The 72,089-nt window shown below is 39.7% G+C and overlaps 2 protein-coding genes across 3 annotated transcripts; both read right to left on the minus strand.

Annotated features, from left to right (window-relative positions):
- Positions 1-3,698: 3,698 nt before the first annotated feature.
- Positions 3,699-38,841, minus strand: LOC120413125 (protein drumstick). 2 transcript variants are annotated; one of them, XM_039573831.2, is made up of 4 exons: positions 37,482-38,841; positions 10,241-10,341; positions 9,882-10,154; positions 3,699-4,621 (listed from the first exon to the last, which is right to left on the minus strand). In XM_039573831.2, the coding sequence occupies exons 3-4, from the start codon at positions 10,100-10,102 to the stop codon at positions 4,597-4,599; spliced, it is 246 nt and encodes an 81-aa protein (XP_039429765.1). In that variant the 5' UTR covers positions 10,103-10,154; positions 10,241-10,341; positions 37,482-38,841; the 3' UTR covers positions 3,699-4,596. The 2 variants fall into 2 exon arrangements, with proteins under 2 accessions (XP_039429765.1, XP_039429764.1); XM_039573830.2 differs by having other exon boundaries at positions 9,882-10,341; positions 37,482-38,837.
- Positions 38,842-44,101: 5,260 nt separating this feature from the next.
- On the minus strand, positions 44,102-58,298 carry LOC120413094 (uncharacterized). Its single transcript, XM_039573801.2, has 6 exons — positions 57,089-58,298; positions 56,317-57,028; positions 55,850-56,260; positions 55,056-55,618; positions 47,488-47,600; positions 44,102-44,177 (listed from the first exon to the last, which is right to left on the minus strand). Exons 1-6 carry the CDS (start codon positions 58,262-58,264, stop codon positions 44,102-44,104), a joined length of 3,051 nt encoding a protein of 1,016 aa, XP_039429735.1. The 5' UTR covers positions 58,265-58,298.
- Positions 58,299-72,089: the final 13,791 nt, after the last annotated feature.

Raw genomic sequence — 72,089 nt, forward strand, 5'->3', positions numbered from 1 at the left:
ACACTGAGAACAATTCTCACGAAATTTCCTGCAATTTTTGTTGTAGCTAAGATATAGCCTCTTCAGTTGCTATTCATGAACCATGTGAGCATTTTTTTGAAAATTTCGGACCCCCTCCTTTTTCGTGACCTCACGAACATGGTAAAATCTATAAAATCTATCTAGAAGGTTAAATAATATTACAGTACCGACTGTCTTTAGTAACAATAAACCAGGGATTTTTTCTTTCTCTTTCAGCAACAAAACCAACCATCAGTTTATAGCGTTCTCATTTGCATTTATTTCACTTTTTAATGCACTTTCACTCTCGACATAAAAAAAATATTAACATCGTTGTATACGCAGTACAGGATAAAATGGTTACTTATTCGATAGAACATTCTTCTGTTTCTGAGTGCTTACGTGGTTGGAAATTGCATTTTGATTATATTCAATCTTTTATCTTGCACATCAAACATTGTGTTGCTCCTATCAAAAGTCATGTTTAGGCTGGTACAAATATTTTTAAAAGTTTTTGTCACCCCCCCCCCCCCCTTCAAAATTAGCCCGAAAAATCAGGGGGCAAAAAAAATATTTTTACAATAAACTTCAAAATTTCAATGAAAATTCAAGCGCAACCAACTGAAATCAAATTAAAAAACATTCTCCTGCGTTTAAAATGATTTTAAGCATGTTTGGGTTTATTAGAAAATCTTAAGATTTTTTGAAAATTTTCGATGCAAAATCTTTTTTTTCGATACAATTTTTGTTTTTGTCAGATCTTAGATTTTTTGAAAACTAATGATTGCAAAACAACTGAACTAGTGTTAAATGCATTTTAAAACACTTTTTTCATTTAATTGTGAAGACTATGGCTTGTTATTTAAATTTTTATATTTTTTTATTTTTTTGCCCCCCCCCCCCCCCCTTGACCTCGGCCAGGGCCGAGGGACAAAAACTTTTTTAAATATTTGCATCGGCCTTAGCAGCTATAATAGAAATAAATACGTGATTCTTTTTTTGTGTTCGCTTTTTTCTTTCAATAAACGAGTGATTTTCTGTTGTTTTTTTTTTTCTCTCTTTTCAATATAAAATCATATTCATCATGACAAGTGTGAGCGCGTGTGTGAGTGTGTGCGAAAGGAAGAGGAAAGTAGTTCACAACGAAAAGGATGACAGTTCATGGAAAGAAAACGAAAGGACAAGAAGAGATGTGTGTATGTGTGTGAACTAGAGATATTCCACAATCAATGAAAGCAAAGTGACTCAGTGATTTTTGTTTCTCTAACAGCTTTGCACAATGCTGCAAAGTTTGATTTTCTCTCCATTCTTGAGTGAGTTGTTATTGTTCTTACTCTCTCTTTCTCGTTCGATGATTTCTTCACAGGCAGACTAGAATCTATTCTAAGCATGGCTTAAGATTGTGTGGACGCAGGTTTTGAGAGGCAAAGAAGGAGAGATATTGGGTAGAAAGTGGAGTAATGTTCTAGGTTATGAATAGGTTCGAGTGGTTCTCCGGGGACCAATTCAGGTGAGATATTGTAAAAAGGACTAAGACTCATTTACAACGTTTTACCGGAACAAGTCACTCGCATTGTAACGCATCATGATTTGCAAAGTTAAGGGCTCACACAAAGGGGAATTTTGTCATCCAGAAGCTTTCGGACCCGAACCTTCTGGGACCACTTGAAACGACCGTTGACGCGTGTTGTCACGTGGGAATAGTGTGTTTACCTCGGAGAGTTCACACGGAAACGTTCAAACGACGCGCGGTACGGGATGGATTTGATTGTTTGCTTATTTTTTGTTCTTTCTGTCAACAAATTTATCGGTTCTAATAAGTTAGTGACCAGGCGCAGGTGAACCGCGAGGGATTTTGAGGCGGGGGAAACCATTTGGTTGCGCAACGAGCCGGAAATGACACCAAACTGTGAACCATCCACTTCTTCGAACATTGTTATAGAGGGAAAATAAAACAAGCCGCTCTCGAAGGCGGAAGAGTTGAGGATAATAAATTCGTAATAGTTGTTATTATTCGATATACATAACTAATAATTACAATGTAACTGGGATACTTTGCGAATTCTTTTAAATATGTTTATATGTATAGCTACAAAATTACTGTAAAAAGGGAGATTTAATGTTAATAGTTCAAGTATAAATTAGACGTATAACCTAGGGTTCGAATAAAAAGTGACAGCTTAACTTAAAATAAAAATGTTTGTTTACTTTTTTTGTCTTCCTTTTGTCGCACGAAGCGAACTTTTTTTCTCGTATAAAATGTTTGTTTAGAAGTAGGACAATAAAAACAAGTTTAAAGCATTTTTGTTGTTGTTGTTGTTTCGTTCCTCTCAAAGCTATGTACAATTGGAATAATTATTATTAATAGTAGTAGTTCCACTTTTGATTGATCGCCTTCAAAGTTTAACTTTAAAGTGCCTCGCCCTACGCTTAACGCAATTTGTAAATGTACAACTTTTGTTTGTTTCGTTTGTTAACTAGCTTACAAATATACTCTAAAACACAGTACTAGGCTATACTTGCTTGTGCGCGATTCGTCATCTATGGACGTCTCCTTCTACAGCTGTATTGATGTGATTCTTTGCATGCAATTCTTGTGCAACCCTTTTCCATATATACATCAAAGTATATTAAATTACTTAATAATAAAAAATAAATATATTCAAAATAAACTTAAAAATCTTAAATATAATAACTAAATCTAACATATTCATTCAAATAATAAAAAAACTTTTAATTAAATACCACAATCCATATACCAACCAAACAATTTTCATTCTTTCACATAATCACTTATAATTATAAACTAACCAACATAATAAATTAACTAATCATTTTTAATTTATATATAAATATAACAGAATCCATATAAAAAATATATTTACAAAATCAAAATAAATGTAATTATTAATAACGTCTCCCAACAAAATATCAACATCAACACCACTCCAACCATTCAAATTACAATAAATATAATAATTTAATTATACTTATTTACAAAAAATCAATCAAAAACCAAAACAAAAACCTATAATCTATACATTCTATTCTTTTACACAAAACATCAAACCAAAATACTAACTCAGATTTCAACCACCTAACATAATACAATTTTCATATCAAACATAAATACTCTTTTCCTTATAAATCCACATTATTAATACTCTACTTCCCAATTACAAAACTTTTAAAACCCAAACCAAATCAATCTAAAAAATTATCATCCAAAATTCCACAATCAACACTATAATTTTCTCACAAACACATTCACAAACACACCCCAAAAATTAACTTAATATTTTTATATTTATAACCTATCTATATAAAATCTATATCACCTCTATACCCAACCCAATTCACTTATATCCATCCTCTAATATAAACCACTCCATCCACCACTAAAATCCCTCCTATACCAATATAAATCATACACACCTCCATTAAAAAAACACATACAACTTATAACTTTATCTAACATACTATCATAAAAAAACCAAATCATACCCAAATAAGTCAACACAATAATCTCAATAAACTTCCAATACTTATCATTTCAAATTAAACCACTTTTTACTCAAACTATAAATACTTAACAAACACTCACTCAATAAAAACAACTCACTCATCCCCTTCTAACAATCCATCAAAATTTTTTACAATAAACAATCTACAATCCTTATCTTAAACGTAGTTTTTTTTGGACGTCGTGAGAGGTGTTCCATACTTGCAGAATTCTTTTTTTTTTCGAAAATACTTGTTAACAAAAATCAAAACAAAGAGGAATGTCTACTTTTTTCAAATTAGAACTTCAAAATATTATTTTCCAGTGTGTAAAAAAATATGTAATTTTGGAAGATATTTAAAAATTTTGCAGGTATGAAAAGAACCTAAAATTGTCAGTCAAGCAAATGTCATTTTCTAGCATGTCTGTCGAAATTTGTCCATTTTCAGTTCGAAATAGCCGTGACACCGCCAAAACTAAGTCAAACCAAAATCCTTCCTTTTTGAAGGAAGACCAAAAACAAGAAGTCTGTTGTTGTGTGGTCGCGTTTGTTTGCCGAAACGAAATATCCTAATAAAAATTCAATGTTGTCGTGCATAAATTTACAGCTTCTTTTTCTTCTTTTTCTCCTCGTTCGTGGATTCGTGTTACGTGCGTTGATGTGGGTTGATTTACGACTGCTTAAAAACATGGATACCTCAAAATTAGGCAACATTGGTCAATTCTACTTACATAAGTGTACCTCGAATGTTTACACAAAAGCCGCTATTTTTAGGCATTATTTCTGAACTGAATTCTTGATAGCTAAATCTGCATGGCAATTGGCATTCTCCCTTACATTTTCCTATTGGGATGCCATTAATTCTGATTTTCTGTTTAACTTAAGTTAACATAGTTCGATTTAGTACACAAAATGGCAAACTTTATCGTGTTTCATACAATCATTTAACTTTTTTTCGCTTGATGTCCACCTTAACATTTTTCTCTCTCTTCATCCTAATTGATACTCTGAAGTGGTTGTCTTTTTTCTTTCTTTCGTGTTGTATACGTCTGTTTTGTGTGTATATTTTTTTGTTTGTTAAAGATGTTGATGCTTACCGCCAAACACACTGGGTACATCTGCAAAGGAAAGGAAGAGAAAAAAGGAAGAAAACACTGTTAACATTTGACACTTGGAAATCATACTATATAGATAAGCGCTCTAATTAATTCGAATGTATCAGATAACCTGACGGGCACTCACATCAAAGCGCAGCCCAAGTCAAACACAATAAAAATTACCCCTCGCAATCTACTCCAAACATAAGGAAAAAGCTGCTAATCACACCACATAACCTCAAAGAACCCAACAGAACCTCGTAAAGTATCCCAAGCGAGAGCGGGCCCGTTTATGATTGATTTCGGCCCCTTTCAAGTCCGGGCCAGCGAAAGCCCCGGCCGCCGAGAACTTGAGTGTGTTTAAAAATAAATTAACAAGAAAATAAATATTTATCAACCAAATAATCATGGGAGAGTCGACGAGCGGTCTAAGCGGAGTCGCGCGCGAGCTCTCTTTCTTCAAGATTAGAGGAACTCGCTTGAAGTAGGGAAGGTTGATGGTGTGGTGGTGAGGTTAGTTCAAACACTCGCTCTATTTTTCGTTACCATCGTTCTGGAAAAGTGATCTGGCGTTTTGGTTCCCACCGCGTTGTTTGGAGTTTATGAATTTTGTTGATTTTGTTCTCATGCATTGTGGTACTGAGTGATGAGAACATTATCTCGGGTTCTAATTTATAGTTTAAATCAGGTTAAATATAGACTTGATGTACTTTTTCTTTTGATTTGGTCAAAACTAATGGCGACACCATTAGTTAATTTATAAGAGATTTTGATAACGCTATGTTTGGCACATTAGTAATGTTGTTTTTACCACTTTTTTCCGAATTCACTAAACTGCTTTTAAGTTAAAACTTAAATAGTACCATATTAGACACTGTTTTAATAACATTTTCAAAAGTTTTAAATTTTCAATTAATTTCGAGATTCAATATTAATTAACTTGTTAAATTTTGAATCCTGGATCGTAAAAGACATGATAATTGACAAAAACATATTTTTTTCTCAAATAATTCAAACCTGTTCTTGGTCAAATTTGAAGCATTTAAAACCGTTATTTAAGTTTCCAAAATATAGTTCTTTTGATAGCTCTTTTGAACTCCATACAAACATTGGTTTTGACCAAAAAATGAAGTTTTTCATAACTTCAATTGGTGACTAATGACCTTTTGGTTATCTGGAATTGTCTTTTGTAAAATACAGAAAAAATACAGCCTATTCGTGCAATTTTAAACAAATTAGGAAAATTGAAGATTATATTTTTCTAAAATGTGAAAATCTTTAATTTTAAACTTAAGCAGAGTCATCTTGAAGTCAAAACGTTTAAGTTGACACGTAACCTTACAATATTTGCTTATTTCGTACCTCACTTCCTATACATCACTTTAAACAACAGCACCTCTAAGGTAGCCTTCCGTTATCAGGCCACTCGTCGTAAGTTAAGTTGTAACCATCGTCCAGCGTCACTTTTCGTCAACAACCAAGTGTCGGCACCGGGCCTAATTGGAGGAGGCCTCCTCATCAACATATCGTTTGCACGACGTCCAACACGAGTTTGCTATCTTGGCCGCGGCAATTCCCGGTATTTGCGAAACTCTCCGGCCCGTCACATCCATCAGGGCTCTGAGCCAAAAAACAAGCTGGATTCCACACAGACTTGTGGGCCTCACACGACTTTCATTCATTGAAATAAAAACCAGCTCTTTTTGTTTTGACTTTTTGTCGCCCGTTTTCTCTCTCTGGAGTCGTTGGCTTTTTTGGGAAAGATTTTCGAGGTACAATTTCATGGTTCCGGACACCGGACCACCACACACACAGCTCTCGTGGTGGAAATAGAGTAATAAAACGTGTCTCGACTAGAGAGAGATAAGTTACGACCGGCCCGCGTGGCCAGCGCGGGATCGAATGTCGTTTTCTCATCCCATTTTGACGCTACCTGACGGCGCGGACTTCTAGCTCGGGTGAAACCCAGCGATCCATCTAATTGAGTCCAACTTGGCACAGTTCGGTTTCGGTTTATTGATGTGGGATTCGACTTTTTGGACGACGACGATCTGATGCAAGCAGCCACCATCGACGCCGATATTTGACGACGAGTTATGTCCGGGGTAGTCAAGCGTTAGGATCTTGATGTTTATAATGAATTAATTTTTATCGAGCGATAAATTTCTCACGCTAGAGGCAGGCCTTCGGGCGAGCTCCCTCGGGCCGAGTCGCCGGGTAATTTAATCCTTTGGACCGCCGCGCGAGCAATGATTAACGCTCAAGGTTCGATTCCTAATCGGCCAAATTGGACGCTTTGTTGAGACACTCTCTTCGGAATCTCTACGGGAATGTCTCATTTTATCTAGACCCGTTCGGCAGGTGTGAAGCAAACCACTCAATTATAATGAGGCCACGCTAGACACCTGAACCGGAGAGGTATCCGATTCTCTTGAAACGTTTTTCAGTAACGCTTACATTGAGTGCAAGAATGAGCTTGGCATTTCTTGTCAAACCGATCTTCTTTGGGTGTAGCCGTGTGATGGGTTCAATTTGCGTACACTTGAATATGATGTGTGAGTGTGATAAGTTTCACAGATTTTACGGAACATCAAACACATGTCAGAGCGAGGGCAATCAGCGCCGCAAGTGTGCTTATCACGCTCAAAGAGTGCCGCCCCTTAGCTGGGCGGGTATCAGCAAGGCATTCGTGGCAGGAAAGCGGTGGCGGTAATAGGATGGATTGCTGACTTCAATTGCCTTTCGTGAGAAGTGTTGCCATATTATTTTTGAAAATATTTGAAAATGTTCCAAACAATTCGCATTCGCATGGAGATGGTGATCTTAGCGGGTTGCAGACTGGATTTCGTCATGTATATGTGATGATTGTCTATTCCAGGTTGCTTAGAAATTGATTAAAGGGAGTTTAAAAAGATCCAAACAATTTCAACACAGAAACACTATCATAAATTGACAACTGAGTAATTCTCTAGATTTTGTATTGTCAATTATATATTTTCTGATCCACATACAACTTTGTCCTTGAATCCCTATAAAAAAATGTGGGCATATCACAAAAAAGTAATATAATTTCTGTATCTTCTTATGGAATGAAAAAAGAGCATAAACCGAAAAAAAAACTTCTCCGATCGGGTTTAAAATACTTCTAGGGGTTCCGTGGCCAAAATAATAAAACCCGTTTTAGGGTGACCTACGTCGTGCTACGGCAGTCCCAAATATGGCCATTTTCATCAATTTTGTCAAAAAACACATTTTCAAAAGAAATCATAACTCCAAGCCGTTTCAACTGATTTTCGCTCATTTGGACGCATATGAAGGGTCATTGGTTGGGCTTTTTAGAAATAATATATTGGGGTCCAAAAAATTAAGCCTAACATTTGAAAAAGTCTTATGACAACTTAAAATGGTGATTTTACCGTGTCTGAACCAAAAAACCTAAGTATGAAAATATTGTTAAAGGACTCCTCAGAAAATTTCTAGAAACATTAAAAAATTAAGTTGTCGACCCGAATGTTCCCGAAAAATGATTTTTTTAATATAAACTGGGTTTTTCGGCGTGTCGGGCGATAAAAAATTAAAAGTTCGGTTTAATAGTTCCCAATAAATTGCCAGAAATGAAGGCTTATTGGGTGACACATAAACAAAACTTTCTTAAATGAATTTGAAGGTCTTTTTCAGTTGTCCAATCAACAAAGTCAATAAAGAAATTGTCTAGGCTCTGTGATGTTTATTCGATTTAGCCTTAATAATTTAACAACGAGAAGAATTTTTTTAAAGGTATTTTCACAGATTTTCTTAAATATAGTTATCAAATCCCAAAACATATCTTAATCAAAATCATAAAAAAGTAGAAATAATTAGATATAAAAACCACAGGTCTTCTCTCAAATTTTGGAAATCTTATTTGCAAACTAATATGCTTGAAAAAAAGATAAATATGATAACAAATACTCATTCATAAACCAGCGTTGCAAGAAATATGTTTACAATTGTATTTGTATTGGAAGGTAATTGTGTATCTTTTTTCCTTCAGTAGATTAACTTAATTCTTTAAGCACCCGCAAACTCTGTCCCAACTTAGAATAGCTGTTGAAAGGTAGTCCTCATCTCAGCTTAGGATAGTAACTTCACACAAGTAATGCTAAAGCAATTAAATCTATTTGTTACCATTTTATATGGATTTTGGTAAGACCTGCATGGTTCTATATTTTTCATCTAATTTTCAAATAATTTACATGTATTTGAGACTTACAAAAAAAACTACGAGTTCTCAATTTTTGAGCATCTTGAAGATCGAAATTTGGTTGAAAATTAAATTTAAAGTAAATTTTGAAACATAAGGGTAAATTTGAAATATGATATGATGTTATTATCCAAAGTTATCCAAAGTTTTTAGTAATTCAAAAAAATATTGGAGAAAACCTTTTAAATCTAGTACAGCCCAGTCTAGCTTATCCAAAGCCTCGATTATCCGATGTTTCGATTATCCGAAGGTTTCTTTGGAACTCCAGATAATCAAATCATGGACAAAACAATTCTTTTTTCGTATTTTTTTAATTTATCGCTTTTAACAAAACATTAAAGCAAAGCGACCCCTTTTATTCAAATTTGAGTGCCGTCATTAGGGGGTTACATTGGGTCTGGGGTGAGATTGGGTCATTCAAATTTCAGCTTTTAAGTATGACCCAATCTCTCCTCCCAGACCCAATGCCACCCCTGATGACGTGTGCTGATTGCCTGTTACATTACGAAATGAAATTTCTCAATATTTCATCACCGCCATTTAGGCTGCCATCTTGGATTAAAAATTTCTTAATCACTGTAGTTAGTATTTTTGGGGTTATATTATAGCTCGACTGCTCCAAACAAGACGACGAAAAAAATATATTTTTGTGATTCGATAATGATTTTTTTGTGGACTTCGGATAATCGAGTCCGAAAGTTTTTCCTATCATTAGATGGAAACAAAACATGAAAACAATATGCTACAAAATTGATATTCTGACTTTCCTCAGGATCGAAAATTTCGATTGAAAAAGGACATAAGCATTCAAAATAAGGGCCAAGAATGTATTTCTACCTGTCGTGTAATGTTGGTACATCTGCAGTTATTTTGTAAAAGAATAAGTCACAAATAGGTTACTTGGGGGTAAATTTAGTTAATTTTTAGTTGCTGTCTAGTGGAAATTTGTAAATGTAATGGAAATAAACCAAACCCACAATCTTCAAACAATGTCGCCTGTTTTAACAAATCTAGAAACCAAAACGTTCCGTTACTCACCGGTGGGAGCGGAGGTTGTCCTGTCGCTTGAAGTACTTGCCGCACACCTCGCAGGAGAACGTCACCTCCGGGCTCTTGTGGGTGCGCTCGTGGATCATCAGGTTGTACGGCTTGGTGAACCGGCGCTGGCAGTACTTGCACACAAACTCGCACTTTGGCCGCATCTTGCGGCGGAAGTCGGACCTACGGTCGTCATTGTCAATTCGCATCACCGCGAACATTTTGGTTGGTTGGTTTGTGTGTGGTGGTTTTTTTTTTGTTTGAGGGTTTTGACTGGATGGGTTGCGGTGATTGTTGGTGTGAAAATGAGTGGTTTTTTTCTGATTGGTTTTTTTTTGTTTATGATGATATCTGCTTACTCTTCGGATTAGTCACCACCGTTTTTGGGGGTCCTACCAAGGGAGGGGCTGTAGTCGCTTCTACGATCAAACTCTTGAACGACGTCTACAGCAAGCAATCACTGCAAAAGAAGGGAAAAGAACAGAAGAAAGGATCGTCATGTTTTTGTTTTATCTAAATTGCTGAAATTACTCAGCGACGACGGCTGGTCGTTGATTATGATGGTGTCCGCGATCGTTGAGTTGAAATATAAAGGATAAATATTTATATGAAATCAGTGTGTGTGTTTGGCGGATTGCGACGAACGACTTGGAAGTGTTGTTCCCACACGCTGCGTCATCTGGTTCCATCAAAACCAGCGAGTGATCGTCTGGTGCTACCATTTCGGACGATCGAGCAAGAAAAAAACGCCACCAGAGGGCAATAATAGTCATCGTTGGCTTTTATGGCCCGTGTTGATTGGCTGAGAATCAGTCCGGGTTCAGGCGAGCTGTCAACTTTGTAGTGGACCATGGGAACTTGCTAAATGTCACATCGGAATGAGTCATGAAATTTTGGCAAAAATGCTTGAACAAATGTTCTACGACTACGAATCGTTCAGCAGTTTAAGAGCGAGTCCACGAACAGGGCATACCCCTTTATATGGGACGTCGTTTGGACCTCACCAATCTGCCTGAAATTTTCAGGGGTTGTTTGTACATATAAAACTAGCATCTGGCCAAAATATGAGCACTCTAGGTCAACGGGAAGTGGGGCAAATCGGGACACAAAGTTTGATAGTTCAAAAACGTCAAAAATCTTAAAAAGGCTATAACTTAGGCAAAATTCAATTTAATTTCAAAATTCAAAATGCATCTGAAAGGGCTTGAAAAATGCAACAAAATGCAGGGAGAAGCATCCCAATTGGTTAAATCTAAAGGGAGTTATTGGCATTTTAGTGAAAAAATAGCATAATTTTCAAACTCAAATAAAAAAGTGTTCCATCCAGATATCAACTCGGTTCGACCTGCAGCTTGTAGGGGACATCTGGGACTACCATCTGAGACTGAGAACGCTTTGGGTAAGGCAGTTTAACATATTAAATAGACACTTTTACTTTTTGTGATTTTTTTGGTTGTAAATTTTCGCTCCTGGGACCCCTTAGATCCCATTTTCTGGTGATAATTTTATCATATTCGTGTTCCTGAGACAATTTCACAATAGAAACATGTATAAAAATGTTTATTTTCATCCATTTTAACCCTTTTAAAAATGAAAGTTAAAAAAACCTTCGATTCACATTTATTAAAAATCAAGTTCGTTTCCAAGGATACTAGATGACACCAGAAAAAAGCTGCTTCTAAATTTTTTTAACTTTAATTTTTTAAAGGGTTAAAATGGATGAAAATAAACATTTTTATACTTGTTTCTATTGTGAAATTGTCTCAGAAACACGAATATGATAAAATTATCACCAGAAAATGGGATCTAAGGGGTCCCACGAGCAAAAATTTACAACCAAAAAATTCACTAAAAGAAAAGTGTCTATTTTTTTTCAGATGCATTTTGAGTTTTGAAATTAAATTGAATTTTGCCTAAGTTATAGCCTTTTTAAGATTTTTGACGTTTTTGAACTATCAAACTTTGTGTCCCGATTTGCCCCACTTCCCGTTGACCTAGAGTGCTCATATTTTGGCCAGATGCTAGTTTTATATGTACAAACAACCCCTGAAAATTTCAGGCAGATTGGTGAGGTCGATGCGAGATGGGTATGCTTTGCTCGTGGACTCGCTCTTAAGTCACCTTCTTACAAGTAGTGGTTGTCGAAGTCAAGTCAAGTCATCAAATAGTCCAAGTCCTTAAAAAGCTCATGTCTTGATGAAGCGCAAGTCTTAGTAGTTCAAGCAATCAAATAGTTCAAGTCCCCATATATCTGGAGCCATCAAGTAGTTTAAGTCAACAAGTAGTTCTAGTCTTCAAGAATTGAATGCTACCAAAGTCATGTCACCAGGTAGTCTTGTATTTTAGACTTGATCATCGTGATAATTTGAGGTAATTGACTTGAGCTACTTTATTACTTTAATAACTTGCCAAATTCAACTTATTGGCGATTTCAGCATTTTGACAACTTCAATGAAGCTCAAGTCGCAAAGTAGTCCAAGTCACCAAGTAGTATAAGTCATCTGAAGTCCCCAGTATCCTTGTATCAAACGAACCATCAACACCAACTGCAATTCCTGATTTCATTCACAAACCACCAGAGTCAGCCGAGAAACGCCAGCTCGGCCCCAAACCGCACCGTATCCGGTCATAAATTTCGCCAAATGTCCCCCGCGCTGGTGGACACACCAGATCGTGACGCACCGATCTGTGACCGACATCCATCCATCCCAATTTCAATAGCTGTCACCGCGACCACGAGCTCCACGTCGTTCTACGTTAAACTTTGCGGTTTTTACGAATAAAGATCGACCATACAGGGCCGGTCCCCATGTGGTTTCTGCTCCAAATTGATCGATTAATGTGACATTCGCTTCGGCCGGCCAGGGATGATGACCGGGAGATGTGACGGCCGCTGCTGCCGGCGCTGGAGTTGCATTCGTGACTGACAGTTGGGGTAATGCTCGATACCATTCGGTGGAATTTCTGCGAATTCGCCAAAGCTGGTCGCGGAGTCTGACCTTCTCGGCGATTGCTCGGCCGATCCGATTTCACCTGGTCCTAACCTTAAAAAAAAACGTACAGCGAGTTGGCACAGTGTTGTTGGTCGTCAAGTGGCGAAAAATGTTCCACAACATGGCGTCAGATTACCGCGGCACCGGAGACTTTATGTGCACCAGTTTTTCGGTGACGAGGGTAGGCGCAAAGTATTGTGATGTCGAACAGCGGCCGCGGCACAAAACATTGTATAAGCTGATTTATGTAATGCGATCAATTTACCGCGAGTTGTCAGCGCAAGTACCACACCACACCACCAGTACGCTGACTTTGGTGAAACGAATTAGTACCCCCGTGCTGAAGAGTTGCGAGAGCGATCAACGGCACAGATTCATGAGACTGTGGTGGTCCTTAAGTGGTGTCATTTGAATCAACCCACTCTCCCCAAAAGTGACAGCAACGCGTGGTAGTACACTACGGACTACTGCTGGCTGGTAGTGTAACCAGGCACTACTTCTGAAAGGTGCTGCTGCCGTGCTAGGTTCAACCTTCGCATTTAGCGCGCGCGAGGCACCCTGAAACCTGACCGGGAGGTGACGACGACTGTGACCATTGTGTGTGCTATTAATGGCGCAACCACAATACAAGCCACCATGATTAATTGGGCGCAGAAGGATCCGCGACGACCTCCGCGAAGATTCGGACAACGGCGGCTTTGTCGTCGTGCCGAAAGGTTGCGCGGATTCGCTATTGATCTCTGCCTAGGAGTGCTTCACCAATTTGTTCTCGTATTGAGTGATCTAAGATCGTGGGACTACGTTGGATCACCGTGACTACCTCGCAAATCTCCGAGATCATCGAGTCAGCCCACGTCCGTAGTTCAGGGGATCCCAACAGTTACCATCTACCTTAAGTTAACCAGTTCGAACACCATTATTGAGTCTATTTTAGATCGATTTTATTGGTACAAAATCACCCATACGATGATCACACATTTATCGAACCGATCCGGGTAGTGCGCAGACACAACGTCTTCACGCGACAACTTCTGGTTATAAGAGACCCATTTGCTTTACGATAATGACCAGCGCTAATTACACCCTAAACCGGTGATGCCGTGGCGGCGGGGGTGTTCCGGGTCCACCGTGAAGAGACATCACTGCGTTCACCACGACGACGCGCAGAAGACCTGGAGGCGTAAACGGGGTCGATTTATTGGCACTCTCGGCGCGGTTGACAGTAAAAACGGCCAACGACTCTCGATAAGCGGAGGCTCCGCGGGCAATGGGTCGCCCATAAAAAAAGAACCCCAAAAAGCTGACACTCGCCGCGTCGCGTAATTAAGCTTGTTTTCGCGCAAAGGTTACACTTCTGGGCACGATATGTTCCGCCACTGCTGGCAACACTGATGACTAATGTTGGGGTCCAGCGGGGGTTTTACGAGTCAGGTAGTCTGATAATATTCGCCAGTTGATGATTGCTTTTAACTAGATAGGGTCGCTCTCCGACCACACGGTTTTAAGTGCTCCTTCAGAAGTTGCGATAGCCCGGCGCGACCTCCTCGAGAACCACTTAGTGGCTTCGTTTTATGAATGACAGTGACCGAAGGATCATATCGCCTTCCGCGTCGTGAAATATAAACTATCCGAAAATTAACCGGTTATTAAACGTACCCCACTCGAAGGAAGATAAACTCCAACTAATCCGTGAGATCCAGTTACCAACTCCGCTCCGACTACAGAAGCTACCATGCAGCGCACGGACAAAGATCGAATCAGCTACCGGGAGCCAGGGCGCACGATCGGGACCAGAATTGACTTGTTGCCAAAATATGGCACGATGGCATCCCTGCAGAGATCACACCGTCAAAGATCCAAAATTGAACGCCAGATTTATTGGCTTCCTCCTCCACCATCGACCAGAGTCATTTGCAGTCAGTCGATATAACACTTTGAAGGGGTGTAGCCCCTTATCGAAAAGTTGTTTCAAACAACATCAGCGGGAGTTTTGAATTTGCTGAATGAAATTTGCGAAAAAACTTTGCATATTAGCGTGGGTGTTTAAGAGAACTGCCAATGTCACAGAAATCGATTAGAACTGCACACAAAAAAATATTTCCGAATGTTACATCATTTATGATGTAACACTTTTCACATCATTAAACATTAATTTAAATGCAATTTGATGTAAATTTGCGACAAATTATACGTAAAAACATGATTTTACAAGTGATTCAACCGTTTACGTCGAATCTCAAGTTTACATCAACTGAGTTTACATGTGGTTAATTTTTTCCGTTTCGAGTAAATTCACATTTTTTTCTATGTATATTTAGACTATTGGGATCGGATATGAACAATACATTGCTTGTTAGCAGTTTTTTTCTTCAAATCAAGCACTAAATTTTGATATTTTTCTGATTTTATAAACAAGCTACACACAAAAATAAATTCCAATTGTTACATGATTAATTATGTAACATTTTTGCAAGTCATATAACAATTAAATTTCAATGTAATTTGATGTAAATTTGCAACAAATCACACGTAAAATCGTTATTTTACGTGTGATTCGGCATGCAAGTCGAATCTCAAGTTTACATCAACTCACATGTTATTCATCTTTTCCGCGTCGAGTAAATATTTTTTTCTGTGTAGACATTAATATTGGCATAGAAATACTAATTATTTCTTCATTGTTAACATTTTGTAATTTACAAAAATGCAATATTTTTAAGAAGTTCTATTTTTTACTTACATTTTCATTACATGCTAAATTTTAGCATAGAATCTTTAAAAAAATGCAATTAAACCCAAATGTTTAAATATTTACATAGAAAAAAGTGTAAATTTACTCGACACGGAAATAATTAGTCACATGTAAACTCGGGTAATGTAAACACAAGATTCGATGTAATCTTGTGTTTCACACGTAAAATCATGTTTTATTTCTGGCATCATGTTCAAATTTACATCAAATTGCATTTAAATTTTTAATGATCATTAAAGTTCCAAAGCGTTAACTCATTAACGATGTAACATTCAAAATAATTTTTTTCTGTGTAATTTAATAGAAAAAAATTCCAGTTTTGATGCAGAATTACAAGGATTAGACAAAAAATTTATCCGACAAATGGGCGTCAGTAAAAAAAAATTGTTATTTTACATCAGAAACAATGTTAAATTGCATAAGCAAAAATCTATTTTCGTCGTTTTCTTTGTTATTTTATTTTTACACATTAATTTAGGGAAAATTACAGGGCCTCATAGCGCGGTGGTTGGCGGCTTCGGCTGACGATCCCTAAGTTGCTATGGAGCGCGGGTTCGATTCCCGCCTTATTCTCCTGGCCTTCTATCGGATGGGAAAGTAAAACGTCGGTCCATTTGCGTAAAAGAGGTTTTGGGTGATTCACCACACATAACCTTCGGACGCCTGGAAATGAGCAAAAACTTGCAACAGAGACCACAAAAGACCCGGGGGTCGTTAAAGTGGATTGATTTGCTATTTTTACACCAAAAGGTAAATTTACACCTCTAAATATTCAACTCGTCGTACGTTTTACTTTTTTTACTATGAATGGACGATTTAACTGAGCATCAATTAAAATTTATTTTTTTATTTCCAAAATGTTTCATAAAATTAAAAACAAATCTAGTGATATAAATTTGAAAATTGTACTTTCAGTCTGTCAGTTGAGCAGTAATTATTAGTTCCGATTTGACTCAGTAGCGTGACCAGACTCTGACAGAAGGAGGGGGGGGGGGAATGGAAAATTACGTTATTTGTGGATTGATCAAGAACAAATTTCTGGCAGAAGGGGTTTTGTATTGTAAAGTCTATTAAAACCCTCCAAAAATGATTGTAAAGGGTAGTTTTTGGAACCCATCATGTCATATATTTTTCAATGATATTTGTAATGAGGAAACGATATTAAAGATCTGACAACCTTCTAGAGAGTTATGCGTATTTAAGTGATATTTATGTACTTTTTAATGCCGAATCTCGGAAATTTTGATGAAAAATGTGTCTTTATTTATCATGCGACTCATCGTTGGATAGATATTAGAGACCTTCCCGATGAGCCATTAATTTTGAGATCTGACAACCCCTCCCTAAAGTTATGATCACTTTAATGAAGTCTGTTGAATTCAAATGTTCCTGATGTTGTTATTTTGTATATAAATGATATATTATTGAAAGGAAGGCTCCGACCACCATGTGTATAAAGCAACTTTTATTGGATTAGTTTTCAAAAAGACGTAAGAGCCATTAGTAAACAAAGCCCTTTTTGTACCGGTAATCGACGTACTTACGAAAAAACATTTTCAAAAATGCTTGAGTTAGTTCATCTACACGTCCTTCTAGTGCCCTAAACTTAAAACAAATGAAATATTGTTTAAATTTGGAGAAAAATTAATATTAGTGTTGGAGGTCACGGTGGCTCTTACGGCTTTTTGAAAACTCACCAGAGATATGATCTTCTATACTTTTTAAACTAGTGTCAAATTCATAATCAAACGCAACTTAAAACATAGTAGTACTTATGTTATTCGAAAGTCTAGAACACAACAAGGAATAATCAAATCAAAACAAATTGAATCAATCTCGAAATCACTTCACCTTTTGCGTACAACATCAAGTCAAACGTTAAATTAACAGCAAACACAATATTTCCGCAAACTTGCACATCAATTAGTCCACAATAATCCAGCAAACACCCTGCCCAGCTGCCTGTATTAAGTATGTTTATTAGGGTGGGTACGGATTTTGAAAAGTTCTCAGATCAAGTTCTGGTGTGGTTCCCCTTGTAGGGCATACCCATAGGGACTCTCACGCCAAATTTCAGCTCATTTGGTTGAAAACTGGCTTGTCTCAAGCGAGTTCAAGTTTACATGGGATTTACTATGGGAAATTTTGAATTTTCGTTCATTCGCTCCTACAGGCTTAAGGAAAACATGTAGAAACTTCTAGGATGGCCAGAAATGAGCGGAATCGTCTGGAGAACAACTTTCCCTAAGAGACCAGGTCGATTCGGTCAACCCCCATCGAGCTCAACGGCAATACATCCGGGGTTTTCGGAACCAACGGTTTTCCCCAGAAAAGCATCAAACTTTCCTTAGCATGCTATGAATGTTTGATGAACACCGCGACGCCACATGTCAAACAGCTACCACGTGATTGTAAAATTTGCACCATAACAGTTTTTTTTTCTTATTTGGAGGTTCAGAATACAGCTAAATAGTATCAGGATCACCATAAATGATAATTATATAGTTCAAAAAGTAATAAAAAGTTATTCTTTATAGGCGGTGCTAATCCACGTGGTAGCTGTTTGACATGTGGCGTCGCGGTGTTCATCAAACATTCATAGCATGCTAAGGAAAGTTTGATGCTTTTCTGGAGAAAACCGTTGGTTCCGAAAACTCCGGATGTATTGCCGTTGAGCTCGATGGGGGTTGACCGAATCGACCTGGTCTCTTAGGGAAAGTTGTTCTCCAGACGATTCCGCTCATTTCTGGCCATCCTAGAAGTTTCTACATGTTTTCCTTAAGCCTGTAGGAGCGAATGAACGAAAATTCAAAATTTCCCATAGTAAATCCCATGTAAACTTGAACTCGCTTGAGACAAGCCAGTTTTCAACCAAATAAGCTGAAATTTGGCGTGAGAGTCCTTATAGGTATGCCCTACAAGGGGAACCACACCAGAACTTGATCTGAGAACTTTTCAAAATCCGTACCCACCCTAATGTTTATATTGAAAACAAATCCTCACCCAATGCACCAACGGTGGTCTACACCTTCCGACCCGTCCTTGCACCTTAAGACCTCAAGAGAACTCTGTTTACACTTCACACACCAACCGCTTCGTTCTGTTTGCTCAATCTGTCCAGCAGATGATTCCCGTTTCTCCAACAACGATCCCGCACAGTTTTTCGCACTTATCGATCTTACGCGCGCGCTTTTCCACTTCCTCCGACGATCAGCTGTAACTTCAACACTCCTCCGCAATTCGACGTGTCCTCACCGCACGATCTTTGGGCAACCTTTGAGGTCGAGAGCGCGCGTAAGACCCTCAGCTAGACACCACAGAAGTCTCTCCCACAAGCGTTTCTGCCGGTGTATGCGTGTTACACGATCCCGTCCTTTTTTTTTTCTTCATCCATCGAAGGACACACCTTCGATGGTGGTGGCACCCCCGCCGGCCCAAGGATCCTCTCGCTCAAAAGCCCAAAAGCCAACCCCGAAAACAAATGGACTCTCGGGGCAAACAAACGGAAGAAAAAAAAACCGCCAAGTTTATCGACTTTGGGCGAAGCGAACACCTCTTCTCAGCTTAGAATGGGAAGGAAAGAGAGGAGCGGTCGTGTGTCTTCGCCGGTGATCCACGGAGAAGGACCTAGAGGGCTAGAGGGAAAGATCATGTTTGGCTTTTTATGACCGATTATTGCAGATGTCCTGGTGATTATGTCAAATGAACACAAACACACATGAGATACTGGCTTGCACAACGATTACGGTACGTAATGTGCCCAAATTACCAGATCGTATAGAATGATTCAAGAAAAAGCCCAAGAAAAACAAAATTGTATCAATCTAACACAATTTTAACAAAATGTATCGGTCATCAAAATAATGTATCTACAGTCAAACCTCGCATAAGAGCGCCTCGCATATGCAACTTTGCATATACGAGTCATTCCACCTGATTCGGTTTTGTCGCAAGAGTTGCATATGCGAGGTACAGGGCTTATGGGATTTTGGCTATATGGGAGACATGGCCTATATTTTTGTAAAAAATCATCTTAACTATACAAATTTATAGTGTTTTGGAATCGTTATGAAGTCAGCTATACAACTACACCAAATTTACAAGGTTTACAGTGTTCTAGGTCATCCGAAACTTCCTCAAGTTAAGGCCTATGTGTTCACCGCCGTACAAGTATGAGGTAGGCGATTGTGACTTTGGTTTTTGACCTCAGATCATATCTGGATAGCCTCAGTGAGGTTCAGGGACTAGTCTATCGATATGTGGTGATGTTCTGGGTCTTCTGAGGAGTCCCGGGAGTTACGGCCGTTGGGTCTACCACCGTAACAAGAAAGAGGTCAGCGGTTTTTGACCTCAGATCATATCCTGATAGCCTCAGGGAGGTTCAGGGGCTAGTCTACCGATGTGTGGTGATGTTCTGGGTATTCTGTAGAGTCCCGGGAGTTAAGGCCGATGGATCTACTGCAGTAACAAGGTAGAGGTCGAAGGTTTTTGACCCCAGATCATATCCGGATAGTCTCAGGGAGGTTCAGGGGCTAGTCTACCGATGTGTGGTGATATTCTGGGTATTCTGTAGAGTCCCGGGAGTTAAGGCCGATGGATCTACCGCCGTAACAAGATAGAGGTCAGTGGTTTTTTACCCCAGATCATATCCAGATAGCCTCAGGGAGGTTCAGGGGCTAGTCTTCCGATGTGTGGTGATGTTCTGGGTATTCTGTAGAGTCCCGGGAGTTACGACCGATGGGTCTACTGCCGTAACAAGATAGAGGTCGATGGTTTTTGACCTCATATCATATCCAATTAGTCTCAGGGAGGTGCAGGGGCTAGTCTACCGATGTGTGGTGATGTTCTGGGTATTCTGTAGAGTCCCGGGAGTTAAGGTCGATGAATCTACCGCCGTAACAAGTGAGGTCGGAGGTTTTTGACCTCAGATCATATCCGGATAGCCTCAGGGAGATCCGGGGACCCTACTCCCGGGACTCTACAGGTAGACTAGTCCCCGAACCTCCCTGAGGCTATCCGGATATGATCTGAGGTCAAAAACCTCCGACCTCACTTGTTACGGCGGTAGATCCATCGGCCTTAACTCCCGGGACTCTACAGAATACCCAGAACATCACCACACATCGGTAGACTAGCCCCTGAACCTCATCGCCGACCTCATTCTTGTTACGGTGGTAGACCTACGGACGTATCTCCCGGGATCTTACAGAAGACCCAGAACATCACCAAATATCGGTAAACTAGCCCCTGAGTCTATCTAGATATGATCTGAGGTCAAAAACCTCCGACCTCTATCTTGTTACGGCGGTAGATCCATCGGCCGTAACTCCCAGGACTCTACAGAATACCCAGAACATCACCACACATCGGTAGACTAGTCCCTAAACCTCCCTGAGACTATCTGGATATGATCTGAGGTCAAAAACCATCGACCTCTATCTTGTTACGGTGGTAGACCCATCGGCCTTAACTCCCGGGACTCTACAGAAGACCTAGAACATCACCACATATCGGTAGACTAGTCCCCGGACCTCCCTGAGGCTATCCGGATATGATCTGAGGTCAAAAACCACTGACCTCCATCTTGTTACGGTGGTAGATCCACCAGCCGTAACTCCCGGGACTCTACAGAAGACCTAGAACATCACCACACATCGGTAGACTAGTCCCTGAACCTCCCTGAGGCTATCCGGATATGATCTGAGGTCAAAAACCAAAGTCACAATCGCCTACCTCATACTTGTACGGCGGTGAACACATAGGCCTTAACTTGAGGAAGTTTCGGATGACCTAGAACATCGTAAACCTTGTAAATTTGGTGTAGCTGTATAGCTGACTTCATAACGATTCCAAAACACTATAAATTTGTATAGTTAAGATGATTTTTTACAAAAATATAGGCCATGTCTCCCATATAGCCAAAATCCCATAAGCCCTGTACCTCGCATATGCGTGCATCGCATAAGAAACCCCCATATGAGTTGCATATGCGAGGTTTAACTGTACATAACTGCTTTCTTTTTTTTTTCAAAATCATTAATTTGTGAAACTAGCTGGATTTTAAAATTATTTTTTATTTATAATTTGTTTGGGTTTAGCAGATCCTTCATTAGTTACATTTGATTATAAAAATATAGTGTAGCTTTAGGGTCTTTACCAACTAGCTACCTCCTAGTATTATTGAGGTTTTATGGTAGCATTTTGATTACCGTCATCAGGGGTGACATTGGATCTGGGGGGGTAAGATTGGGTCATATAAAAATACTGAAATTTGTATGACCCAATCTCACCCCCCAGACCCAATGTCACCCCTGATGACGGTACTTGTTAGTTTTATGTTGGCATTCACAGCAACCAATAAGCATGGGCTGATTTAAAGGTTAAAAGGTGTTATGCCTCGGACATAAAACCTGGTGACAATAAAAGCCAAATGGCTTTCATTGAGGTTTTATGAAAGTTTTAAGAGAGTTTTCAAAACCCGATGGCAATGTCATGGCAAACGGTTTTATCGCAAGCTTCTTTAAAACCAAGGGTGTTATAGATGTCCAGTGCCATTAGGCATGCAAAAAGCTCCTTAAAAAAGCATTAAACGCGGCCAAATAACAATGCATAAATATGGCGCTAAATTGACCGTAATCTTAGAAAAAATACAATCAATTTGATGTTTGATGAAAACACTCAATAGCATAAGACGTTTGGAGACGTATGAAATTTCATTTTTGCATAACTCCTTCCTACAGTAAAAACTAAAAAAGATTTTTTCCCGTACTAAAACGATGAAAATCCCATGCAAACTTAAATGTCCCAGAGCTGTGGCCAAACCTGAACCAAATTGGCTGAAAATTTCAGAGGAGCTTCAGTGGACATTAGGGTGGCTCGACATGATCGATTTTAAAGAACAGGCATTTTCCGGTCCCATTTGGGCCCCCAAACAACCCCCCAAAATTTGGGAGCGATTGGATTTGACCCGGCTTTCCGCCGGGAAATTTTATGTGAAAAACTGACTTTTTACGATTTTTTGATCAGCCTCCTTTTGCGTGGCAGGTCTAATTTGCGATTTGTACTCTTTTTCGCCCACTTTACAGTGATCAGAAAGGTCTTAAATAGAAGCTAGAAATGGGTTGACACCCTATAGATGTGCCACCCTGTCTTCCAACCATGTCAAAATTTCTCGGAATAAGTAGCTTAATAACTTTTCCTAAGACACCAACGCTTAAAAGGTCACCAGTAGAAGTTAGGGCTTGGTTGACACCCTGTAGGTGTGTCACCCTGCATGTCAATAATTTTAAATAAAAGCCACATTCATATACAACAACTTTTCCAAAGACACCATTTTGCTAGGTTGCTTCCTTATTACGTTAAAAAATAAGATTTCAAAATATCTACCGAAGTACTGGCAGTGTTGGCAAGAAATATAATTTTCAGCACTTATTTTGAAATGCCTCTTTTAAAAACTCTGTATCTTTTTCCAGAAGCAAGATAGGACCATACTTTCTTCGGGAAAGTTTTAGAGGACATTCAGGGCTATACTTCTACGGTGTTAGTTTTTAAATTGAGTGAAAAATGAAAATTATAAAAATCACAATGTAAAAAAGAGGGTTTTCCCATACAAATTTCCATACATATTTTAATCACTTTGCGGAAAGCCGGGTCAAATCCAATCGCTCCCAAATTTTGGGGGGTTGTTTGGGGGCCCAAATGGGACCGGAAAATGCCTGTTCTGATTGAATTAGTCCATTTTGAATTTTTCCCATACAACTTCAAGCCACCCTAGTGGACATAGAACAATGATTTTATCAACAATGCAACGGTTTTTGACCACTTTTTGCATTTCCAAGGGGGACTGAACCACACTACTGTGGAGCTTGACATAAACAAATCTGACAACTTCCAATTTATAAGTATAAAAATTCATTCAAATCCTAATAAAAAAAAATTAAAAAATATATTTTGATTTGAAAATCTGTCATACCATGAGCGTTGAAAGCCTTGAAACGCTGGTGCAATTTTGACAGTTTGAGCTGGTATGAAAACGGTGACAGAGCTCGCACCACACAGAGTTATACGAAGGTTTTATTAAGGCTTTAAGGAGGTTGTTAAGATTCAGTAGTAATGCCTTGAACTCCCATGAAGGTTTTATAAATAGGCCGTAACAAACTTTTACGGATGTTTGGGTTTTAAGAGGGGTTTATCGGGGTTCTGGGGATATTGTTACTACTAGGTGGTTTTAATGTAGGTTTTGACTGATAGGTTTTGTAGTGGTTGTAACAACTACAATAAATCCTAAAATGTTACTTGGAAAGTGGGCAATTTCATCAACAACACTGACAGGAAAAAAAATGTTTTGGACAAAGCTCCACATTTATTTAGAAAATCATGTTTTTGTTCCCAAGCATTTTGAAAAAAAATTGAATCAAAAAAATATTAAAAAAAAAACTTTTGGAATCAATATTACATCAAAAATTAACATCACAAAATTATTTGAAATACAAACAGCTTAGTTCAAAACATACTGCAGTCATTAAAAAAATACTCAGTTTGAATACAAAATTTCTCTATGTAGGTATTTCCAAACTTTTCACGATAATTCGATCAATCGATCGCAAATACACACTTGGAATAATCGAATCACATAAAATGGGATTATTTTTCTGAATTTGAGTTATTGATTTGAAATATGACCCCAACATGTCTCCAAAGTGAGCGGCGAATATGCAATCCAAGATGGCGGTGAAGAAGTATTGGGAATATTTATCCACTCAAATGTGACTTTTTTTGAAGTCGTTAAACTAGAATTAAACTTATTTGGAGTTGCTTGCCTCAAAATTAATCATAGAACCAAAAAAAAAACATAATGATGATACAAAAAATCCATAATTCATTTATGCACAATTCTTATGAAGAGCTCCGGATAATCAAACTTCGGTTCGGATTTTCGAGTCATGACTATACTTTAAACAAATTAAATTTCCTTGTTTTTTCTTTAAAATCTTTTAAAAATAAATAAAAGTTACGAAAAAACTTTGGACTTCATCCAAAAGGTGACTAAAACATAAATGTATTTGGAATAATATATATTTTTGGGAGTATTTCAAACTATAAAATATTTAAAACTATTATATGAACACATTTAAAATAAAATAAAATGAAATTCGTCATTATTGATGATTTTTGCCTTCCTCACTTTAATGAGGAAAGGCTATAAAATCACTCGAAAAATGAACTTCTTTATCCGACCTCGTAGACCCACCTTCACATGTACCTATCGACTCAGAATCAAATTCTGTAAGTCTGTGCACCGAAAAATATGCACACGATTATCTCCGGACTAGCTGAACCGATTTGGACCGTTTTGGTCTCATTCGATTCGTCTTGGTGTCCCACAAGACCCTAGTTAATATTATGAAGTTTAGACAAGTACTTCAATAGTTATGCTAAAAAACGATTTTAGCTAAATTCGAAAGATTGCAAAAGGGTGGTTTCTGTCATTCTATATATTGTTAGAAAGTTATTTGAAAGACTTTTCCAACGCGTTCAAAAGATTGAAGATCTGACAACCCCATCAAAAGTCATGAGCACTTGAGTGTTATTTATAAACTTTTTTGAGGCCGGATCATCATCATAATCATCATAATCTCAAATATTTTGATGAAAAAATTGCTATCGTTGGATAGGTAATCAAAAGACCTTTCCAACGAGCCCAAAAGTTTGAGGGTCAGACAACCCTATCAAAAGTAATAAGTACTTTATTGTTTTAATATACACTTTTTTTTAGGCCGGATCTTAGATATTTTGATAAAAATATGTGTTATTTCTACACTTTTTTTTGGCTGTGTAGTGTATTCACTTTATGAATGTGCCACCAACCACCTAAAGGTGAATTAAGTAACGTTTTCAAACTAAGAAAGTATTTTTTCTGACCAATCTTGAACACTTCTTTCAACCAGAGTCAAACTCCACACCAGCCTGCAACTGCACACGAACTGCACACGCGCGCGCGCTCTCGCCCCGTTGCATCTTATTTCAACAATCAGCAACGCCATAAATAATTACTTTATTGTTTGTCCGCGCAACGGCGTCGCGTGTCCGCGCTGAAAGATTCTGTGGCCGGTTGATGAACGGCACTGCGGCAGCGATTCGCTTTAATTCACTTTACGCCGTGGTCCCGTGTGTCCAGTCCGTACACGGGACCCGGTTCCGATTACGGGCCCATAATTCATTGATACACATTTATCCTAGGCTTACCCGGGTTATAAGGCTAATACCCGGTGTGTGGTGAAAGATGAGCGGAACTCGCGGATGAGCCAGCGTTGCCAGCGATTCCTTAACGGTCGTCGTCCAAAGTGCAGTCTTGTTGGTCCAAAAACAAACAGCTTCCTGGCCAGGTCGATAGCGCGCGCGCACTCGCTCTAAAAAGGGGGTCCTCTGGGGGGAGATAAATGGTGCGGTCAGCTCCGAACAACCGTGGCTATCTTAAAGGATGGTCATGTCGTGTTAAGGTGTCAAGATGGTAGTCCAACACCGGGTTCGACCACTAGAGAAGGTGCGAAGAGCAAAGAGACCCTGTTCGTTGGGGTAGATAACGAGCACGGCAGCACTGGCCCCGGTGTGTTCACACGAGGTCCTCCGCCGAGGAATTCCGCGGCAGTCAAGATACGACGACGACGACAACCTCCCCGACGCCGTGGTCCATGTGGGAGGAGAACAACTCCAAGAATGCAGTTTCTGGAGTTCGGGTGGTCTGGTGGTCTCGGAAGATGGGTGTTACATCGACGGGGAGTGGTGTGTTGCTCTCGGAACAAGACGGGGAGGTACACGGGCACCTGGGACCCCGGACACATGATAAATGATAGGTGAGGCTAGTTGCAGGTTATTACGGGTTGTGAAAAATTTCCAACCCCTGGTTGTTGAGGCTGCTGCTGCCGGCAGATCGTCCATTACTCAATCACTCTCGACGAACATTGAGTCGTCAGTAAATCTTCGCAGCCCTTGCTGCAGAGGGGGCTGTTTAGTACAACACGTCGGTAATTACATCAACGAGCTAGTGCAGATGAAATTGAATGACCTGTTGCGCGTTCACCGCAGTTAGTATCGGCGGCAGTTCTAATTCTAATCCCGACGACGTCCTAGCAGTCACACGATACGCGCTAATCACCGCCGTTTCTTCGTTCGGAGGGTTAATGTTAGTACACATTTATCACTTCATTTGCGCCGGATTGGAAGTTGCGCCAGCTAATCATCTTCAATCACCAGCGTCGTAAATCTTGGCGATGAGAAGCAGGTCAACTGTAGAACTCGTGGAAATTTGACGCAACAATAACTGATTGACCGACTGAAGCTGAGATTTCAACTTTGAGAAAACAGAACTAAACTGAGAGACTGAGACTGAGACTGAGACTGAGACTGAGACTGAGACTGAGACTGAGACTGAGACTGAGACTGAGACTGAGACTGAGACTGAGACTGAGACTGAAATTGAGAGACAACAAGTACGAACATGATCATCGTGGGAACTTGCAGAATGAACTTCAAACTTAATTACAACAAAAAATAACCGGATTTCATTCCATTACCAAAACACAACATTGACTCTCATTTCCCACGAGAATTGGCCCAACGTTCGCCGTAATTAATTTGCATAAACCACCAGAAATTGCTCGCTTACCCCGGGCAGGACTCTAACCGAAACGCCGGAGAAACGCACGGGAGGGAGGGATACAAATTCGTGTAAATTATGTACAAATCACCACTCATAAATTTCACTCCGTCTTTCACTGTGGTCGTCAATAAATCAACCCCGGTCCCGAATTTAACCCCTGGGACTGCGCCCTCACCACGGATGGCGCAAGTTTCGTTCCCCCCAAAGTGCAGCACACACCCGTTAAGCGCATCTATAAATTAAAGATGAGCTTTACGTCTGTCTCGCACTTTGGACCGGACACCGTGGCCGGACAGTTTTTGTGACGAACGTAAATCAAACTGACCACGCGAGTTGGTTCGATTGTTATGCAAATTTGGGGTTGGTGGACCTATTTTGGGTCTAAAGCTTTTAAAATTTTAAATTTTTGAAGAATTGCTGATAACCTTGACAAAAAAATAACAATAACGCAGCGTGCATTCCATCCATAGGGCAAGACAGTGAGCAAGCGAACAACTCTCTTGCTTCCAGATTCCCGTTTGCTCTACTTTTCTCACGTTTGCTTCGATTTGCTCCAGAGGAGTAAAATCTGGAGTGAAGAGAGTTGTTTGCTCACTCACTGTCCTGCCCAGAAATTTCATCTATTCATTTATATCTCTACAAAACAAAAATCAATCATGAGTGCCCTTACCCTAGAAAGACTTTCAATCACCCAAAACATCGTTTTCTGAATGGATATTTTATTTTTCAATTTTCCTCTCCACCTTTGCTCACCGGTGTTACACGCGACCAAACATAAAGATTGTTTTGTTGGCTCGTTTTTGGCTTCAAGGCGATATTTCGTTACCAAATATTTCGAAACACACACACAAAACCAACGAACCGTTTCCGTGCACGACGACACGCGTTTGAAGTTGTGCCGCCCCGTTTTGCTCCTCGGTCGGACATGTGTGAAAGTCCTCGTGTCTGACCACCCATAATTCGATGAAAGCTCTCTTGCTCTCTCTGTCAAACCGCAAGCAAATCAAACACACGACCACTCTTTTGGGCGCGCACACACGCAACGGAATTGATATTGGTGGCGGCACGACCTTTTTTCCACCTCCTCGACTCTCTGTTCTACCCTGCTCTGCTGTGATAATATTGTTTGTTTACTCTTGTGTGCATATCGATATTCGTTTGAAAAAAGTTCGTTTTTTGCCCGGTCCCCCGTCAGAAGTGTGCCGACTTTCGGTGGCCTTTGCTCGACTGATTGGGCGGCTCGTGTGGGCATAAGTTAATTGGTTATCGGTCCCCGTAAGTGGAGCGAGCGGCCAAAACACGTGGTGGCAATACTACCGGTGTCACGCAATTACGTGCTAAGGGGGAGAGCCGACGGTATATTTCGTAAATTATAATGGAAGTTTATGCAACGAGTTGAAAAAAGCGCCGAGTTGGATGAATACGACGAGTGCTGAAAAAGTCGAGATTTGCTACGAGTTGTAACCGACAACCACTTTTGAATATCATTAATTGAAACGTTTGTTTCACCGCTTTATTTTACCGTCCGTGTGTTTGCTCGACTCAAAAACCAAAACAATGTCGAAAAGTAATATTTTACGAAACAAGTGCTGAAAAGTTAAACTTTTGATTTATCAATTTATACATTTTTAGAAAAAAAATAGACTGTCTTAGAGACAAACAACATTCAACAAATTATTTAAGATGCCAAAAAATATATTAAGAAAACAAGCCTTACCCGACAAACTTCGTTCTGCCTTTTTGTCGTTTGTTGACGTTTTTAACTTTTTTGCTTCTTCAGCCTCCTGTGATCTAAATTTGATTTTACGTAACTTTTCCCATGCAATCTGCAGATTTTCCGGAATCGGTTTCAGAGTGGCCAAAGTTGTAACTTTTTGGCGTAAGAACCTTCCTTGGACTTATACGAACCCAACGCAACAAAGAGCACCTCGATCCGACGCTCCGTATTGAACTGATTCGCGTTCGAACAAAACCGTCGAAATTTTTTATATATATAGTAAGAAAATTGAATATCTATTCAGATAATTCAATTTGCTACTAACAATAAAAAAAAGTTGATAATCGTGTTAATGAATTACAAGATTTTTAAAATGTTTCATTATATAAGGTCATTTCAGATCTGGTTGAGATTGAAACAAAGTACTCAAAAAATTAGTTAAAAATCAAACTAGTAAATGTAAAAAAATAACAAATTTTCTGACCTAGTTTCATGATGAAATTACACGAGAATGCTTTGTCATTTTGAATAACAAAAGGGATTCACTACTTGCGAGACTTGACGATTCTTTTTTAAATAAGGCCGTTGCAAATATTTTTTGAAGTTTATGTCCTTCGACTCGTGGGTCTCGTGGCGCAGGGGTAGCGGCTTCGGCTGCCGATCCCGATGATGCTATGAGACGCGGGTTCGATTCCCGCCTTATCCACTGAGCTTCTATCGGATGGTGAAGTAAAACGTCGGTCCCGGTTTCTCCTGTCTCGTCAGAGGCGCTGGAGCAGAAATCCCACGTTAGAGGAAGGCCATGCCCCGGGGGGCGTAGTGCCAATAGTTTCGTTTTTTGTCCTTCGACTCTGACCACAGTCGATAGGGGGGGGGGGGGCGAAAAAATAAAAAAAATATTATTTTCTGATTTCAGAAACTGGTTTACTTTTAGGTTCCTTGATCTCTTTTAATATTTTTTTACGGGTGATAAGGCTAGTATAAAGTTTATTTTGAGCTTTTGTACATCGGCTCTGGTCAAGGTCTGGAAAGATCACCCTCCAATTTTCAAGCCTATTTTTCATATTTTTTAACAAAAAGTATCGCAAAATGCTTTATACATTGTAACAGCTATACAAAAGCCGAAAATTTTAAAAATGTCCAAAACCCTAAGCCATATGTTATCGTTAATGTTATTTTGACGACAATGAAACTTAAAAAAAAACTTATTGTTAATTAAAATAGTAAGGCCAATACAAATATGATTTAAGGGATTACATAAATGATACATTACATACATTTTTAACTAATATGAAAATAAATTTTAAGACATTCCGTTGAAACTTTCAGGAGTGATTGGAAATCATCTTTTGAGTGGATTAAACAAATTTTCATAATATGAAATTTTGAGATTTTATACATGTTACCCCTTATGGTTTGTTGCTCCTCATTCTCCTTAAAAAAAACAAACTACTACTGGAAATAAGAATATTGTTTTGAAAAAAAAACAGGCACAATCGTAAAAAAACAATTATAAATAATTTACACTTTTTTATATTTTAATCAAATGTAACACTTTCACTTGGGTTTTGATACCACATTTTTGGCAGTAACATTATTTCTAACATGCAATGAGCATTTTGTAAAACTTTTTGCTTGATTTTTTTTTGAAATTAAGCTTGAAATTCGATTGGAACTTGGAAAAAAATAATTCCATGGGTCCAAACTGAGACTACAGTATGGCCCATAAAAAAATGCGACATGTGCATTTTTTCCATTCTAAAATGTATTTAACAAACTGATTTTGTTATGTATCATGGTGTTAGTTTAGTATGTTCTGAAGATATTTTCATGACAGTTTTTTGCAGTTCGCCAAAATTGGGTATTGGTGGGCTACAATAATGGATGTATTTTTGGTACAAAATTTACCTTAATTTCATAAATTATATCTTAAAAACTAACTTAATCCACCTATGTGGTTGGAGCCTTCCTTACTTATTACCAACAATGGCTGATATGATGGAATTGTACAAAAATTTCATCTATTTTTTAGATCCGGAATAAAAAAGTACATAAATGTCACTTAACATATCTCGAGACAGGGTTGCCAGATCTTCAATGTTTTGAACTCGTTGGAAAGGTTTTTTGATAATCTTACCAACGATGGGTTGGATGGTGGATCCGGACATAGTTTACATACATTTAAGTGAGATCCAGCTTCAAAAAAGTACATAATTGTCACTTAAGTGACCATATCTCGAGACAGGGTTGCCAGATCTTCAATGTTTTGAACTCGTTGGAAATTTTTTTTGATGATCTAACCAACGATGGGTGAGTTGGTGCATCCGGACATAGTTTACATACATTTAAGTGAGATCTAGCTTCAAAAAAGTACATAAATTTCACTTAAGTGTACATATCTCGAGACAGGGTTGCCAGATCTTCAATGTTTTGAACTCTTTGGAAAGGTCTTTTGATAACCTAACCAACGATGGGTCGGATGGTGGATCCGGACATAGTTAACATACAATTAAGTGAGATCCGGCTTCAAAAAAGTACATAAATGTCACTTAAGTGGCCATATCTTGAGACAGGGTTGCCAGATCTTCAATGTTTTGAATTAGTTGGAAAGGTTTTTTGATAATCTAACCAACGATGGGTTGGATGGTAGATCCGGACATAGTTTACATACATTTAAGTGAGATCCGGCATCCAAAAAGCACATACATGTCACTTAAGTGGCCATATCTCGAGACAGGGTTGCCAGATCTTCAATGTTTTGGACTCGGACTTCGGAAAGGTCTTTTGATAATCTAATCAACGATGGGTCGGATGATGGACCCGGACATAGTTTACATACATTTAAGTGAGATCCGGATATATGTGAAAACACATTTTTATACATAACTTTTGAACTACTTATCGAAACTTCCATCTGTATAAAACTTGATCTATGGGACCCTAAACCAAGTCAAATGCAACAGGTTCGGGTCAAATCGGTTCAACCAGTGCCGAGAAACATGAGCTAGTTTGTTGGTCACATACATACATACACACACACATACACACAGACATTTGTTCAGTTTTCGATTCTGAGTCGATATGTATGCATGAAGTGGGTCTACGACGTTTTTATACAAAGTTCATTTTTAGAGCAGGATTATAGCCTTACCTCAGTGGGGAAGGCAAAACGGAACAGTTTAAAATTTCCAACCCTGTGCCAAAAGCATCGCCAGTAGTCCCTCTTAAATACGCCCAATCGGAAAAGTTCATACATTTTGATAGAATTAGTCATTTTAGAGAAAAATCCAATTTGGGTCGTCATCTAGAGTGATTCGGTCTAAATAAATTAATAACTTTAAACTTATGTCGATGCCTCTAAAGAATGCCTAACGGCTCTATACTTTTAAAAGTCATATCAGGGCATCTGTTAGAGTCAATTGCCATCATTTGTTGCATTATTATTTTTTCCTTGAATCATTGTAGACTCCAAAAACTCCTAAAATTGAAGCATTTTCAGAATCGGGATATTTTATAACTTGTTTAAGTAGAAGTAGTTAAATAATAGAATGCGAAAAATTCGATGAAATTAATTGTTTCACGTCTCAAAAACAGTAACCTAGGAGGCTGTTTACTTTTTAATCCATACAAAAATTCATAAGTGGCTCTTCAGATCGACCAACAAAGAAAAGTCATTTTTCCTTTATATGGCCTGGGCTGGGAGCAATTTGGAGAATTTTAAGTTTAAATGTGCTGGGCCATTTTTTAAAGTTTAGGAAAAGGTTTTCAATGCATTATTTGTTTGTTTGGATCCTCTTTAACATGTACACATGCTACATACATCGTAAATAGTCAAAATAGGCCCGATTACCACCTAAAAACAATGTCGCATTTTTATGGGCCATACTGTATCATTTGTCATATCATATGCACATTTTCAGCTCCACTTATAAATTTTAATTTTGGATGACAGAACTTCAATAGTTTAATAACAAACTAGTTCTACCATTATATAAGTAGCCGTTCCAGATAGTCCTTCTAACTGCACCAGCCATCAAACCCAACGCAACTTGCAGATCTCTTCGGGGCCATAAATAAAGACATATCTACTGCGGACAATCTTCTGGTGCATTTGTTCTTCGCCCCGAATCGACCAGGATCCTCGCATTACTTTGTCAAACAGCAGGCAGAACCTTTCCCAAAAAAGCGCAGCAAATATTCGCCATGTCATTGAATTCATTTTTCATGTTAGACCGTCCACGATCGATTTGTTTACTTTATCGATCTTTCTGGCCCAGGAATCTCGTCCAGATCTTCTTCGGCCCAGCGACCGTGACTTTGGTGTGGTTCTTTTCTCCTCTTGACCTCAGAATCCAACAACAAAAAAACCCCGTCGGTGTGACGGATGTTTCGATGTGATCAACTTGTTGAAATACATAATTTTCCGTAACGACCCTCGGGGTGAGTGTCCAGATTCCTCCTTCGGGAGAAGCCACAAAGGAATCCACTTTCATTCATCGATCCGATCTCGACTTAGGGTTTTAGGGTCCTTTACACTCACTCACCTTAGAGAAAAGAAGACCCTTGACAATGTTACGGGGCACACTCTAGTACTGCTCTGCGCGGTTATTGATGATGATGATCGGAGGGATGCTGAGCGATGTTTGGGATCAGATCATTAGAAAGTGCCGCATCATTACGCAGACGCGCGGGACCTTTTGAGACCCCTCGCCTAATGCCTATTTGTTGTTGTTGGACGCGATGGATTTGTTTGAGAATCCTTCACTAATTGATGGATTCCTGGGAAGGTGAGGTTGCTCCTTAACAAGAGATGATAGAGAGACCCCGGGGGTGGGACCCCATCAGAACGTGGGTCGCTGGAATGTTGAGTGGAATGTGCGGTCTAATTGTTATTAGGGGAGGTGTCTTTGGGCGGATTTTTTCTTGAGTTGTTTTGGAATAAATTTGAAATCAAGGTTTTGAAAAATTGTAACTTTGTGTTATACATATGAATAATTACCAAATATTTTGCAGAAGAAGATACAAACAAGAAAAAAATGTGTCCATACTTTTAAAATTCCAAATTTTTGGAAAATAATGCCATTGCTAATATTTATCAAGGTTTTAGTCCCCTCCCCCTTCCGAATCGGCCCGAGAATTCCGGGAGCAAAACATAGTTTAAAAAAAAACTTCAAATTTTAATGGAAATTTAAATCTTAACAGCTGAAAACAATTTGTAATACATTTTCTATGCATGTTTGGGTTTGTTAAAAAAATATTTGATTTTTTTATGAAACTCTGATGTTTTCGATTTGTTGAGCAAACCTTTTTTGTGGTAAATACTAAGATATTTTGAAAATAAATGGATGCAAAACAACTGGACTGTTATGAAAAACATTACAAAACACTTTTTTCGTCCAAATGTTAAAACCGTTGTTGTAGTTTAGGTTTTTATATAATTATTTTATAAGATCCCCCTCGACTTGCGTCAGAGACATAAACTTCAAAAACAAAAATTGCAGCGGCCTAACAAAACAAAAATATTGTTAATCTTATCTTTATCACCTGAATAGAATACAAACCACGAAAACGAAAACATTTATCATTTAATATTCATAAGTAATTATAAACGAAGTATTTTGCTTAAAGAAATTTTGAAGCATTTATAATAATTTATTTGTCTTTTTTTCTAAAGCTTTATAAATGCCTATCAATTATAAATTATTTGGGTTAAGAACACAAGTGTCTTTTATTAAAGCGATTCTTCTATAAAATTTATATTGAAAGTAGCATTACAAATTTAACAAAATTTGGTAAATTGTTACTTTATAGGTGAATATCTCAATCAAAAACCAAACATAATATAAAATTCCATTATTAATTAAAATGCATGTCCAAAATTTCAATCATTTTTTAATGCAATTTTGCTTGTTTGATTTCTTCTAATACAATCCAGACCAAGATCCAGACTCGATTATCCGAAGAAAAATTTACATTGGATATTCGAATTGATTAAAAATATATTTTTTCTTTGACTTATTTTAGATTTTCGAGTCTAATTGTAAATGTATGTATTACAAAAATATAATCATCCAGTCCTACTCAGTTGTGTTTACCGCAGAGAGGATTCTGAGTATGGATCACATCTTACAGCATTTAGAGGGAAGGAAGGATGCGTGGACATACCGTACCAAACGCTCAATTTGAGAGGATATTACAATGGGGTTTTTTATTTAAAGTGTAATGTATTCAACAATTATAAGGTTTGAAATTATTATTTTTCTCCAAACGAAACCGTTTGTTTATATTAACATTAATATTTCTTCGAATGGCCTTTTATTTTAATAAATACTTTTTGATTTATGGAATTATGTCGCTATTTTATCTGGTATGCCACTGTTTGCTTAAAATTTTGTCCAATCAGTCCTAGAATTTTCAAATTACTGCTTAGGAGCAATTTCTTTAAAAATGTAAGCATTTTTACCTAACTTTTAAATCATCTTTTGTTAATTACATTTCAAAAAGAGTTTGTTTGTTTTTTATATTGCGTAAATCAAACCATAAACTTTTTTTAAACATTAAAAAAATAAAACGAAACATAAAAATAAACGCAAATCAAACGCTATTCCATAAAAGACATGTAAAATGAGGATATTTAGAACATCTTCATAAATATTGCTTTCAAGTTATAATCAGAAAATGATCTCCAAAAAAATAGCTACAATCTTGATTTTCTGCTGCCATACACCCAAAACTGGCAGCGCTAGTCCGAGAGAATGATGGTCTCGAGTCGAGAGAATAGTGGTACCATTCACGGACGCAGAGAACACAGCTCGAGATGGGCGATAGAACTATTCTCTCGAGGTTCATTTGCAAAAAAAGTTCATTCGTCAAACAAAAAACCAAAAGTGTCGACAACGGGAATCGAACCAGAGACCTTTAACAAACCAATCTAATGACTTAGCTGCCTCGGCCACCACAGCTTGGTGACCAAGGAGAAGTCAGAAGTCGATGTATGACACTTGTTGGAGATTTATTGATTCAACTAACGAATGAACTCATTTGTTATGATGGTGTGAGTTGGTACCATTATTCTATCGATTTTGGCACTGAGCCCTCAATAAATTTTGAGAGAACGATTATCTCGATTCTGAATTTTGGGTGTACGACCATTCAATCAACTTTTAAGGATTGACAATTATCCAGACCTGAATTCTACATATTTATCGCAATATCTGTTTTCTGGAAGATTTATAATACAGTGGACTCTCTGGCTGTCGATCTTCTAGATATCAATATTGCTCCAGCTGTCAATACATTTTTCAGTCCCTTCAAATAGATTGCTTTGATTTTTCGTTCTATAATTTGATAACTCCCGCTCTCGACGGTCCCTTCAATATCGACAACGAGAGAGTCCACTGTATTTTCAATTTCAATTTGTTCACTGAAATAAAAAAAAAGTACCAAATTCCTAAATTATAGGAATTTTTCCTCCTTTTCTTATAAAGAAATCCAAAAAACCCAATTACTAAATAAGGAAAGGAGCCAATGTTCCTAGAATTTAGGAATTTGGTCCTTTTTTTATTTCAGTGTTGAAATGTAAATGTCAGAAAGCACAATACAAATTACTTTTTGAAACATTTCCATTAAAACAAATTGAAATGAGCAGGCATGTTTCATTTAACAATATTTCTTACTTTAAATTGTGTTGCATTATTCATTCCGCTCTTCATTCGCATCCAATCAAAAACCTTTCTCCCCACCCCAAACAAAAGCCCGGTAGCCATTTCTTTCTCCCAATCAACCTTTCAAAACGCTCATTCTCACACACACACACGCCCGGGCTCCCGTTTCGACCAATCCGCGCCTTCGCCCGGCAAACGCGAATAACAAAAAACGGTAGCAAAAGAGAAAAGGAGCCCGCGAGAGAAAGAGCAAAACGTGGCTACTGTGCACACATGCGCGCGCGTAACACCGGTAGCCGGCCATCAACGATCGGAGGGGGCTTCTGTGTGCGTGCGTGCGCGGCGTCTAATTATGAAAACGGGTTTCCGCCGCCACTCGGGGGTTCGAGACCCGGTCAAAGCGTAAACGGACAAAAAAGGGCGGCGCAAAAACCGGTAGCCACGCGCCCTTCGCCAAAATTTGACGTTTTCGGTGAAACGACCCAGTTGAGTGAGTGTCAATTTGAAAGCGCCGACGGCGCTTCGATTTTGCAGCCGCCGGTGCCGTCGGCAATGTTCGGACCGCGTCGGAGTTGGGACCCCCGAGGGAAAATGTGAGTGTGTTGGTGACCCGAGCGCGCACGGTAGCCGAGGTTTGGTGGAACAGAAGCAGATAAAAAGTAGGCGGTGTAAAGACCGGTAGCGCTCGCGGCACTGCTGCGCAGCAGTTGGTTACCGAATCGGCAAGATGTCGGACGCCTGCTACGATCGGGGGTCGTTTCACCGAAACGTGGTTTTGCAAAAGGTTGTGAGTTTGCGAAATTGTTCAAACTTACCAGGATTGTTGACGTTTGATTACAGGATCCGTTGCGCATCGATGACTCTCGCTCGTCGAAACACCTTTCCAGCTGAACACTCTGGATGGAACTCTTCCTGTGTATCACAATCGCTTCACCTTCGACACCAGGTATCATTGAAGTCACTTTATCGAATGAGAAACCATTCAAAATCACTTATTTTCTCGCAGGGATTATTCCTTAGAACGGTTCCGTTGACGGTACAGCACATCCACCGGAGAAAGCGACTATTCCCGAACTGCTCCCGAACTCCAGCGCGGTCCGCGAAGCTGTGAGAGTTAATAATATCGCCGATGTAATATAACTTCCGAACGCTTCTGTGCGTATCGCTATTATGACGCTAAATTGATCTTCCTGAGCACTTGAAGGTAGACGACGACGGGGTCGACGACGAACTTCGGTTGATTCGGCTGCAGTGGCGCGCGCAGATGAAGATGATGAGACGAACTCTCCAAGAGCAATAGCCAGGCAGGCAGGCAGGCACAGGCAACACACGGCAGCAATAATACACACCGAAATAAGCAGCACAACGGCGCGCGGCGCGAGAGACGGCCCCGGAGACCGAACGCTACAGGCTACGGGCAGGAGGTTGCGCGCAAGAGCGACGAAACTGCCGACGACGACAACGACGACGACGACGGAGAGTCAATCGGGTAACCCGAAAAGTTTAAAAGTTATGATCGGAGAATACCGTATAGGAAGAGGTGGCCAACGCGGCTACCAAAAAACGGCCTGTTTAGTACGCTGGACTTGGAACGAGTGTTGCGAGCGTTTGCTAGTAACAGAAGTCAAAAGACTTTCTGGCATAGTAGCTGCGAACTGGAAACTGCAGACATCTACTGTACTTAACCGCGATACACGAAACCGAGCGTGCGAGAGAGCGAGCGAGACAGCCTAATCTCCCATCCCACCAGCGAGAACGAGACAGCCTACACCAAAAGAGAAAACCTACACTAGTAGCTACTTTATTGATGCCCCCCGTAGCACCGTAGACCCCGTACAGTGCGTACATTAAATCTCCTTCTATATAATACACGACGACGACGACGACGAAGCTGTTGCTGCTGCTGCCGCTAGCAGGGTTGTTGACGGGGTTTGACTCTCTCCGTCCCGCCGCCGTCCCACTACCACATCACCCTCCGGGAACCCCTGAATATATGTACCATCAAATTCGAGGCTGCCGATGTTGCTTCTGAGTTGAATCTCTTGACGGCCCGAGCAAGGGAGTGAGAAGTCCGCAGCGCGAGAGATAGAGAGAGAGAGAGAGCTGAATGTTCCGTTTCGTTCGCGCAAACCGCAATCCGTGTTGCGCCCCGCGATCCCCGACCGCGCGCCGGCTGATTCACGCTTCGGTACGGCTTGAAGCTTGAGTCCTACACTGAAAGAATCTAACACAGCAAAATCAAATGCTTTTTCACGTGAGCTGCTCCAAAAATCAACACGTTAAATTCACATGATTTTCCTTTGATCCACACATGCTCTGCCTGCCAGATAGATGCGAAAATCATTTAAAGCCAGCTGATCGCTAACAAAAAATCCTTCACTCTTTTTTCGCATGGTGTTAACGGCAGATTCAAATGAATTTCACTTTGATTTGCCCCATTTGACTTTTCCTGCGATTGCGAAGTGAAAATCACGTGAGATTCAAATGCATTGGTTTTGAATTGCGTGTGGCGAAAAAAAACTTCATTAGTAAGATGGCCACGGACGATGATGGTCAAAACTTTACTTCTTGCCGATTTTCTATACAAGTTTTCTGATTTTTAAAGATTCAATAAGTTTTTGGTAAGTACAACATAGAAGACTTAGTGAAGGTTCAGAAATTTTGATTTTATTTAAAAGTTTCACCTATTTGGGTTGTTTCAGGAAATCAAGTTCCAGCTTGTGGTCGGCTTTGGAATCCACACCTGATGCGGTGGTCCGGAAGATCCGCTCAAATATCATCCGGCAGTGCTGTGGCGAACAATTATCGACGACAAACACTTAATTTCGGCGGTGCTTTCCGACGTTCGCCAGGAAGTGCCCTCAAGTCCTCCGGATCCAGCGCGGAAACGGAATCGCAATCATACTTTCCGACGCTGCGCAAGAAGGATCAGTGAAGAAAACTTTATTTATTGTATGTGTTTTTACTATTTTAAAAAAATATACTATTTTGGCAATAAACTTTATTTATGCTTGCACAATGAAATAATTCAATTAAATAATGAAGAAAATACTAAATATTTAACACACATGAATTCCAATGGAAATCCATGTGAATCGCACTACAAATTCATTGCATATTCATGTGAGATTTCACGTCAAATTAACGTGTTTTTCATTTGGAATGTCAGGGTCGCTCCATGATTTGATTCAAGTGATTTGCTCATGAAATTCACATGCTAAGCCGTATGGGGCAGATTCACGTGTAAAACATGTGATATTGCTGTGTGCCTTTCTTTCAGTGTACGCGACGATGCGAAGTGTTGCCAGAGATGGGGTTGGAGAAATGTTATTAAAAATCGAACATTTATTAGAATAGAAGAAGAGTTTAAACAAGCGATTTTTTATGAAAGCAGATAAAAATCAAAATACGAGCGCAACTAAAGGATGCGCAAGAGATCTGCCGAGAAACACTGCAGACTGGAATCCGCAAGGACATCGGGGCAAACGAAAAGGCTCATGTTGGAGAAGCCTTCAACTATTCAAGCAATTCGAATTTCAGCCAATTTGTTCAGTTTTTTGCTTCAGATATCAAATGTAATTGCCAATGTGAGTGACTGTGTCAGTTCTAGTAATTGCTTAGGAGTATAAAAATACTGAAAGTTTGAAAAGTTCAAGTAGTTGTATTAAAATCTGCAAAAGTTTCCAAGCCTTATGGCATTTTCTTAATTCTAATATTCGATGGTTTGGAAATAAGGCTTTGCAAAGATTCCATGGTAATTAAATAGATACTTATTGTGTCAGGGAGTTGTTTGGATGATGTCTGAGATTTATGCTTGAAAATTAGCAATTCCTCTTTTTTATCACCAAACCTAGAAACGTTCGATGAAACATGCCATAGGAGTAAATTGGACATACCTTGTGGGGTAAAAAAGGGAATATCTGAATTTTGGTTAAATTATTGAATGGTTTCAAAGAGGGATGGTAAACTTGACAAAACTATTTTGTATCTTCTTCTTCTTCAAGTTAGGTATCTGTTTAAAAGTTTGAAAATCAGATTAGGCCGTTATATTTTTTGAAGTTTATGTCCCTCGACTCTGACCAAAGTCGAGAGGGGGCAGAAAAAAATATGTAAAAATTGAAATGGCAAGCCATGGTATTTACATTTTAATGAAAAACGTTACTTAATCCACCTTTAGGTGGTTGGTGCCTTCCTCACATTCATAAAGTCAATACATTCAGTAAAAAATGCAACATTCCCCTTAACCCTTTTTCCCGTGTTTAGGAGGTCATTTTGAGCAACTTTTGTTCTACGGAAAACTTTACTTCTCTTGTTTTATGTTTTTCTTGTTTCATTTTGAGTATTTTAATTTGCTTTTATCTTGTTTAGGTTATGTTTGTTTTTGGTAGTATTTGGCCTATTCTACCACCTGCTATCATTACATTTTGCCTATCTAATTTTTTCATGGTTTTACAGTCACTTTTTTAATTTTTTGCATGTTTTTCTCATTTTCTGCTATGAAATGGCACCATTATCATTTAAGTTGTAAAAAAATACTCAGAGGGATAGTCTGGGACACTACAAAAATTACTGCATACTTCTTTTTACATAAAATATAGGAAATGTTAGTAAAAAACACAGCCAAAGTTGACCCCTAAAAAAATGACACTTTTTAAAACATTGACAAAGTCACATCAAACAAGTCAAACTTCCAACCCTAAAATTTTCTAAAATTTTAAGAGTTCTTCTTTCCAATGCTTTTTAAAGATCAAAAATTGGTTGAAAAATGGATTTTTGGCGATTTTTTAAATCGAGGCCCGTCTAGAGGCGGGGTTGGGTTGTAGAGGGTTAACATGTTTAACAAATCAACTTTATTACTCATTTCTTTTGATAGGGTTCGCAGACCTTCAATATTTCTGGCTCATCGGCAAGGTCTGATAAAAAACCCATCCAACGATAGTTCGCATGGAAGATTCAGACAATATTTCTATTACAATATCTGAAATCCGGCCTCCAAAAAGTGTAAAATAACACTTAAGTGCTAATAACATTTAATGGGGTTGTCAGATCTTCGATGTTTTAGGCTCATTTGAAAGGTCTTTCGATTATCTAACTAACGATGGGTCGCATGTTGGACCCGGACATAATTTTCATTGAAATATCTTAGATCCGGCCTCCAAAAAGTGTATAAATAACACTTAAGTGCTAATAACTTTTGATAGGGTTGTCAGATCCTCGATGATTTAGGCTCATTTGAAAGGTCTTTCGATTATCTACTATCTTAATAACGATGGGTCGCATGATGGACCCGGATATCATTTTCATTGAAATATCTGAGATCCGGCCTCCAAAAGGTGTATAAATAACACTTAAGTGCTAATAACTTTTGATAGGGTTGTCAGATCTTCAATGTTTTGGGCTCATTGGTAAGGTCTTTTTAATACCTTTCTGAAAATGTATAACATGATGGGTTTTCTTGCAAAAACCACCCTTTTTACAATCTTCCGGACATACGCCAAAATCGTTTTTTTAGCATAACTTTTGATGGACTTAACTAAACTTGCTGGTTTTAAATAGAGACCTATGGGACCTTAAGACAGATCGAATGAGACTAATACGGTCAAACTGTGTTCATCCAGTCCGGAGATAATCGAGTGACAATTTTTTTGTCCACCCACCTACACACATCCACACAGACATTTGCTCAGAACATGATTCTGAGTCGATATTTATACGTGATGGTGGGTCTACGAGGTCACATCAATAAGTTCATTTTGCGAGTGATTTTATAGCCTATCCTCAGTAAGGTGAGGAAGGCAAAAAGACTTTTAAAATGCATTGTATACCTGCTCAGTTATATTGCAATCATAAATTTTAAAAAAATCTTATCATTGACGAACTTTTTTTTTTCATTGTGCAACGGAATTTCACAAAATTTTTAAATATTTTTAGTCGATCCCAGACAAGCTAAATAAGATTTTAAGCGCAGGAATATGCATTTCAATTTGTTTTTAGTTGATAAGACTTCTATTTCCATTGAAATTTTGAAGTTTTTTGAAAAAATATTTTCTTGACCCCTGATTTTTCGGACCGATTTTGAAGGGGGAGGGGGGCTACAAAACTTTAAAAAATATTTGCAACGGCCTTACAATTATTATTGATATAATTCCCTTTTTTTATGTTGTTCTTAACAAATTTCAATAAAATGTCCAGGGCAGATGAATTGAAACTTTAAAATGCTATTTTTTTATCAAAATATTTTAAATATTTTTGGAATTAAAAGTTTAACAACTGTACTATTAGAAATGCATTTTCTCGCGTTTATATTCATATTTAAAATGCTTGAACGAATATAAAAATATTTGGATTTTTTGTACAGTCAAAATTTTCAGAAAAAGGTGTTTTCCCATATAAAGCACCATGGGAGGAAACGCATCGTGGCCCAAGTTAATTATAGAGAAAAAAAATATTTTAATAACAAGCCATACTTTCAACACTGGCATGGAAAAAGTGTTTTAAAATGCATTTTACACTAGTTCAGTTGTTTTGCAATCATTAGTTTTCAAAAGATTTGGCAAAAACAAAAATTTCGGCGAAAAAAAAATGCGTCGAAGGCAAAATCATGGCATTGATGGAAGTCGTCACCTTAAACAAGAATATGAAACACAACTTTCTAAATATGAATCTTCTCTGAATCATCTCACATTTAGAAAATTTCTTTCCGCCATATCGTGTACCACGACTTGTAATTTAAATTTTATATGTTTTTGTATTTTTATATTTTGACTCCCTTCATTAAAGAAAGAAAAACTGTTTTTACTTGTGATGACTAATGATTAAAGTTGATTTTTTCTTCAGCAGCTATCAGTTTATTCAGTCCAGAGAGTTTTATCTTCTTAGTGTAATATATATTTTGGCATCAAAGATAGATTGAAAACAATCACCAACTTTTCCGGCAGCACTGCCCGTCGCCAGTCACGGCAATCCGTTGCGCCAGCCAGCAGCAGCTGCCTACTGCGTTTTAGGCTTTACCTTCTTGATTGAAGCGCACTTTGCATGAGTCAACAACGAACCCTGCGCTCCCTCCTACCCACTAGCCGAGCCCACTGTCCCATAAAGCCCACAACCCGCAAACCACAATCCGGAGGCACTTCGAGATTACTCGCTCTCTCTCTCTCGCTCACCGTGCTTGATCGGTCACCAGCCTGCTTCTGCTGCTGCTGCTAGACATTCAAACTCCACCCATCTCCACACAAATAGTTACACTCCGCCTACTTTTCTCCTGTGCCGCTCTCCTCACACTCACACACACGCTCGATCGTCATGTGTTCTCTCCCGCTCACGGAATTCCCGTGCGCTCAATTCGGTAGTTGAGCTTCTTATTCAAATTGCTCACCGCGTTGCGATCGTTCGCTCGTCCGTCGATCTGAATGAGTGGCCCCTCTAGCTTCCTTGTTTAGCACCAATACATGGCCGCCACCAGAAAGCCCTTCACGGTGTGCCGTTGTGTTGGTGGTCGATCCCGTCGTTTTCTGTGAAGAAAGAAGAAGTCAGTTAAAAAAGCCACACATAGTCGCTTTTTATAACGTTATTAATTTTAATTCCATTCTTCGTCATTTATGCTCCGTTTAGCTTCGTTTCTTCTTGTCCGGCGGATTCTTCCTCATACTTCTTCTTGTTCCGCTTTCCCATGATGCACATAAGCCGCGCGTGATCGCCTTTTGCCTTTGCCTCCTCCGCCGTCGTCATGGGCTGCCGCCACCGACCTGTGATGACTGATCGGCGGCGCAGCGGTGTTTTTAGGGGTTGGGGTTTTAGAAGTTAACTTGGAGGCTTTAAGTGGACCTTTTCAAATGATAGGCTTGATTTCATTTTTCATTTTAACGAAGTTATGCGAATCCGTCTCTGAACCCTCAAAAATACCTGAGCAATTGTACATTCAGTGTGTGAAATTGAAACTATTTTCTCCCTCTGATTTTGTTGACCTCGTAAGAAAACATAAAATAAGCAAAACAAATAATTCAAAATTTTATATTTCATCGTTGTCGTGCTCACCTTTTGACCTTCACAGATTCCCAAAATTTGATTTCAATCCTGAATTCTTCCATAAAACCGAAAAAAACTCCGTGCGTTGTTGTGAAAGAAGTTTCAATCTTGTCGTACTGTCTAGACATACCCTAAAATTTGCTGTGAGTGTGACAACTGTCAGACAATTTTCCAGAAATATTTTTTATTAATTAGGTTAATTCCTGAAAAAAATCAGCTAAAACTTGTTTCTTCTTTTGCAACCACGAGATCATTTTATACATTTTTGGGCCAATTGTAGAGCTTGGCAAAATTAACATTGTTCAAGAAAAACTAATTTTGGTCAATTCTATCAAAAGTTATGGACAAAAGGCGATTTAAAAATGCTCATTTTCAAATTGAGATTAAATGAGTTAAAAAAAGACCTCCGAGATATTTTCAGCAAATGTACTTAAGGATGTGTACATTCAGATGCTTCTAAGAGCGAGGCCAAACTCCAACTCCACCAAAACTTCCCGTTTTAAGATAGAGCTCTTAAGCAAAGTTGCTCAGAATGGTGTCCTCTACAATTTTGAAGACACTGAAGCGCTATCTCGTCATCCCGCCAAAATAAAAATTCTGAACCACCCTAATATGTGGACTACTCTAATGTCCATTATACCAAAAGATGCCCCTTTTGACCCTGACCATTTGTCCCGAAGACATCAAAGCTCTAAATCTTAACGTGTTGCCGCTATCAATTTTGTCACGCTAGATTCGGACCACTGCACAGCACTGTGCAATGCAAAGAATAGCCAACCAAATAAAACGTGTTTGTTATTGTTTACATTACGTGCTCTCGTTTTTGTTTTGGCCAAATATTAAAACGCGTTTGTCTCGGAACGTCAAAAAACGATTAGAAAGGGTATGGCGGTTATCCAGCTTTTCCAGTCAAAAAATAAGTGAAAATTTGACCATTTTTTCCAGTTTGGCATGCTGAAGAACCCTTCAGAAAAAAATCTGGTGAAATTTGCCCAGGAAATGGTCAAATTATCGCTTTGCTTGGTCAAAACAACTTTATTGTTGACAAATATGACACCACGAACTAAATTTTGGCCAACCCTAATCCCACTGTGCCTAGACTTGCGACAAGATAGCACTACAACGTCGATTTCAGCACATTAAATGAACCTGAAGCACCATGCGTCTCCATAAAAAATATTTTTTGTTATTCTTTTCATGGAGCTGCATGTTACTTTAAGTTCGTTTCAGGCTACCCAGACTACTAGCTGCATTTAAAAGGCCTAAGCGTAAAATAAATTTAAAATTATTTTATAAAATATTATGTAGAATTACAATAAGAAATATGCAAAACATCAGTTTGGGAAACCAACTCAACCGAAATGCTTTAGCATGAAATTTTCCTTCGGATTCTTTGCTGTGTACTTGAATATTCAACAAAACTCGGGTGAGTTTTCAAAAAGCCGTAAGAGCCATCATGACCTCTGACACTATTTTTTGTTTTTCTCGAAAATGAAACAAAATTTCATTTATTTCAAGTTTGGGGCACTTGAAGGACGTGTAGATGAACAATCTCGAGCATTTTTGATATTAGTTTTTCGTAAGTAGGTCGAATACCGATGCAAAAAGGACTTTGTTTACCAATGGCTCTTACGGCTTTTTGAAAACTAATCCGAGAAAACATCAATTTGAATTCTAATACAAATGGGTGTTAAACTGCCCACCATTGAAAAAACGGCTAATATCCACTTTTTCCAAAAACGAGATATTAGCACCAGGTGGTAGAGGATGTTCCAACGCATCTTCTTAAACTTGAATTTTACTGAAATAGTGCTTAGACTTGGCTGCCGATGCCAAAAACTAAACGGCTAATATGCCACTCTTATGGGAAATTGCCTTGACGGAGATTTTGTCACAAACACTAGAACGCGTTTTTCTCGGAATACTTGATTTGGCATAATAGCCGAATTTTCAATTATGGGCAGTAAACGAGTGTTTAAAAATATTAGTTTTTCAGAAAACTTGTAAACTTCATATCAATGGGGCGTCATGAAAATGTTTATAATAAAATCAGCTATAATTATTCGATTATGTACTACAATTTTTCAATTTTATTATTGAAACGATCACAAATTAGCTTGAGTCACCCTTGGCCCGGCCTTCGAACGCCTCTGCCCTTGCTCGATCTTTTGAAGTTTCTCGACTCGTCCATCGCAACGTCGTCATCACCGCCGCCGACGTCGTCGTTACTTCAAAAGAGCGATCTTCAACATTCCGTTCTTCGCCTCCTTGATCACCTACCCCCCCCCCCCCTTCCTTCTTACAAATCCACCCCTCCCAGATATTGCACGGTCCAACATTTCTCATTCTCTCTTTTATTTTATGTTTATTGTATAAATTCTACCGACTACCGCCGTTACGCGCGTCAAGATCACTCTCCTTCGGGTCGGGTTGGGCGATCGTGGATCGTCCGTCTCCCTCTAACCGAAGAATCAACTCCGGCAGCCGCTCCGGTTGGCATCGATGTTCTCGCAACCTGCTGCCTGTCTTTAGTGTTGGTCTCCCGAACTTACCCGACTGTACTCTTCTTGTACATAAACGGGGAGCCCCTCGTGATAGAGCGAGAAAGGGCACACCTCACTACCACTACTGCGACTACTGTGGCGGTGGCAGCGATTGGAGGCCTCAATTAAGGTGGTGCACAGGTTTGGCTGTGTGTGTGAGTCACCCCCCCTCCCTCCCCCCTACTTCATGGGGAGAGATAGCACCGGAGAAGATAATTTCGTTTCGTTTTAGCTACTGCTGCAAGTTACGCACCGAACCCGGGAGATGCTTCGAGGCCGAGGTCTGGCCTGCTGCTGGTTGGTTGCCACTTTGTTCCACCATCGGCGGGAGTTTGGTGGTTTGACGATCGATAGGTCGCCTGGAAGCTGTGGTGGGTGAAATATTGGCAGCGGGTAGGGATTAGTTTATTTATTAAGTCTAATAATTTTATTTTATCTAGAACTTTATTAAAAGTAAAGTTTAGGCAAATATTAACATAACTTATTAAGATTTATGTGACTTTGTCCTAAAAGAGCGTCAAATGATCAAAATCAGTATTTCAGGTAAATTGTTTCGCTATTGATAACATTATAACGTCCGAAACATCCCACATAAGATCTTGATTGGACTTCACAATCAGTGGTTGCTTTAAGTCCTTTGAATTTTAAATGGTATTTAAAGCATAGAAATGATTTGAAATCACAGAAAAGCCTTAAGAACGTTGCAATTTTTTTCAAAGTTTATGTTGGCCTGGAAAATCAAAATGTTAATGAAAGTAAATGTTTAATCAACTCAAAGCCATTTAACATGCATTTACCTTCAGTTATAATCATATTTAGCATGTTTGAACTCCTTTAAAAACGTTTTGAATTTTTATGAAGTACCAATGTACAGTTCCCCAAAAAGTTTTTTTTTCGCGAAAAAAAAATTCCGTCAATACATCGATATTTTGAAAACTAATGATTGGAAAACAACTGAACTGATGTAAAATGCATATAAACACATTTTTCATCCAAATGTTGAAACCTTGGCTTGAATTTAATCTTCTTCTGCTATATAAAAAATTTCGACGGTTTTGTTCGAACGCGAATCAATTCAACACGGAACGTCGGATCGAGCTGCTCTTTGCTGCGTTGGGTTCGTATAAGTCCAAGGAAGGTTCTTACGCCAAAAAGTGACAACTTTGGCCACTCTAGGACCGATTCCGGAGCATCAGCAGATTGTATGGGAAAAGTTGCGTAAAATCGAATTTTGATCACAGGAGGCTGAATAAGCAAACAAGCTATACGTCAACAAACAAAAAAAGACAAGACGGAGTTTGTCGGGTAAGGCTTGTTTTTTATATATATTTTTTCGCTGGTAACTTGTCTTGGACATTTAAAAGCAATTTAGCCAACTTGAACCTTCAAATTAACTAAAGTTATAATAAGAAATATTTAAATTACATTAAAACCTTATATTTATACCAAATAACTTTATATCTTAGATTGAATGAAGTTAAAACTCAATGCATGCAATTACTTCCAAGAGATTACATAAAAGTGTCCACATGGTTTATAAATGATCCCTTAACTGGAGCACTTAATATTTTGAGGAAACAAATTTGAACATGTTGGATGTTCCTTTTAGTTAAAAATGATACTTTTATAGTAGTTGCTATGCAAGTTTTACCCATTTTTTTTGTTCAAGAATCTAGAATAATCTAGAAAACGTCACAGAAATATATTTTCAATAGCGTTTTCGATGGTATTTTTTCCACCAGCATCCTGATTGTACCACATCAACAACTCCAGATAAAACTTAATGTTTAAAGCCTTATCAAAAAGCAAATTTATTGTCTTATTGCTACACACTGAGGCGAGTAAGCATTTTTGTTTCATTCTTCGACACATATGAGCAAAATTGTAAACAGTGAGTTGGCTGGTGTTGTGGTAAACTTTGAAAATGTTGCAGCACCTTTTTCTTGGGACTTTTTTGTAACAAGCTGTACAGTTACGATACTACAAATATAGTTAAGGAAGGATTAGACCACGGCAAAAAAAAAAACAAACAAACAAACAAACTCGCACATTTTGACAGTTTACCATTTTGTCTGCGTTGTTTGTTCGCCAACATTTGTTTGCAGAAACGTCAGCTGGCATACATTTTGTCGAAAAGTGCGAGTTTGTTTCTTTGTGTTTGCCATAGTCTAATACCTCCTTTATGATTGTAGATGGTGTCATTCACTCTTGAAGCAATGATTGTCAATTATGGCTCTAGATATATAATTCAGAAAATGTACATCAAAATAAAAAAAAATAATCAAGTTATGTAGTATTTATGGATATGTAATCTGCAAACAAAATGTAGAAAATCATTTTTATATTGATTCTTTCTGAATCAAGATTTTAATGTTTTTCTCATACAAATATGGTTGACGAGAAGAATGATGTTGTTGTTGTTCATTTTATTAGGGGAACTTTAACCCTCCCGAGCGAGCTGGGTCATTCTCCTCCAACTCACACAGCAGTTGGTCACGAATCCTAGGTCCATTTTTCGATATCTCATAACGGTGGTGCGGTACGACCCCTTTCATTTTTCTGAATTTTCACTCAGACACGTTTCTAAGAGATTTGTAGCTCAAAACCGTGAAGAGATAGAAATTTGTAGTCAAACAAATTTTGTGAAAAATTGGACGCCCAATTATATAGCTCAAAATCCCTTTGAGAACGTATTTTTCTTTGAAAATAATAATAGTTAAAAAGAAGTTTTAAAAGCGCTGCCATTTCCCGTTATTCAATAATCAAAAATCGAGAGACATGTAATTTTAAGGCAAATTAACTTTTTAAATCTGCAACAACATAGAAAAGTATTTTTTCATTTAGAACATTTTTCACATTTTTAAATTACGTGTTTTTTGTATCTTTGAAGGGTTACTTTTTAGAGTGTACCAATGTTCTACAAAGTTGTAGAGCAAACGAAATCAAATATTTTGATGTATTACATGAGGGGTTTTCCGAATTTTTCGAATTAGTTTTTTTAAGCGATGATTTGACCAGTTTTGTTTAGTTTTAACCCCTAAAACTCAATTGTGTACTTTTGAAAGTATTTATTTCGGAAAATTTTGCATAAAAATTACCCGTTGAACGTTTGTTGAGGCTCGTGCACTACTTGAATGTAAGGATTTTTTTTAAATAAAGAAACAAGCCCGATACTGCTGCTCATCATTATTTGTTTTCACAAAACTCCCTTTATTTGAGCAACGATACTTATGCAAAATTTGAAAAAAAAAATCGAAAAAAACACATAACTCAATTTTAGTGGTTAACTTCAAAAAAACTGTTCAAAATCATAACCTTAGAAAAAAAAACTTTTTCTTTAAATTCTGTTAAGGGACCATCCATAAACCACGTGGACATTTTGGGGGGGGGGGGGTATGGCGATTGTACATGCTCCATACAAAAAAGATTTATTTTTGTATGGACAATTGTCCACGAGGGGGGTGGATTCGAAATTTCCAAAAAAGTTTCCACGTGGTTTATGGATGGTCCCTAACTCGTGAAGAATACATAAAATCCCCTACCAAATGAAGAAAACCGGAAAAATAACAAAATTGTTTCAACCCACAGTTTAATAGACATGAGACGTTTGTTCAAGGTTCAAATGATTTTTTGTTTCAAAATGTTCGAGAAATTTGAGTTCAAAATGTTGCTGCTATGAAGTATATATCGCAACGAAGGGAATAACAAAAAAACTTCGCTTTTCTTGCTACTGTGACTGCTAAACCGAAAGCCATGTAATGTAATGTGAAAAAAGTTTGTAGCACTTTGCATGTGTTATAAAAATTGCAAAAAATAAAAAAAATATCCCGATGAATATTCTTATCCATCCTGCTACCCATCAAAACTAATTTGCAATGAAGTCGTCCGAACCACTAATGAGACCCCGCGTGACTGATTCTCACCTTTGACATTTTCTCCCCAAAAAAAAACCGTGGGCATCTAAATAAATTCCACCGGGGGTCTGACATCACGTCGGGCCAGCCCTCAGAACAAGTTTCGAACAAATCAAAACAACAACCATCCGATAAATGTTTTGGCAATCAACGACCGTTAAAAAAGAGTGCACCCTCGTGTTCTTTTTCAGGCTGATTGGCTACGGAAATTTACATAATCGTTTGAAATAATTGAAATTTACAAGAATGGTCAAACGACAATCAACAGGGGTAGAAGAATTCGCGGCCAAAATAATAATTTTCGGGACATCGTGCGATCTCTGTCCGACCTGCGGACGCATCCCGGGGCCGGGCGGCAATAAAAATAAAATTTTCAAACTAATTGATACATTAAAATCAGCCGAAACGCTCGTAAATAATATTTAATTTCCGAAAAACAGCTTCGCCGTGATTTGGCTCAAATTTCGAGGACTCCTCATTTTTATGGGTGGGTGCTTATGGGTTTTGCTGTGTGTTGGATCGTATTTTGTTGGTGTCCAGGTGGGGGAGGCCACCGCTGATTTGGACCAAATGAGCTGGCAGCCCAAAAAGAAAAAGGTCCCGTTGAAAACGGTTCCGAAAAAAGCGAACTGCGGCGGCCGATAGAAACAAAGCTCCCTAACAAGCGCTTCCACGTGTTTCGAGCGTTACCGACTCAAGCAAAGCCATAATTAAAGCGAAAGAAGGCGGGTATTTTGATACTTCTATAAATAGTTATGATCGCATTAGTTGGTGGAGTTGTTAAACATGCTGAAGGTTTTAATGTGAGATGGGACTGTGAAAAAACCCAAAAAATAAGTCTTTAAAATAAAAAAAAATATTCTGAAACAAATTTGATGTATATTTATTTCGAAATGACTTTACGGACTTTTTATGAAAAAATATTAATCAAAAACAGATATTGCTTTGTTGAAATCAGTTGAATAAATCCAAGTCTACATTTCAACTGCTCAAATTGTGAAATTCTTAAGAATTTTCAACACTCAAAACTTCGAATTCAAAATTCGAGTACTTAAAACTCAAATTCAAATTCAAACTCCGTGACACTTAGTCTAAAACGTTAATTTGGTTGAAAAATAAGATCCGAAATTATCTGCGTTACGTTGACCAACTAGTTCTTTAAGGGTGATGAGGACATGTTTTTATAAAAAAAAATGAGATATTTGTAAGTTTATCGCTTAAATTACAGCCATATGTTTCACCATTTGTTTAAATATCGTAGGACTAGCAAATAAAATTAACAAGAACTAAGCTTCCTAGACCTACCTTCACATAGCATCAGTGGGGGTGACATTGGGTCTGGGGGTGAGATTGGGTCAAAGTGATTTTTTTCGGATTGTACCATTTCTCAGGTTCTGCTCAATGTTACTAAATTCTGTTAAAAGGGTTGTGTAGGGGACATCTTAAGATGACTTAACTGAAAAAATCTCGTTCCTATAACAAATCCTGTCATTTTGACAGCTGTCTAAAGTTGAGGTTTGTTTTTGGCCAACAATAACCTCTCGAAAAATCATTTTTTAATATTTTTTTTGGATTTGCTCGAAAAGTGCAAAAATGTTTGAAAATCTCTACAGCTACAGCATGTCAATACGATTCCCTCGAACAAGAAATACTGTTGGATGACTTGTTTTAACCATATCTTTGTATTTGAGCACCATTTTAGTTTCATTTGACCCAATGTAACCCTCTCTAAGGGGTGAGATTTGATGAATTTTCAAACGATTGGCATTCAACGAAGAGTTCATCAAATTCCACCATATATTGGAAAAATGTTTGTAAACTATCTTAGAACAATTCTACGTTAATAGATTTTCGATGGTATTTAAATTGTTTTTGTTACTAAGAAATTACGAGAGGTGTATCGTTTTTTTACCCATAGTCACCCCCACTGACGGTACAGCGATTCCACGTCAAACCATTGATCCAGATCAAAAGTGCTCCGATTTGGCTCAAATTTTTCATAGGAGTTCCTTTGACAATATAATTAGAACCGTTTTTTTTTCTCGTGATATCAGAAAAAAGGTAGCCTAAAATTTGAGTTTTGAACGATTTTCACAAGAACCACATTTTCCCAAAAATATCTCCGCCACAGTTTAACCAATTCTAGCTTGCCACGTCTCAAAAGAGAGGGAATTGTTATCTGCCCTTGTGGATCAATCGGACCGCGCACTGGACTCACACTCCAGAGGTCGCCGGTTCGAATCCCGAGGCGGACGCAAAAAATTCTAAGTGTAAATATAGGTATTCGGTGCCCTCTCCCCGTGCCCATACCTTCACACTTAGGAGACCCGGGAGGCGGAGTCTTGTCGCAAAAAGAACGATACACGCCTGTGGATCCGTTGACGAAACCGTAAGGTTTAAGAGGGCCACATTATAAGGTGTTACGTCGATTCCGTCCATTGGTTGAGCTTTCAATGAAAAATACTAAGATATTTTAAAAACATGCCTTACTACATCTACATATCATATGAAAACTGTATTTGCTGATTTGAAGGCCTCGGAACCTAAAAACTAACAGATGCAAATATTATTTTTTGATTTTATGATGGCTTTATTATTTTCGTAAAATATTCAAAAACGGTGATTTTATGGAAAAAATATATCGGAATTTGGAACAAAAATCGAACATAAAGCACCATGCGTCTCCAGCAAAATGTACTGGGAACTGATTTCGATGTAGAAGCATAATGCTGTACTTTAAGATCGATTGGTACACCGAAATAAGATTTTTTTTTTTTTAAGGAATCATATTTCAGAATCCTGTTAATGGGTATTCACCATTTTTCGAAAAGCTACATAAAACATCCGTAAAAATCATAGAAACATATTTAAAGCTGTGAGCTCATTGGTCACGAGACCACCAAAACAGTAAACAAGATTTTATTTGATTCATTTAATTAACATTTTGAAGAAATCTGGAGCAACATATTCCTTATTCATCCAAACTATTGATGTTCTGTAAGTTACAACCATTTTATATAATAGCTGTATCATACAGCACCATAATGGTTGTGTTCAAAATATTAAAAGTTTAATATGAAAAATATTCAAAAACTTTAAATATTCGTATTAGGACCAAAATTGAGCATGTTTACAAAAGTTGATTGTTTTTGTTTACAAAACATTTGAAAAATGGATTGATGATTTATTCTACAACAATGCTAAAGGAAGCTATTTACGAATAACTAAACCAGTCTATTAAACCTAAGGTCTCAATGAAGTCTCCTGAAAGGCACTTTTTTAAACAATTGATTTTAAAAATAATAAGACGATTAATTTAACACTCTACCGCCCAATTTTTTTTATTTTTTTTCTTTCTCCCTTGTTTAGGAGGTCATTTTGAGCAACTTTTGTTCTACTTTGCTTCTCTTGTTTTATGTTTTCTCGTTTTATTTTTAGCATTGTGGATAATCGCAATGAGGGCGCATCGAAATAAAGACGACCGGTTACGTACAGGTTAAAATCAGACTGACTCTTTATTTACACCGGACATCAAACTGTCAATACGATGACACGACTAATGACGCAAAGGGCGAGTCCACAGACTCCGCCACAGTACTCCCTCCAGTTACACCAGAAAGCGGATCCTATGACCTGATGGGGTAACTTTGGTGCTAGGATCATCTAGTGGATGATTTGCAACGTTTTCGTCACACAAAAAAGCTGGTTTTAATCTATCCAAAGAAATGCGCTGTCGCTTTCCGTTAATCAACAAATCTAAAAACTTCTCATGTCGTTCTACAACTTCAAACGGTCCATCGTATGGTCTCTGAAGGGGGCGTTTAACTGCGTCAATTCTAACAAAAACATGACTACATTTAGATAGCTCATCTTGAACAAACACTAATGGTTTTGCGTGATGCATCACTTTCTGCGGCTTCAGTTGCCCAACTGCGCGCTGCAACTGCTTCACGAAGTCCGACTGCAGAGTTCCGGTTGTAGCAGGTTCGAAGTATTCACCGGGAAGTCGCAATGGCTGGCCGTAGACTAGGTCGGCGACCGAACAGCCGAGGTCCTCCCGCAGCGCAGAACGCAGTCCCAGCAGAATGATGGGCAGCCGGTCCACCCAGTGAGCAGAATCAACTGCCATGATTGCAGCCTTTAGCGTCCTGTGGAACCGTTCCACCAATCCGTTGGCCTGGGGATGATAGGCCGTCGTCCGCGTGTGCTTGGAACCCGTTAGCATCGCCAGTTCACGGAACAACTGCGACTCGAATTGTCTCACTTGGTCCATTGTGATCTGCTCCGGCACCCCAAATCGTGCTATCCAAGACGAGCAAATTGCCCGCGCGACGGTTTCGGCGGTCATGTCGGCTAGTGGAACAGCTTCGGGCCATCGTGTGAACCTGTCGACGATGGTGAGCAGGTACCGTTGACCGTTCGATGGGGGTAAGGGTCCGACTAAGTCCACGTGTATGTGTCGGAAACGTGCTTTGGGAAGATTGAACGATTCAAAGGGTGCTCGGGTGTGCCTGTGAATTTTGGACTTTTGGCAATCAACACAGCACTTCACAAAGCTCCTCACATCCTTGTTCATAGAACTCCAAACGAATCGGTCAGATAACAGACGACGAGTTCCTCGAACTCCCGGATGTGCTATCGAATGGAGGAACTGTAGAACGGAGTTACGGTGCTGCGCAGGGACAAACGGTCGAATTCTACCGTCCACGGAGACGTCACAGTAGAGTGGCTTGGTAGCAAGCGAGGTTTCTTTCAGCACCAGCTTCAACGACGTGCCCGAAGTCAACAGCTGCTGCAGTTCGTCGTCGGCAGCCTGGTCCACCGCCATCTGCTCGTAGTCAATCGGACAAGGCATCGAAATTGTCGCAACCCGCGACAGTGCATCAGCCACAACGTTGTTCCTACCGCTGATGTGTCGAATGTCGGTCGTAAAGCACGAAATGTACTTCAGATAGCGCTGCTCGTGTGGAAGGCGGCTGTTGGAATTCGAAGCCATCGCGAATGTCAACGGCTTGTGATCGGTGAAAATCACGAATTTCCTGCCTTCGACCATGTATCGAAAATACTCGACCGCTCTCTTAGCTGCTAGCAACGGCCGAACGTTGAGTATTCCTGTTGAGTTCGAGAAAATTTCTCTGAGAAGAAACCCAAGGGTTTCCAGGTTGCGCCATCCAGCTGTTGCAGAGCTGCCCCCGCCGCCGTGTTAGAAGCGTCCACCATTAATGCCAGCGGTTTTCTGGAATCCGGATAGTGCAGCAACGTGGCTTCCGAAAGAGACCGCTTACACTCCCGGAAGGCTGATCGGGCTGCCTCCGTCCAAACGAGCTTTCGGGTATCGTTTTTCTTGTTCCCGGGGATGAGGTTTCGCAACGCAAGCTGGATATCAGTAGCATGTGGGATGAATCGCTTATAGCTGTTCAAGAGCGCTAAAAACCGCCGCAGATCTTTCACCGTCGCTGGTTCCGGGAAATCGCTCACAGCTTTCACACGATCCGGAAGCGGCAGAACACCTTCGTGGCTGACGACGTAGCCGAGAAACTCAACTTGATCCCGAGCGAACTTGCTTTTGGCCATGTTAATGACCAATCCGAAATCTCGTAGGCGCTCGAAAACCTTCCGCACGTGCTGCTTGTGCTCCGCCGCGGTGGCAGATGCAATACAGATATCGTCCATGTAAACGACGACGAAGTCCAGGTCGCCGAGCACCTTATGCATGAACCGCTGATAGGTCTGCCCCGCGTTGCATAGGCCGAACTGCATCCTGGGGAACTCGTAAAGGCCGAACGGTGTGATTACGGCCGTTTTCTCTATATCCTCCTCGTTCACAGGGATTTGGTGGTAGGCGCGAATCATGTCCAACGTTGTAAAAATGGACTTTCCCTGGAACGCATACAAAAGGTCGTGTATATGAGGAACAGGATACCTGTCAGGGACAGTCACCTTATTGAGCGCGCGATAGTCACCCACAAAACGCCACTGTCCGTCCTTCTTGGGGACACAATGTAGAGGACTTGCCCAGCTGCTCGATGAAGGACGCGCTATTCCAAGATCGCACATAACCTTGAACTCCGCTCTAGCTGCGTCGACCTTGTCCGGTGCCAAGCGACGAACCTTGAATGCAACGGGGGGACCTTTTGTTTCGATGATATGCTTGACGTCGTGCTTTGCAGCTGTTTGCATCGAGTTCAGGACGGTGATAACCCGGAATTCCTGCAGAAGGTCTCGGAACGGATGGTCGAACCCAACCGTAGTCACGCCGAAAACAGCCGCAGATGTCAATCCGGCCGATGACTGCAGTCCTGTTTTTCCGTCGGTGAGGCGATGGTTCTTCAAATCGACGAGAAGACCGAAGTTTGCGAGGAAGTCGGCGCCAATTATTGCCATCCCCACATTCGCAATCAGGAAATTCCAGCAGAACTTCCTTCGAAGGCCAAGGTCGGTGTTTACGCAGCGAGAGCCGTAGACCTTGATGTTGCTTCCATTTGCGGCGTGAAGCTGGATGTCAGATGTTGGGTTTCGTTTGTCTGACATTTGAGCCGGAACGATTGACACGTCCGACCCCGTGTCGATCAAATATTTTGTTTTGCTCGAACGATCGTAGATCAGAAGACGGCGACTTCGCGATAGGCCGCCCACCTCCGCCGAAACAGGTGGACGATCACTCAGTTTTTTTGAAAACTGACACGGCTCTCGGCACCTTGTGGCCCGAGTACCATACTTCTTGTGGTACCAACAGATCTCCTCCGCAGAACGCCCGGACCTCGATACAGATCGGCCCCTCGAAGTTGATCTTGTCCGCATCCTCCGAACCTCCGCCGTCAGGAAAGCAACTTGTTCGCGCAAATCGTCTGTTGACATATCCTCCGAGTGCGCAGCTGTTGATACGGCTTGTCTGCTTGGACCGGGATTCGCAGCAACAGCGGCAACGTTCAACGCCGACTCCAGCATCTTGTCCGCCATCTCCGCTAACTTGGTCAAACTCCCGTCGCTGATGGCAAGTATCGCTTTGACGTTCGCCGGCATCCTCTGGAGAAACAGCATCTTCAGCAATTCGGGGTTGACGTTCAATCCCATTGACAGCTCCTGCATTTTGGCCAGCAGGTGTGTGGGACGCATGTCACCGAGGTCACACGAACCGAGAAGTTGTTCGAGTTTGCCTTGACATCACGAAACGGGAAATGAGCCGACTTTTGATTGCGGGATACTTGTTGGTTAGAGGAGGGTCAGTGACCAAGTCCGCTATGTGGCAAATTGTCTGCTGATCCACTTTGGCCACTATGTGATTATACTTCGTGTGGTCCCGAACGACGCCGGCCAGGGCGAATTGGGCCTCAGCCTGTGCAAACCACATGGCGGGGTCGTTGCGCCAGAAATCGGGTAATCTCACAGCTACCGATGCGGCGACGGCGGCATTCTCGGCTCCGGCGGCCTCCTCGTTCGCATCCGTGTTTGTTTCGACCTCTGGCATTTTGCCTTCAGTTTTAACTTTAGTCGTCGGGGTCACCAGTGTGGATAATCGCAATGAGGGCGCATCGAAATAAAGACGACCGGTTACGTACAGGTTAAAATCAGACTGACTCTTTATTTACACCGGACATCAAACTGTCAATACGATGACACGACTAATGACGCAAAGGGCGAGTCCACAGACTCCGCCACAGCATTTTTATTGTTTAGTTTATGTTTGTTTATGTTGGTCTATTTTACCTCCTCCTTTCATTACATTTTGCCTTAGGGACCATCCACAAACCACGTGGACACTTTTTTGGAAATCTCAACGTCGTTTCTGGTTGCACCGGAAGCAAAGCAAGAACGCCCCAGCAGCTGGACACCGAGTTGCGGCTGAGGACAAAAGCAAAGGCCAGCAGAGCCAACAAGACCCCTACACAATCCCCCTTCCCTTCCCACACCTTGTCTTTAAAATCAATCCCTTCCCTACTAACCCCGAGTAGGCCGCGGGTAATCGGCTCCCCTCCCACTAACATTTACACACAAGATCCTCTGTAATTATTAAGTCAAATGTAATTACAAAAGCCGACTCGGTCCTAACCAGGTCCCAGTACCGAAAAGGACCTAATAAAAATAATTTTATGAAAAAAAAAACCCTTGAATCTTCTAAAATTGTAAAAGTTCTTTTTTCCAATGCTTTTTGAAGATCAAATATTGGTTGAAAAATGGATATTTGGCGAATTTTTAGATCGAGCCCGTCTAGAAGCGGGGTTGGGTTGTAGAGGGTTAACGTCAAGTGCGTAAGGGTTTTGTAGTTTATCAGTTTATCAAACATTTTTTAGCCACACGCTGAGAGAGTGAGATACAGGAGATACAGGGATCAAGTGTCCTCGAGGATCAAGTCGCCTCACTCTCCCCTATAAATTTGTTCATTACAATGTTTGTAGATATGGAACGAACGAGAAATTTGAAGGTTGATCAGACTCTGAAAAAGCTTTTGGAATTTTGAACAGTGCCAACAAGATTGCAGTCGCGTCTCGCTCAGATATAAATTTTTCGATAATTAAAATACTATGTCACTCTGTAAGTGGATTCTGGCGAGTCCCTGCCGCGAGGGGAATGGTTCTTTATTTCACTGGGACTGCATTTGATCCTGGCCGCTCGCGCCAAATTCTATTATCTTATATCCCCAAGCCATGCGTGGCCCCGATCATTGATTCCTGCGGTTCCAAAGAAGGAATGCGGCGATATGGCCACAGGCCCAAACCAAGTGGACAAATATTCAAATGAAGATATCAAAATTAATAATTCGAAGCGCTGATTCCGATTGGGATGGATCTGTTTTTTTGTTTTGTCTCAACCCGGGCGAGCTGTAACATGAGCTAGTTTGGCTTTATGGATCTATTTGGAAATTTGACTACAAAGTATTCAACTAATAACATTTATGAGTAATGGCCGTCCCGGAGGCTTCTGAGGGGCTTCCGATGGGTAGGCAGTGCGGCATAATTTTCCAATATTGAGCTGGCCGCGGCCAGCGAGGAACATTCGGCGCGGATTAGCCGCGATCCAAGCGTCGGACAGTAACTGATAATGGTTGCGGAATCTAAGAAGCCTTAATGTGTCTATGGCTCAGCGTGACTCCGAGCTGCTGCGTCGTGGTTCGAGACCGGTCCGATCGTATCCCCATGAGGTCATCAGCCATCACGATTTGGACTTTTGTTTCATATATTGCCTATAGATATGGTGAGTAGAAAATCGAGGTTGTTTTCATGGCAGTAATCTACTTATATTCAAAAACACATTACACAGTTTGTTTATTACAAATAAAAGTTATATTTTCAATAAAATCGAGAACAATTTGATCAGTAACCAGTTCAGTAATGTGCACTCAATTTGGTCAGTGCCAAACCAAAACGGTATTTCCTCTACGCCAAGTGATTTATGTTCGAACCCATTCAGCCGTAATATAATCGCACAATCTGCACCCAATAATTAACAATAAATTATAGGACCCAAAACCGATCAGCCGTTTCACCGCACACCAGCTAGAAAGTTCCGGAATCCACCCAAGGCCTGTACCGGAGGGCACTCATCAATCAAACCGCGATTGAGCGACCGACCCGCCTCTGCCATTCGGGCAGCTCCGAAAAATCCGTCACAAACGGATCTGGAAGCTTTGAGCAATAAACTAAAAAAGGCCATTTGTGCAAATTACGAAGACCAAATGGGTTCACCCCCAGAGATCATCTCTCAGTCTCAGTCAATGCAAAAGCTTCTCCAACTAGGAATGATTTATGGCGACGGATTGAGGATGGGGTCCGCCGGGGATCTGCTGTGGTCCGCCAACGGAGGGTGCTCCCTCTAATTCCTAGTGCGATTAGCGTGGGACTAATATTTGACCGCGCGCGCGCGATAATAGCCAGTGTTCGAAGGGTATGATTTACTTTAATTAATGACACATTTGGAGACAAAAGGTTCAATTAGAAGATTTATTTGCTAATGTTTTGATTTCAAATGTATGTTTTCTATGCTACCAAGTGTTTGGATTCTTGAGAACTGCTCAAAGTGGGAAATCATAGGTGAATCAGAAAATAAAATCAGACTCTTCTGTCCTCAAATGACGCTTAAGGAAATATTCAAAGTAACACAATTATAAGATAACGCCATTTTCCCCCTAAATACATTCAAAAATTTCAAAAACCAATCCCAGCTTTTCACCCTAATCGCTCCCACTAAAGAAGCACCCCGAGCCACGATCGCCCGGTGGACGGTTGAACTCATAAACTGTCGTTTTTTTCCCCCGCGTCGATCTCGTGAAGTTATTTGCCCCGGGGCCAAAAACTGTCCGCCAACGACGTCGTTTAGCCTCCGCAGATGACCGTTCCGATCTGTGCGATAGGTTGGAAGAAAAAAAAAACGCAGCCAGTTTGGCGTGGGTGTTTTTTACACACCCACGCAAGGTTCCGATCCATCATCGACGAATGGTAGTCAGCAGCACCGGGAGAAACCATTTCGGGATGGGAGGGTCACCCTTTACTGGCCACCACTTCCTCCCCCCGCACCCCTAGGGCAGCAGGAAAACGAAGGCAGCCCGCCGGGCAGCCCTTGCGTGTGACTTGTGGTCCCATATTGTGGGTGTCAGTCCGAGCTTGGCACAGGGTGGCTTTGGAAGATGGACAAAATAAAGTTTGGGTTTTCAAACTTTTCAAACTTTTTTTTATGAGGTTTTTCTGTGTTTTGCTCCCATGTATAAGCTGTTGTTGTAAATATTGTTGTAATGGATGATTTTGAACCTTGATCCCAAGTCCAGGGGACATTTTCCGTTATCTCGTTATGAAGGGGGGTAATTCTCTACCAACTCACACGAAATCGGGAAAAGTTGCCCCGACCCCTCTTCGATTTGCGTGAAACTTTGTCCTAAGGGGTAACTTTTGTCCCTGATCACGAATCCGAGGTCCGTTTTTTGATATCTCGTGACGGAGGGGCGGTACGACCCCTTCCATTTTTGAACATGCAAAAAAAGAGGTGTTTTTCAATAATTTGCAGCCTGAAACGGTGATGAGATAGAAATTTGGTGTCAAAGGGACTTTTATGTAAAATTAGACGCCCGATTTGATGGCTTACTCAGAATTCCGAAAAAACGTATTTTTCATCGAAAAAAACACTAAAAAAGTTTTAAAAATTCTCCCATTTTCCGTTACTCGACTGTAAAATTTTTTGGAACATGTCATTTTATGGGAAATTTAATGTACTTTTCGAATCTACATTGACCCAGAAGGGTCATTTTTTCATTTAGAACAAAATTTTTCATTTTAAAATTTCGTGTTTTTTCTAATTTTGCAGGGTTATTTTTTAGAGTGTAACAATGTTCTACAAAGTTGTAGAGCAGACAATTACAAAAATTTTGATATATAGACATAAGGGGTTTGCTTATAAACATCACGAGTTATCGCGATTTTACGAAAAAAAGTTTTGAAAGAGTTGGTCGTCATCGATCATGGCCGTTCATGGTCACCCGCGACAGACACGGACGACGAAACAAAGAGAAACGCAAAAAGTAACTTTTTCAAAACTTTTTTTCGTAAAACCGCGATAACTCGTGATGTTTGTAAGCAAACCCCTTATGTCTATATATCAATTTTTTTGTAATTGTCTGCTCTACAACTTTGTAGAACATTGTTACACTCTAAAAAATAACCCTGCAAAGTTAGAAAAAACACGAAATTTTAAAATGAAAAATTTTGTTCTAAATGAAAAAATGACCCTTCTGGGTCAATGTAGATTCGAAAAGTACATTAAATTTCCCATAAAATGACATGTTCCAAAAAAATTTACAGTCGAGTAACGGAAAATGGGAGAATTTTTAAAACTTTTTTAGTGTTTTTTTCGATGAAAAATACGTTTTTCCGGAATTCTGAGTACGCCATCAAATCGGGCGTCTAATTTTACATAAAAGTCCCTTTGACACCAAATTTCTATCACATCACCGTTTCAGGCTGCAAATTATTGAAAAACACCTCTTTTTTTGCATGTTCAAAAATGGAAGGGGTCGTACCGCCCCTCCGTCACGAGATATCAAAAAACGGACCTCGGATTCGTGATCAGGGACAAAAGTTACCCCTTAGGACAAAGTTTCACGCAAATCGAAGAGGGGTCGGGGCAACTGCTGTGTGAGTTGGCGAAGAATTACCCAGGGGCAATATGACCCCTGAGTTTTGGGGATTGCACTAAGACATTTTTTAATTATTTTCTAACTTGACAACAAAAAATCATTAGAAATTGAATTGCGTACCGGAACCTGGAGTGACTTTGGTATAAATTTTAATCGGCTGCTATTGCTACATAAAAAAACGCTAACAATTAAAATAATTACTTCTTTGCTTCAGTATTTTGTGAAAGTCTTGCAAAAAGGGTTACAAATTGACAAAACTGCTTTTCTTAAAAAAAGTCTAAGCATTTAAATTATATCCATAACGGCTTTGTGAGAAATACAAAAGTTTTTAATCAAAAAAATGGGGTGAAAAATCAAATATTGACCAATTTAAGATTTGTTCACAAAATATGTTTTAATAACATTCGAAGAAAAAAATAAAAAATTCGAAGTTTTTCTACAAAATATTAAAGGATATTTTTTAAACAGCGTCAAACCAGCAGAATCCAGATCAAAACTGTTCATTGGCTCAAATTTAGCATGGGAGTTCCTTGCCCAACATATAAAGACCTATTTTTTTTTTGTTTGCCGATTAAGGTGGTCCTATCCGGAATCGACATCTCATATCTCCAGAATTACTGAACCAATTAAAGCAAGACACGTTTCAGAAGAAAAGTTACTAAATGAAAAATTGATTTGATGATTTACTGGACCAAATGGATAACAGCTGAATTTTTTTTCATGATTATTCAGGAAGGAATACGTATCATATCCAAAATGGTGAATATCTTTAACAGAATTCTGAGACGTGTTTTTTTGAAAAAAAAAAATAATAAAATCGGAATTCGATACATTAATTAACATCAAACACCATGCGTCTCCGACAAAATGTACTAGAAACTCATTTCGATGGAAAAGGATGGTAATTTGGGTAATTTAAGTTCAATCGATGGTCCGCGCAAAAATGGTAATTTAACTTTTCAGCAAAAAATCCTAAAAATATGGTGTCTTCAGGAATGTTGTTCAAAATCTAATGAAGGTCCTACACCTGAGGAATGTTGAAGATTGGATACACAGCAAAAAAAAGTTGATTTTTTGTATGTTGAAAACTTGGTAGATTGAATAATACCTTTTTTTGTAATATTACCTAACAAATGTTTTAAAATGAGAACCTGATGAATATTCACCAGAAACTGATGCAAATTCATCTTTTTCTGATTTAATATTACACTTTTTTCCGACACAAAATCTGTCACCATTTCCTGATGAATATTATGTACCATCGTTTTTTTCTGTGTAGTTATTGCGACCTCCATAGGTAAAAAACTGAAACAGTTGCTTTTCTCCATACATTTTGAATATTTTTTTCGTACAAACTTCTACAACTTAAAGGGAGGGGTTCCCGTGGTCAGAATGAGCTCAAAGTTGGAATTTAGCCTAGTGATGGGTCAAGCTATGATTTCAGGGGGTAGCCCCGAGAAAGCCCGGATTTGGACCATCCATGAACCACGTGGACACTTTTTTGAAATCTCAGACCCCCTCCTCCTCGTGGACAATTTCCATACAAAACAAATCACGTGGTTTATGGATGGTCCCGTTACGTAAAACAACCAGATAAATCATTAAAAAAATATTTTCAGCTGTGAGCTCTTTGGTCCCGAGAACATAATATCTAATCTAATCTAGCCCCTAGCGCAGCCAACCTTTCGGAAGCATACTGGAGAATGTCGGGGTGATTACTTCCAAAATCGGCCAGGCCAACTGCGTAAAGTTAACCGCAATGATGGTTCGTTGAAGTGGATTGAGTTAGAGCACGAATGTTCACTGTTTGTTTGAGTCACGAATTGGGAGCCACCATGCTAAGAAGTTTTGTGACTGTTTCAGATGTTTTTAAAATGTCTCAGTTTTTTTATTAAAAGCCCAACTAATCACCTTTCTTTAAAAACGTGGCGAACTAAAATTGGTTCAGCCACACAGATAAAAAAATAATTATAATTTTCATCAGGAAATGATGACAGATTTTGTGTCGGAAAAATATGTAATATTACATCAGAAAATTGTGAATTTTTATCAGTTTCTGGTGAAAATTCATCAGGTTCACATTTTTACACATTTTTATGTAATATTACTCAAAAAAGAGATATTACCTTCAAATGTGCAACATTCCAAAATTCAACTTTGTTTTGCTATGCATTCCGGAGATATGATTTTTTGAAAAATGTGTTTTTTTTTTTGCAAAAATCGTCAAAGAACGCAATTTTAAAGACCACTCTAATCGCCCATAAAAAAATACGGATCTGATGATTGGTCAAAGAACTCCCATGCCAAATCGGAACATTTTTGATCTAGCTCCTGCTGGTTGACAAGGAATCTCTGAAAAGACGGTTCCAGTGACTGAAAAATGAGCTGATTAAATCTTCACAAAAATCGCTTTTCTAGACAACTTGTTGTTTGAACAGTAAATGATCAATTTTACATCAAACACTTAATGGTTATCAAGTTCATTAGTTTACCATAGATTCATGCATAAAAAGTGATGATACCAATAAATTACGATTACTTCAGTCTGAATAGAGACATCCATTTTCAGAGAACTTAAATGTTTTAAATTAGGTATCATTGCAATACTTTTGTTGTTTTTTATCTCTTCTTGCCTAAACCATTAAAAAAAGTCAAAATATTGAGCATGAGCATGAGCATGAGCATGGTTGACTGCCAATGAGCTGCTACTCCGTTATTGACAGATCAGCTGAAGTTAAACAATGAATCAAAAATGATCAGTGGGAGCCAACCATTCGTTCACTGTTTAACCTCTGAAGATCCCTACTTTATTAGTCAATACCGGCGCCCTCCCAAGAAGCCTGCAGTTCAACGAAAGGGAGGAATGTTAGTCCGATAGTTGAAGTTGCAGACTCATCAAGCACATAGTTTTTCGCTATATACTTGTTGATACCGCATGAGACCGTTGAATCCACAGCATCTCCTCCAAGCATCACGTGATAAATATTTTTTTTGGGTTAGTAGGATAAGGTATTGGCTTTTCGATGCCTCCCGAGCTACGACGCTATGGGGAGGACTTTCATAACAGACCCGTCGGCGAGCCTTCCGAGCAACGATGCTATGGGAAGGTCTTTCTGGTTAACACACAAAATCACTCACTCACAAATTATCTCACTCCACTATTAATTAATCCAAAATGTCAGTGCTTCTTTCGATCATTATATAGAAATGGCTTTTTCACAGCAAAAAAATAAAACCTTATTCGAAAAATCTAAGCACAATCCACCCGACGTCGTGCCTTCCGATCAACGATGATATAGGAAGGGCTTAGAAAATCACAAAACTATTAATTAAGTTTACAAAAGCACCAAAAAAAAACACCAATTACTCAACGAAAAAGACAAAAATAATTCAGTAAGGCAAGCGCGTGGCCTCACCGCCCGCAATCGACTGAAGTACTAAACACAATTAACACCCAGTTACTTTGGAACACAATTAATACGACAAACTCAACCGGCGGCGTGCCCTCCGATCAACGATGATAAAGGAAGGACTGATATTATTATTACTAGCAAGAAACACACACAATTCACGACAAAAGGCACACAAAAAAATCACTTTTCACTCCGAATATTTTTTACGACCACGCGCTCCCTTTACAAATTATGCACTAACCCCATACGAACAGCGACACAAAAGCACACCAAAAAATTAACCTGAATAATCACGACTTCGCGTCCCCACTTCCAGCGCACCAATGATGCTATTATTCGATTAGCACAATCACTCATCCCATACGAACAGCGACACAAAAGCACACCAAAAAATTAACCTGAATAATCACGACTTCGCGTCCCCACTTCCAGCGCACCAATGATGCCATTATTTGATTAGCACAATCACTCATCCCATACGAACCGCGACACAAAAGCACACCAACAAATAAACCTGAATAATCACGACTTCGCGTCCCCACTTCCAGCGCACCAATGATGCTATTATTCGATTAGCACAATCACTCATCCCATATGAACCGCGACACAAAAGCACACCAAAAAATTAACCTGAATAATCACGACTTCGCGTCCCCACTTCCAGCGCACCAATGATGCCATTATTTGATTAGCACAATCACTCATCCCATACGAACCGCGACACAAAAGCACACCAAAAAATAAACCTGAATAATCACGATTTCGCGTCCCCACTTCCAGCGCACCAATGATGCTATTATTTGATTAGCACAATCACTCATCCCATACGAACCGCGACACAAAAGCACACCAAAAAATTAACCTGAATAATCACGACTTCGCGTCCCCACTTCCAGCGCACCAATGATGCTATTATTCGATTAGCACAATCACTCATCCCATATGAACCGCGACACAAAAGCACACCAAAAAATTAACCTGAATAATCACGACTTCGCGTCCCCACTTCCAGCGCACCAATGATGCCATTATTTGATTAGCACAATCACTCATCCCATACGAACCGCGACACAAAAGCACACCAACAAATAAACCTGAATAATCACGACTTCGCGTCCCCACTTCCAGCGCACCAATGATGCCATTATTTGATTAGCACAATCACTCATCCCATACGAACCGCGACACAAAAGCACACCAAAAAATAAACCTGAATAATCACGATTTCGCGTCCCCACTTCCAGCGCACCAATGATGCTATTATTCGATTAGCACAATCACTCATCCCATACGAACCGCGACACAAAAGCACACCAAAAAATAAACCTGAATAATCACGATTTCGCGTCCCCACTTCCAGCGCACCAATGATGCTATTATTTGATTAGCACAATCACTCATCCCATACGAACCGCGACACAAAAGCACACCAAAAAATAAACCTGAATAATCACGATTTCGCGTCCCCACTTCCAGCGCACCAATGATGCCATTATTTGATTAGCACAATCACTCATCCCATACGAACCGCGACACAAAAGCACACCAAAAAATAAACCTGAATAATCACGATTTCGCGTCCCCACTTCCAGCGCACCAATGATGCTATTATTTGATTAGCACAATCACTCATCCCATACGAACCGCGACACAAAAGCACACCAAAAAATTAACCTGAATAATCACGACTTCGCGTCCCCACTTCCAGCGCACCAATGATGCTATTATTCGATTAGCACAATCACTCATCCCATATGAACCGCGACACAAAAGCACACCAAAAAATTAACCTGAATAATCACGACTTCGCGTCCCCACTTCCAGCGCACCAATGATGCCATTATTTGATTAGCACAATCACTCATCCCATACGAACCGCGACACAAAAGCACACCAACAAATAAACCTGAATAATCACGACTTCGCGTCCCCACTTCCAGCGCACCAATGATGCCATTATTTGATTAGCACAATCACTCATCCCATACGAACCGCGACACAAAAGCACACCAAAAAATAAACCTGAATAATCACGATTTCGCGTCCCCACTTCCAGCGCACCAATGATGCTATTATTCGATTAGCACAATCACTCATCCCATACGAACCGCGACACAAAAGCACACCAAAAAATTAACCTGAATAATCACGACTTCGCGTCCCCACTTCCAGCGCACCAATGATGCCATTATTTGATTAGCACAATCACTCATCCCATACGAACCGCGACACAAAAGCACACCAACAAATAAACCTGAATAATCACGACTTCGCGTCCCCACTTCCAGCGCACCAATGATGCCATTATTTGATTAGCACAATCACTCATCCCATACGAACCGCGACACAAAAGCACACCAAAAAATAAACCTGAATAATCACGATTTCGCGTCCCCACTTCCAGCGCACCAATGATGCCATTATTTGATTAGCACAATCACTCATCCCATACGAACCGCGACACAAAAGCACACCAAAAAATTAACCTGAATAATCACGACTTCGCGTCCCCACTTCCAGCGCACCAATGATGCTATTATTCGATTAGCACAATCACTCATCCCATACGAACAGCGACACAAAAGCACACCAAAAAATTAACCTGAATAATCACGACTTCGCGTCCCCACTTCCAGCGCACCAATGATGCCATTATTCGATTAGCACAATCACTCATCCCATACGAACCGCGACACAAAAGCACACCAAAAAATAAACCTGAATAATCACGATTTCGCGTCCCCACTTCCAGCGCACCAATGATGCTATTATTCGATTAGCACAATCACTCATCCCATACGAACCGCGACACAAAAGCACACCAAAAAATTAACCTGAATAATCACGACTTCGCGTCCCCACTTCCAGCGCACCAATGATGCCATTATTTGATTAGCACAATCACTCATCCCATACGAACCGCGACACAAAAGCACACCAAAAAATTAACCTGAATAATCACGACTTCGCGTCCCCACTTCCAGCGCACCAATGATGCCATTATTTGATTAGCACAATCACTCATCCCATACGAACCGCGACACAAAAGCACACCAAAAAATTAACCTGAATAATCACGACTTCGCGTCCCCACTTCCAGCGCACCAATGATGCTATTATTCGATTAGCACAATCACACATCCTATACGAACAGCGACACAAAAGCACACCAAAAAATTAACCTGAATAATCACGACTTCGCGTCCCCACTTCCAGCGCACCAATGATGCCATTATTCGATTAGCACAATCACTCATCCTATACGAACCGCGACACAAAAGCACACCAAAAAATTAACCTGAATAATCACGACTTCGCGTCCCCACTTCCAGCGCACCAATGATGCTATTATTCGATTAGCACAATCACACATCCTATACGAACAGCGACACAAAAGCACACCAAAAAATTAACCTGAATAATCACGACTTCGCGTCCCCACTTCCAGCGCACCAATGATGCCATTATTCGATTAGCACAATCACTCATCCCATACGAACCGCGACACAAAAGCACACCAAAAAATAAACCTGAATAATCACGATTTCGCGTCCCCACTTCCAGCGCACCAATGATGCTATTATTCGATTAGCACAATCACTCATCCCATACGAACCGCGACACAAAAGCACACCAAAAAATTAACCTGAATAATCACGACTTCGCGTCCCCACTTCCAGCGCACCAATGATGCCATTATTTGATTAGCACAATCACTCATCCCATACGAACCGCGACACAAAAGCACACCAAAAAATTAACCTGAATAATCACGACTTCGCGTCCCCACTTCCAGCGCACCAATGATGCCATTATTTGATTAGCACAATCACTCATCCCATACGAACCGCGACACAAAAGCACACCAAAAAATAAACCTGAATAATCACGATTTCGCGTCCCCACTTCCAACGCACCAATGATGCTATTATTCGATTAGCACAATCACTCATCCCATACGAACCGCGACACAAAAGCACACCAAAAAATTAACCTGAATAATCACGACTTCGCGTCCCCACTTCCAGCGCACCAATGATGCCATTATTTGATTAGCACAATCACTCATCCCATACGAACCGCGACACAAAAGCACACCAAAAAATTAACCTGAATAATCACGACTTCGCGTCCCCACTTCCAGCGCACCAATGATGCCATTATTTGATTAGCACAATCACTCATCCCATACGAACCGCGACACAAAAGCACACCAAAAAATAAACCTGAATAATCACGATTTCGCGTCCCCACTTCCAGCGCACCAATGATGCTATTATTCGATTAGCACAATCACTCATCCCATACGAACCGCGACACAAAAGCACACCAAAAAATTAACCTGAATAATCACGACTTCGCGTCCCCACTTCCAGCGCACCAATGATGCCATTATTTGATTAGCACAATCACTCATCCCATACGAACCGCGACACAAAAGCACACCAAAAAATTAACCTGAATAATCACGACTTCGCGTCCCCACTTCCAGCGCACCAATGATGCCATTATTTGATTAGCACAATCACTCATCCCATACGAACCGCGACACAAAAGCACACCAAAAAATTAACCTGAATAATCACGACTTCGCGTCCCCACTTCCAGCGCACCAATGATGCCATTATTTGATTAGCACAATCACTCATCCCATACGAACCGCGACACAAAAGCACACCAAAAAATAAACCTGAATAATCACGATTTCGCGTCCCCACTTCCAGCGCACCAATGATGCTATTATTCGATTAGCACAATCACTCATCCCATACGAACCGCGACACAAAAGCACACCACAAAATTAACGTGAATAATCACGACTTCGCGTCCCCACTTCCAGCGCACCAATGATGCCATTATTTGATTAGCACAATCACTCATCCCATACGAACCGCGACACAAAAGCACACCAACAAATAAACCTGAATAATCACGACTTCGCGTCCCCACTTCCAGCGCACCAATGATGCCATTATTTGATTAGCACAATCACTCATCCCATACGAACCGCGACACAAAAGCACACCAAAAAATAAACCTGAATAATCACGATTTCGCGTCCCCACTTCCAGCGCACCAATGATGCTATTATTCGATTAGCACAATCACTCATCCCATACGAACCGCGACACAAAAGCACACCAAAAAATTAACCTGAATAATCACGACTTCGCGTCCCCACTTCCAGCGCACCAATGATGCCATTATTTGATTAGCACAATCACTCATCCCATACGAACCGCGACACAAAAGCACACCAACAAATAAACCTGAATAATCACGACTTCGCGTCCCCACTTCCAGCGCACCAATGATGCCATTATTTGATTAGCACAATCACTCATCCCATACGAACCGCGACACAAAAGCACACCAACAAATAAACCTGAATAATCACGACTTCGCG

Source organism: Culex pipiens, chromosome 2 (genome assembly GCF_016801865.2).
Source record: "Culex pipiens pallens isolate TS chromosome 2, TS_CPP_V2, whole genome shotgun sequence".
Lineage (NCBI taxonomy): Eukaryota > Metazoa > Arthropoda > Insecta > Diptera > Culicidae > Culex > Culex pipiens.

Coding starts and splice junctions, on each gene's coding strand:
- LOC120413125 (XM_039573831.2), bottom strand. CDS start 10,102: ATGTTCGCGGTGATGCGAATTGACAATGACGACCGTAGGTCCGACTTC. Junction 4,622..9,881: donor GACAACCTCCGCTCCCACCG/GTGAGTAACGGA, acceptor TTTCCTTTGCAG/ATGTACCCAGTGTGTTTGGC.
- LOC120413094 (XM_039573801.2), bottom strand. CDS start 58,264: ATGCGTCCCACACACCTGCTGGCCAAAATGCAGGAGCTGTCAATGGGA. Junction 55,619..55,849: donor CTGTGACGTCTCCGTGGACG/GTAGAATTCGAC, acceptor ATCTTCCCAAAG/CACGTTTCCGACACATACAC. Junction 44,178..47,487: donor CGAAGCATCTCCCGGGTTCG/GTGCGTAACTTG, acceptor CTTTCTTCACAG/AAAACGACGGGATCGACCAC.